At 45.3% G+C, this 72,089-nt stretch overlaps 1 protein-coding gene, 1 long non-coding RNA gene and 2 pseudogenes across 3 annotated transcripts; 3 read left to right on the top strand and 1 right to left on the bottom strand.

Annotated features, from left to right (window-relative positions):
• The first annotated feature begins 20,092 nt into the window (after positions 1 to 20,092).
• LOC133052761 (uncharacterized protein CXorf49 homolog) lies at positions 20,093 to 23,667 on the top strand (annotated as a pseudogene).
• A 5,802-nt stretch (positions 23,668 to 29,469) lies between these two features.
• LOC133052400 (uncharacterized) lies at positions 29,470 to 63,242 on the bottom strand. 2 transcript variants are annotated; one of them, XR_009692045.1, is made up of 4 exons: positions 63,189 to 63,242; positions 35,266 to 35,440; positions 33,448 to 33,522; positions 29,470 to 29,607 (listed from the first exon to the last, which is right to left on the bottom strand). It is a non-coding gene; the product is annotated as an uncharacterized LOC133052400 (long non-coding RNA). The 2 variants fall into 2 exon arrangements; XR_009692046.1 differs by having other exon boundaries at positions 63,071 to 63,197.
• LOC133052422 (uncharacterized protein CXorf49 homolog) lies at positions 40,949 to 44,507 on the top strand. The gene is made up of 5 exons (XM_061137310.1): positions 40,949 to 42,214; positions 42,854 to 43,010; positions 43,534 to 43,610; positions 43,858 to 43,903; positions 44,467 to 44,507. Exons 1-5 carry the CDS (start codon positions 40,949 to 40,951, stop codon positions 44,505 to 44,507), a joined length of 1,587 nt encoding a protein of 528 aa, XP_060993293.1.
• A 141-nt stretch (positions 63,243 to 63,383) lies between the features above and the next one.
• LOC133053111 (uncharacterized protein CXorf49 homolog) lies at positions 63,384 to 67,380 on the top strand (annotated as a pseudogene).
• The last annotated feature ends 4,709 nt before the right edge of the window (positions 67,381 to 72,089 follow it).

The raw sequence follows: 72,089 nt of genomic DNA, 5'->3' as shown, positions 1-72,089 counted from the left end.
ATTGTGAAGAGATGGAGGTGCTTCTGTTCTAACTAATGACAAAGTGGGAACTGAAGGGGTATAGCTGAATTGTCTTCTGGCCTTGACATGGCACTGTCCCTCTACTCTCAGATTCCTCATTTGTACATCTCTCAGGAGGAGACCTATTAGATTTCTGCATCAGATTATCTAGATCTAATATTTTGTATGTCTGTCATTCTGGGGCAGGAACCATGTGGGAAAGATCTGTTGAGGCGTTTGGGTCCTAGAATTATGGGCAAATATTTTTTTTCAAAACGTCTTCTGATGGTGTCCTAGCATTAGCAATGAAGCAAATATCATTTAAGAGAAGAAAAATCCATAAGAATAATCTGAGAAGACCCTCTACATACTCAGTCATTTAAAGTAAAGTCTCGACATAAATCTTTACTCAATGTTTGCTTCAGGCCCATCCTTAAAAAGGGAGGTGAATTATGATAGCTGGAATTTTAAACAAGGTTAGAAGATGGAACAGTATTTTTAATAGGAAATGTTATTTTATTTTTAGGCAGAGAGGTGGCCCCAGAGAATGATTTTGTTTCATTTCATCAATCAAAGAGATTTGAAAAAATGACATTCTTCCTGTTGGCCTTATCAATGCCACAAACCAGTGTGGAGCCCTCACTTGGACCACAAGACTAGGAACAAAAGGAGGCACACTCACTGTGGGGTGGAGGCTATCATTTCAGGAAAATTCTTCCAGTTTTGCTTGGTACAAAGAACAAGGGAAGGGCTTGAAGTGTTGTGCACACAAACCTACCACTTCTGTGCCAGTGGAAGGTGGGAGCACACCAAGTCTAGCACATCAAAGGTCTCAGTTTCTGTCTGAGGAGAAAGAGGAAGAAAAGAGCTGCTGCTGCGGGGAGCAGGGGTGAAGGCTGGTGTTAAGATAGCAGTGTCAAACGGGCAAGGGAGATGCAGCCCATCCAATCACCACCACCATCACCATCACCACCATATTGGCTCAAATAAGCCCCCCAGTCCCAGTAGTTAATAAGCTAATCACAAAGAACAGAAGAACTCCGAAGGCCTGGCATCTGGCCCTTCCCAACAAACAGCCTTAAACGATACTGCCCTCGGCTGGACAAATAGGTATGTTACAATGCAGGCACATTACTCTGTATTTTTGGCCTTCATTTCTTTTTCACAGGTTCTTGGTGCTCCACCTCTGAGAAGAAGTGGATGGGAAGGAAGAAGTCTCTGAGAAATTGTAACCAAATACAACACTTCTGTGGGTTTTAGCACAAATTCACAATTAAATTCTCAGTTAAAATGTACTACCCAAATATGGAATATTTAATAAAAATTGAGATTGATATTATAATTATGTATGCATCACTTTCTTATTTTTAGCAAAAAGCTGTGAATACTTGAAAACAAATATTTTATATTATATTAATTATATTATAATTATATTAATATCGGTGATATAAGATTACTAATCTCAATTAGATATGTTACAAACAAAGAAAGTAATTTCGGTTCTACTTCTGGTTAGAACATAATGACAATAGGCTTATACTGGGATGTTATTTCCCTTAGTATTAATTTTCTCTCCAATTATACTGAAATGTAACATAGACAGAGAAGAGGTTGCAGTATATAAGTGGAGTGTAATAATTGATTATCAAGTATATACCCCCAAGTCACAGAAGAGGATAGTGCTGGCTTTCCCTAAGACTCCTGAAGTTTCCCTGTCTTATATTAGCCCCATTTCTTCTTCAAGGAGAATATCCACATTCTTACTTTTGTGCCATCCTTTCTTCCCTTTTCCTCAAAGTTTTGTATTGTATATATATATTTGAATGATATGAGTTAGCATTGACAGCTATTTACAGCTATATGAGTGAAAATATTATGTATCTATTTAATTTCTTACTTTTTCAATCAATGTTAAATTTGTAAGCTTCATGCTTATTCTATATAGTTCTACTTTGTATATTTTTGCTGATGGAATTATATTTATTCATATGAAGATGATCTCCCAGAATATTGGGCTTTGATGGTCAGCACAACTTACTTTTGGGAGGGCCAGAATGCCGTAGGAAATAGACACCACATTTAAAGGGGACATACATCATCTCACATGCTCCAGGACCCAGGGCTGAAGCAATAATTTGAAAGGAGCCTGGGCAAGAGGCAGCTGCTGATCTTGGAGAGCCTCCCAGAGAGGCAAGAGGCAGCTGGACTCACCCTGGGGACATAGACACTGGAAGCAGCCATTTTGCAAAGCTCCTTCTACCACATGGTCACTGGTGCTAACAAGTGCCATTTTGGAATCCTCCCTTAGCTTATTAGCACCTGTGCTCAGACCTACCAGTCAGCCTGTAGGCAGTAATACTAGGGCAGGCCAAGCTACTAGCCAGGCAGAGACAAAGCCCCACCCACAAGCAAGCCTGCTGCCTTAAGAGTCCCTGGAGCTGGACCTGTCAATCAGAGGCCCTGACATACCACACTGGCCCTATACACCAGTAAGAAGGCATTAAGTCAGGACTCCAGGGTCCTGCAGTCAGAGACCCCAGGACCTAGTTCCTGCCCACAGCAGGTCATCGCTAGCCCCAGGACCAGTTTTACCCATCAGTGGGTAGGCAACAGCCCTAGTACACCCTGGACCACAGCCCCAACCAAAAGTGGCCCAAAACACCAACTCCTAGAACACTCCAGGGCCCTGAAGCCAGCAAACCCAAGAACCAGCTCCATCCATCAGCAGGCAGACAACAGCAACCGCGGTAACTCCTGCCTTGCAGTCTGCCATACCAGGAAAAAGGCCACCCACCAGCAGGCCCACACCAGCACCAGGAGCCACTGAGTTCCAGCAAAGTGTACCAGAAAGTAGACACTAGGTCTGGAACACTTTGGAGCTCTCAGCCAGCAGCTCTGGAATCTGGCCCCACATAGCAGTGTGTGGACACCCGCTATGGGACATCTAGGACCCCACTGCCAGCCATGTTAGGAACTGTCCCCACCCAACAGTGAACTGTGACCAGCTCTGGGACCCCAGGGCCCTACAGCTAGAGACCCAGGAACAGAAACAGATCTCTACACACTAGTGAGCTGGCACTAGCCCCAGGACACCCTGGACCCCAAACTCGTCAACTGCAGGACAAACCAGCCTCATGATACCTTGGCCTCTCAGTCAGCTGCCTCCAGAAACAGCCACACTCACCAGCGGGACAAGCAAAGGTTTGGGATACTTAGGACCCCGTAGCTGGCAATGCAGGAACTAGCCCTACGAAACAATTGGCCTATGCTAGATCTGGGATTCCCAAGCTTGCACCTATTCACAAGAGAAACAGGCTCAGAAATCCCTCAGGGACACAGAGCCAGCAGTGCCATGACCCCACCTCACTCATAAGTGACTGGAAGACTCCACCCAAAGCAGCACCTGGCAAGCAGTCCGACCAGAGGCTAGCTAGCCCTATGAGACCATGCCTCACATACGGGGCATCCCTAGAGCATATAGCTCTGGTGACCAGAGGGGAGTGCACTGCAGAGATGCATGGGATGTCTCCTACAAAAGGCCATTCTTCCAAGATTGGTAGATGTAATCAACCTACTAAACACATAGGATTAAAAATGCAAATTAGACAAAATGATGAGACAGAGGAATATGTTCAAAACAAAGGAGCAAAGTAAAACCCCACAAGAAGCACTAAATGAAGTGGAGGTAGGCACTCTACTTGAGAAAGCATTCAGGGTAGGGATCATAAACCAGATCAAAAAATTCAGGGCAAGATTGGATGGACAGGGAAAGGAGTTACAAGTTTTTAACAGAGAATTGAAACTCTAAGACAAGAAACTCTAAAATACTTAGAGGAAAACAGGCAGAATATTCTATGACATAAATCACAGCAAGATTCTCTATGACACACCACCTAGAGTAATGGAAATAAAAATAAACAGTGGGATCTAACTAAACTTAAAAGCTTTAACTCAGTAAAGGAAATGATAAACAAGGTGAAAATACAACCCTCAGAACGGGAGAAAATAACAGGAAATTAAACAACTGAGAAAGAAGTAATTTTCAAAATATACAAGCAGCTCATGAAGCTCAACATGAGAAAAACAGAAAACCCAATCAAAGACTTGGCAAAGTATCTAAATAAACATTTATGCAAAGAAGACACAGAAGGCTAATAGACAGATGAAAGATGCTCAACATCACTCATTATTAGAGACATGTGAATCAAAACTATAATGAGGTATCACCTCACACCAGTCAGAGTGGTCATCATCAAAAAGTTACAAACAATAAATGCTGGAGGGGATGTGGAGAAAAGGGAACCTTCCTGCACTGTTGGTGGGAATGTACATTGATACAGTCAGTATGGAGAACAGTATGGAGAATACTTTAAAAAAAAAAAGCTAGGAATAAAACTACCACAAGACCCAGCAATCCAACTTCTGGGCATATACCATAAGGAAACCATAATGGAAAAAGACGCATGAATGGATAAAGAAGTTGTGGTACATATATACAATTGAATGTTATTCAGCCGGAAAAAGGAATGCATTTGAGTCAGTTCTTTTGAGGTGGATGAGCCTAGAGCCTAATATACAGAATGAAGTATGTCAGAAAGAGAAAAACAAGTATCTGATGTTAATGCATACACATGGAATCTAGAAAGATGGTACTGATGAACCTATTTGCAGGGATGAAATGGAGACACAGACATCCAGAACAGATTTGTGGACACAGTGGGGGAAGGAGTGGGTGGAACAAATGGAGAGAGTAGCATTGAAACTTACATTACCTTATATAAAACAGATAGCCAGTGGGAATTTGTTGTCTGACAGAGGGAGCTCAAACCTGGTGCTCTGTGACAACCTAGATGGGTGGCATGGGGTGGGAGCTGGGACGGAGGTTCAAGAGGAGGGTACAAAAAACAGAGGAAAGGGACATATATATAGCTATGGCTGATTCCTGTTGATATATGTCAGAAACCAACATAATATCTTAAAGCACTTATGCTTCAGTTTAAAATAATCAATAAAATAGTTAAAAAAAAAACCAAAAGCAAAAAATCCATAGAAGAACCAAACCGAGCTGAAGAGTACAATAAGTGAAATGAAAAATACACTTCAATGGTAGGTGAGGTGATACAGAGGGATGGATCAATAAGCTGGGAGACAGAATAGTGGAGATTGCTGAAGCTGAACAGAAAAAAGAAAGAATAAACAGAAATGAGGACAGTATCAGAGACCTTAGGGACCACATCAAGCGTAGAAACATTTGAATTCTAGTGGTCCCAGGAGGGGAAAAAGAGAGAAAGGGGCAGAGAGTACATTTGAAGACATACTACCTGAACACGTTGCTAACCTGGGAAAAGAAATGGGCATCCTGGAACACAGTGCCCCAAACAAAAAGAAGACCACACCAAGACACATTGTAATTAGAATGGCAAAAATTAAAGCTAAAGTGGGGATATTAAAAGCAGCAAGGGAAAAGCAACAAGTTACAAACAAGGGACTTTTTGGCAGAAACTCTGCATGCCTGAAAGGAGTGGCATGATATATTCAAAATAATAAAGAGAAAAACCTACAACCAAGAAGACACTACTGGTAATCTGTCATTTCTTCAAATCTGTCATCCAGATTTGAAGGAGATCAACAGTTTTACCAACAGGCAAAAGCTAAGAGTTCAGCATCATCAAACCAGCTTTACAGGAAATGTTAAGGGGACTTCTCCAAGCAAAAAAGAAAAAGACAATTAGAAATATGAAAATGATGAAAAGAGTAAGTTCACTGATAAAGGCAAATATACAATTTACAAAGCTGTATCAGTGACTTACAAAGCTAGTGGGAAGGTTAAAAGACAAAAGTAGTAAAATCATCTATATCCACAATACGTAGTTAATGGATTGTTGTTGTTGTTGTTTATTCACTAAGTCATGTCTGACTCTTTGAGATCCCATGGACTGTAACCTGCCAGGCTCCTTTGTCCATGGGATTCTCCAGGCAAGAATAGTGGAGTGGGTTGCCATTTCCTTCTCCAGGGGATCTTCCCGAACCAGGGATCGAACTCACATCTCCAGCACTAAGCCACCAGGGAAACACCTTAGTTAAGGAATATACAGGGGGAAAGAAAGGGAAAATATGATGTCAGAAGCAGTAAACATGAGGAGAGGAGTAAAAATGTGGGGACATTAAAATTTGTTTAAACTTAAGAGGTCAGCAACTTAAAATAATCAGATACAGAAAGAGTTATGCACAGTGAAGGGAATACAGCCAATAACTGTGTACTGTCTTGTATGGTGGCACATTGTAACTAGAATTATAGTGCTGACCATTTTGAAATATAGAGAAATAGTAAATCACTATGTTGTGTACCAGGAGCTGACATAGTGTTGTACATCAATTACACTTCAAAAACAACCAAACAAGCAAAGAAACAAAGATTCACAGAAAAAGATTTCAAATTTGCACTTACCAAAGGGTAGGTGTGGGGGAGGGGACAAAGAAGGGCATAAGGGACACACTTCCAGTTATTAGATAAATAAGTACGAGGGATGTAATGTATTATATGATAAATGCAATTAACATTGCTGTATGTTATATATGAAAGTTCTTAAGAGAATAAATCCCAAGTGTTCTCATCACATGAAAAATATTTCTTTATCTTTAATTTTCTGTCTATATGACAAGATGCATGTTTACTAAACTTACTGTGATAATCATTTCATGATGTATGTATGTCAAATCATTATGCTGTACACTTTAATACATACAGTGCTATATGTCAAATATATCTGAATAGAATTGGAAAAATCATAAGAAAATCCTGATGCCATAAATTCAGAAGGACAGGACATCACCTATGCAATGTTCCTGCCGAAACATTTAACCTGAATGGAATCAGGAAGCAGCAATAAGACAAATTCTACTGGAGAAGCTTTCTGAAAACTACCTGGACTGGATCTTTAAAAATTTCAATATCATGCAAGACCTCCCCCCCAAAAAATCTAGGAAAATGTTATAGTTTAAAGGACACTAAAGACACTGATAACCAAATGCACTACATAACCTTTATTTGGAAGCAAGGTTTATTTTAGAGTTCAGGTATGAAAACAATATTGGGACAATCAGACATTTTGAATGAGGATCATATAGTAAGTTAATTATATTGTCTCAAAGTCAAATTTCCTCAGTATGATAATTGGATTAAGATTTGAGGCAGACTTAATCTTTCTCTGAAGAGATACATACTGAAGTACTGAAAGAAGAAACACTGCAACGTCTTAAAGTAACTCCAAAGATTCAACAAAACAGAGACAAATTCCATATATATGTGTTTGTATACTGTAATGGTCTTTATCTTTCTGGCCTACTTCACTCTGTATAATGGGCTCCAGTTTCATCCATCTCATTATAACTAAATTATTATTTTTTTTCATTAGAACTAAATTATTTTTAATGGCTGAGTAATATTCCATGGTGTATATGGACCACAGCTTCCTTATCCATTCTTCTGCTGATGGGCATCTAGGTTGCTTCCATGTCCTGGCTATTATAAACTGTGCTGCGATGAACAGTGGGGTGCACGTGTCTCTTTCAGATCTGGTTTCCTTGGTGTGTATGCCCAGAAGTTACAGTATATTAACACATATATATGGAATTTAGAAAGATGGTAATGATAACCCTATATGCAAAACAGAAAAAGAGACACAGATGTACAGAACAGACTTTTGGACTCTGTGGGAGAAGGCGAGGGTGGGATGTTTTGAGAGAACAGCATCGAAACACGTATATTATCTAGGGTGAAACAGATCACCAGCCCAGGTTGGATGCATGAGACAAGTGCTCGGGCCTGGTGCACTGGGAAGACCCAGAGGGATCGGGAGAGAGGGAGGTGGGAGGGGGGATCGGGATGGGGAATACATGTAAATCCATGGCTGATTCATGTCAATGTATGACAAAAACCACTACAATATTGTAAAGTAATTAGCCTCCAACTAATAAAAATAAATGAAAAATAAATAAATAAAATTAAAAAAACAAAGACAAAAACAGAATATGGGAAATTTGACAAAATTTTAATAATGGGTCAGTCAAGGTGATGGATGTTTGGGTGTTCTGTGTTATTTTCTTGCAACTACTATATGTAAGAGAAATATTAATATTTCCAAAAATAGAATTTGAGATGAAAGGGGACACTATGGGCCATTTTATTCTAATCAGCTTGAAAACTTAGGCAAATTGAACAGTTTTTATTTTATTTATTTAATTATTTTACTTTTTATGTGGCCAAACACAAAAGATATTTTTATTCTTTAAAAAATGTTTAAAATTGACAATTTAAAACAGAAAAATGATAATGTATTTAGAGTTTATAATGTGCATAGATGTAAAATGTATGACAATCAGGGGTGTGTGTGTGTGTATACATATGTGTGTGTATATATATATATATATATATATATATATATATATATATATATGAAGAGAGAGAGACAGAGGGACAGAGAGAGAGAGTTGCATGACCTGTTTGCATATTTTGGAAAGCAATCCCTTGTTGGTTGCTTCGTTTGCAAGTATTTTCTCTGATTCTGAGGGATGTCTTTCATCTTGTTTATAGTTTCCTTTGTTGTGCAAAAGCTTTTAATTTTAATTATGTCCTATTTGTTTATTTTTGTTTTTATTTTCATTACTCTAGGAGGTAAATGAAAAAACATATTGCTCTGATTTATGTCAAAGAGTGTTCTGCCTGTGTTTTCCTCTAAGACTTTTATAGTATCTGGTGTTACATTTAGGTTTTTAATCCATTTTGAGTTTATTTATTTGTATGATAATTGGGAATGTTTTAATTTAATTCTTTTACATGTAGCCATACTGCTTTCCCAGCACCACTTCTGGCAGACAGTGCCTTTTCTCTTTGGTATATTCTTGCCTCCTTTGTCATAGATTAATCGACCACAGGTGCATGGGCTTATATCCAGGCTTTCTATCCTGTTTCGTTGATCAATATTTCTGTTTTTGTGCCAGTACCACACTGTTTTGGTGACTGTACCTTTGTAGCATACTCTGAAGCCCTGGAGCATGATTCCTCCAGCCTCATTTTTCTCTCTCAAGATTTCTTTGGCTATTCATGGTCTTTTGTGTCTCCATACAAATTTTGAGATTTTTTGGTTCTAGTTCTGTGAACGATACCATTGGTAATTTGATAAGGATTGCATTGGATCAGTAGATTGCATTGGGTAGTGTAGTCACTTGGACAGTTTTGATTCTTCCAGTCCAAGGGGAGAGGCAGCAGTGAGCAGTGGCTTGAGTGAGATCTTAGTTCCCTGCCCAGGAATTGAACATGGGTAGCCTGGATGAAAACCAGGAACCCTACCCACTAGACTGAAAATGGCTAGAGGCTAGAAGCAAGTTTTCCCTAGCCCTTTCCCCATTGAAAAATGTGTTTCTCAAGGAAGTAAAAACTTTAGGTCAGTTCAGTCACTCAGTCGTGTCTGACTCTTTGTGACCCCATGGACTGTAGCATGCCAGGCTTCCCTGTCCACCACCAACTCCCAGAGCTTACTCAAACTCATGTCCATCGAGTCGGTGATACCATCCAACCATCTCATGCTCTGTCGTCCCCGTCTCCTCCTGCCTTCAATCTTTCCCAGCATAAAAGTCTTTTCCAATGAGTCAGTTTCTTCGCATCAGGTGGCCAAAGTATTGGAGCTTCGGTTTCAGCATCAGTCCTTCCAATGAATATTCAGGACTGATTTTCTTTAGGATGGACTGGTTTGATCTCCCTACAGCCCAAGGGACTTTCAAGAGTCTTCTCCAACACCACAGTTCAAAAGCATCAATTCTTCTGTGCTCAGCTTTCTTTATAGTCCACCTCTCACATCCATACGTGACTACTGGAAAAACCATAGCTTTGGCTAGATGGACCTTTATCAACAAAGTAATGTCTCTGCTTTTTAATATGCTGTCTAGCTTAGTCACAACTTTTCTTCCAAGGAGTAAGTGTCTTTTAATTTCACAGCTGCAGTCACCATCTGCAGTGATTTTGGACCCCAAGAAAAAAAAGTTTGTCACTGTTTCCATTGTAAAAATAGGTACAAAGCTTATTATCAGTGATGCAGCACAACAAGTGGGAGAGCACACAGAGAAACAGTTTAGTTAAGACAGAGTAAGGCACAGGAGAGAAGAAAAGGTATAACCATCTGAACGCAGAGTTCCAAAGAAGAACAAGGAGAGATAAGAAAGCCTTCCTAAGTGATCAATGCAAAGAAAGAGAGGAAAACAATGGAATAGTAAAGTCTAGAGATCTTTTTGAGAAAATTAGAGATACCAAGGCAACATTTCATGCAAAGATGGGCATAATAAAGGACAGAAACGGTATGGACCTAACAGAACCGGAAGATATTCAGAAGTGGCGAGAATACACAGAAGAACTATACAAAAAAGATCTTAATGACCCAGAAAACCACAATGGTGTGATCACTCACCTAGAGCCAGACATCCTGGAGTGTGAAGGCAAGTGGGCCTTAGGAACCATGACTATGAACAAAGCTAGTGGAGGTTACAGAATTCCAGTCGAGCTATTTCAAATCCTAAAAGATGATGCTGTGAAAGTGCTGCACTCAATATGCCAGCAATTTTTAAAAACTCAGCTGTGACCACAGCACTGGAAAAAGTCAGTTTTTATCCCAATCCCAAAGAAAGGCAATGCCAAAGAATGTTCAAACTACTGCACAATTGCACTCATCTCACATGATAGCAAAGTAATGCTCAAAATTCTCCAAGCAAGGCTTCAACAGTACATGAACCAAGAACTTCCAGATGTTCAAGCTTGATTTAGAAAAGGCAAAGGAGCCTTTCTAGCAAGCTGCCAACATCTGTTGGATCATCAGAAAAGCAAGGGAGTTCCAGAAAACATCTACTTCTGCTTTGTTGACTATGCCAGAACCTTTGACTGTGTGGCTCATGACAAACTGGAAAATTCTTCAAGAGATGGGAATACCAGATCACCTGACCTGCCTCCTGAGAAATCTGTATGCAGCAAGAAGCCACTGACATGGAAAAACAGACTGGTTTCAAACTGGGAAAGGAGGACGTCAAGGCTGTATATTGCCATCTTGTTTATTTAACTTATATGCAGAGTACATTATGCAAAATGCCAGGCTGGATGAAGTACAACCTGGAATCAAGATTTCCAGGAGAAATATCAATAACCTTAGGTACACAGATGACACCACCCTTATGGCACAAAGAGAAGAGGAACTAAAGAGCCTCTTGATGGAAGTGAAAGAATAGAGTGAAAAAGCTAGCTAAAAACTCAACATTCAAAACACCAAGACCATGGTATCCAGTCCCATCACTTCATGGCAAAAGAGGGGGAAACAATGGACCATGACAGACTATTTTGTTGGGCTCCAAAATCATTGCAGATGGTGCCTGCAGCCATGAAATTAAAAGACACTTGCTCCTTGGAAGAAAAACTATGACCAACCTAGACAGCGTATTAAAAAGCAGAGACATTACTTTGCCAACAAAGGTCTGTCTAGTCAAAGCTATGGTTTTTCCAGTAGTCATATATGGATGTGAGATTTGGACCATAAAGAAGTCTAATTGCTGAAGAATTGATGCTTTTGAACTGTGGTGTTGGAGAAGACTCTTGAGAGTCCCTTGGACTGCAAGGAGATCCAACCAGTCCATCCTAAAGGAAATTGGTCCTGAATGTTCATTGGAAGGACTGATGCTACAGCTGAAGCTCCAATACTTTGGCCACCTGATGTGAAGAAGTGACTCATTGGAAAAGACCCTGATGCTGAGAAAGACTGAAGGCAGGAGGAGAAGGAGACAACAGAGCATGAGGTGGTGGGATGGTATCACTGACTCGATGGACATGAGTTTGACCAAGCTCCGGGAGTTGGTGACGGACAGGGAAGCCTGGCACGCTGAAGTCCATGGGGTGGCAAAGAAGGGGACACAACAGAGCGACTGAACTGAAGGCAAAATTACTCACTTGGGGAGAAACAGTGTGGGCATCTGTCGTAATGAGGAGGAGTGCAGTAAAGAGTCAGTTAAGTCATTTACATAGGGCAGTCCTTCTGGGTCTTAGTTATGTTTGGCCAGTTATCTGGTTTCTTTTCCCACATCTGACTTGCCCTAGCACCCTCCCCAACATGCATGCACTACTCTATTCCAAGATGGGCGCCAGCCCAGAGACCTATGGGGGAGACGGCACCCCATACTATGAGGTGGTGCCCTTTTCTTTTTGACCCCCAAGGGGCACATTCTGCACATGTGCCGTGTCTCTCCTGCCCTGAGGATGGGAAATATGTGATCTCTTGATCTTTCACTCGAACAGGGTGTAGCCCCTCTCTGTCTCTGCCATAGCTATCATCTTACAGCGTCGTCAGGAGACAAAGCCTGACTACTCTGTTTCTGCTGTTATTTCTATTTCCAAGTGCAAGCTGGAATCTGATTTAAATATCTAGACTCAAGCCCACTTGTCTCCTTCTTCAGGAAATGTAAACTTTTTATTTAAATAATAAAATGTTATTGGATTTTTCTCAAACGCTTTTTCTGCATATAGAGACCTATGGATTTGTGAATATTGAAAAATTCTTGTATCATATGATAAATCCCTCTTGACCATATTGTATGGTCCTCTTAATGTGTTGTTGGATTAGGTTTGCTACTGTTTTGTTGAGGATTTTGTGCCTATGTTCATCAATGATAATGACCTATAATTTTCTCTTTTGGTGGTAACTTTGCTTTTGGTATCACAGTGACAGTGGCCTGATAGAATGAGTTTGGAATAGATTCAGAAGGATAGGTATTGACTCTTCCCTTAATGCCTGATAGAATTTGCCTGTGAAGTCATCTGGTCCTGGAATTTTGTTCGCTTGCATGTTGTTGTTCAGTCATCAGTCATGTCTGACTCTTTCTGACCCCATGAACATAGGACCCCATGGCATGGAAGCATGCCAGGCTTCCTTTTCCTTCACCAACTCTCGGAGCTTGGTCAAACTCATATCCATCGAGTCGGTGATGCAATCCAACCATCTCATCCCCTGTCATTCCCTTCTCCTCCCACATTCACTCCTTCCCAGCATCAGCGTCTTTTCTAAAGAGTTGGCTCTTAACAATAGGTGGCCAAAATATTGGAGCTTCAGCTTCAGCATCAGTCCTTCCAATGAATATTTGGGACTGATTTTCTTTAGGATTGACTGGATGGATCTCCTTGCAGTCCAAGGGACCCTCAAGAGGCTTCACCACAGTTCAAAAGCATCAATTCTTCAGCAATCAGCCTTCTCTATGGTCCAACTCACACATCCATACGTGACTACTGAAAAAACCATAGCTTTGACTAGACGGACCTTTGTTGGCAAAGTAGTGTCTCTGCTTTTTAATATGCTGTCTAGGTGTCTCATAGCTTTTCTTCAAGGAACAAGTGTCTTTTAATTTCATGGTTGCACTCACCATCTGCAGTGATTTTGGAGCCCAAGAAAATAAAGTCTGTCACTGTTTCCGTTGTTCCCCCATCTGTTTTTGACATGAAGTGATGGGAATGGATGCCATGATCTTAGCTTTTTAAATGTTGAGTTTTAAGCCAGCTTTTTCACCCTCCTCTTTCCCCTTCATCAGGAGGCTCTTTAGTTCCTCTTCACTTTCTGCCATAAGTGTGGTGTCATCTGCATATCTGAGGTTATTAATAAATATCCTGGCAATATTGATTCCAGGTTGTGCTTAATCCAGCCTGGCATTTCACATAATGTACTCTGCCTTTAAGTTAAATAAGCAGGGTGACGATATACAGCCTTGATTTACTCCTTTCCCAATTTGAAAATAGTCCATTGTTCCATGTCCAGTTCTAACTGTTGTTTCTTCATCTAAATACACATTTCTCGGGAGGCAGGTACGGTGGTAAGGTATTACCATCTCTTTAAGAATTTTCCAATTAAACAGAAGTAGGTGTTTTTCTGGAATTCTCTTGCTTTTTCTATGATCCAATGAACTTTGGAAATATGATGTCTGGTTCCTCTGCCTTTTCTAAATCCAGCTTGAACACCTGGAAGTTCTCATTTGTGTACCATTGAAGCCTCGCTTTGAGAATTTTGAGCATTATTTTGTGAATGTGTGAGCTGAGTGCAATTGTGCAGTAGTTTAAACATTCTTTGGCATCCTTTCTTTGGGACTGGAATGAAAAGAAAACATACTTGTACATAGATTATATGATTCTCAAACATGTAGTGGGGCTGACTGCTGTGTGAGTGTGTGTGTGTACTTTAATTGATTTTATTTCATCAAGTCTCCTTTTGATCATTAATCTTTCAATAGAAAGCATTAGGTGATCAAGTATTTCATCTCTCAATTGGTTCTTCACTTGCCCTGGGTCCACCATGTCCCTCCATGTTGGGTCCTAGGCCCAGCTCTCTGTTTCCTTTTAGAGGGTGGTAATAATTAAGATGACCTGAGCCACAGTCAGCTCCCGATCTTGTTTTTGCTGACTGTATAGAACTTATCCATCTTTGGCTGCAAAGAATATAATCAATCTGACTTCGGTGTTGACCATCTGGTGATGTTCATGTGTAGAATCTTCTCTTGTGTTGTTGGAAGAGGATGTTTGCTATGACCAGTGTGTTCTCTTGGCAGAACTCTATTAGCCTTTGCCCTGCTTCATTCCGTACTCCAAGGCCAAATTTGCCTGTTACTCCAGGTGTTTCTTGACTTCCTACTTTTGCATTCCAGTCCCCTATAATGAAAAGGACATCTTTTTGGGGGTGTTAGTTCTAAAAGGTCTTGTAGGTCTTCATAGAACCGTTCAACTTCAGCTCCTTCAGCATTACTGGTTGGGGAACAGGCTTGGATTACTGTGATATTGAATGGTTTGCCTTGAAAAACAAACAGAGATCATTCTGTCGTTTTTGAGATTGCATCCAAGTACTGCATTTCGGACTCTTTTGCTGACTATGATGGCTACTCCATTTCTTCTAAGGGATTCCTGCCCACAGTAGTAGATATAATGGTCATCTGAGTTAAATTCACCCATTCCAGTCCATTTTAGTTCGCTGATTCCTAGAATGTCAACACTCACTCTTGCCATCTCCTGTTTGAACACTTCCAATTTGCCTTGATTCATGGACCTAACATTCCAGGTTCCTATGCAATCTTGCTTTTTACAGCATCAGACCTTGACTGTATCACCAGTCCCATCCACAACTGGGTATTGTTTTTGCTTTGGCTCCATCCCTTCATTCTTTCTGGTGTTATTTCTCCACTGATCTCCAGTAGCATATTGGGCACCTACCGACCTGGGGAGTTCCTCTTTCAGTATCCTATCATTTTGCCTTCTCATACTGTTCATGGGGTTCTCAAGGCAAGAATACTGAAGTGGTTTGCCATTCCCTTCTCCAGTGGACCACATTCTGTCAGACCTCTCCACCATGACCCGACAGTCAGCAAAAACAAGACCGGGAGCTGACTGTGGCTCAGATCATGAACTCCTTATTGCCAAATTCAGACTTTAACTGAGAAAGTAGGGATAACCACTAGACCATTCAGGTATGACCTAAATCAAATCCCTTATGAATATACAGTGGAAGTGAGAAATAGATTTAAGGGACTAGATCTGATAGACAGATAGTCTGATGAACTATGGATGGAGGTTCGTGACATTGTTTTATGAGACAGGGATCAAGACCATCCCCATGGAAAAGAAATGTAAAAAGGCAAAATGGTTGTCTGAGGAGACCTTACAAATAGCTGTGAAATGAAGAGAAGCGAAAAGCAAAGGAAAAAAGGAAAGATATTCCCATTTGAATGCAGAGTTCCAAAGAATAGCTGGGAGAGATAAGAAAGCCTTCCTCGGTGATCAGTGCAAAGAAATAGAGGAAAACAGCAGAATGGGAAAGACTAGAGATCTCTTCAAGAAAATTACAGATACCAAGGGAACATTTCATGCAAAAATGGGCTCAATAAAGGGCAGAAATTGTATGGGCCCAACAGAAGCAGAAGATATTAAGAAGTGGTGGCAAGAATACACAGAAGAACTGTATAAAAAAGATCTTCACCACCCAGATAATCACAGTGGTGTGATCACTCACCTAGAGCCAGACATCCTGGAATGTGAAGTGAAGTGGGCCTTAGAAAGCATCACTACGAACAAAGCTAATGGAGGTGATGGAATTCCAGTTGAGCTATTTCAAATCCTAAAAGATGATGCTGTGAAAGTGCTGCACTCAATATGCCAGCAAATCTGGAAAACTCAGCAGTGGCCACAGGACTGGAAAAGGTCCGTTTTCATTCCAATCCCTAAGAAAGGCAATCCCAAAGAATGCTCAAACTACTGCACAATTGCATTCATCTCACACGCTAGTAAGGTAATGCTCAAAATTCTCCAAGCCAGGCTTCAGCAATATGTGAACTGAGAACTTCCAGATGTTCAAGCTGGTTTTAGAAAAGGCAGAGGAACCAGAGATCAAGTTGCCAATATCCGCTGGATCATCAAAAAAGCAAGAGAACTCCAGAAAAACATCTATTTCTGCTTTATTGACTACGCCAAAGCCTTCGACTGTGTGGATCACAATATACTGTGGGAAATTCTGAAGGAGATAGGAATACCAGGCCACCTGACCTGCCTCTTGAGAAACCTGTATACAGGTCAGGAAGCAACAGTTAGAACTGGACATGGAACAACAGACTGGTTCCAAATAGGAAAAGGAGTACATCAAGATTATATATTGTCACGCTGCTTATTTAACTTATATGAAGAGTACATCATAAGAAACGCTGGGCTGGAAGAAGCACAAGCTGGAATCAAGATTGCCAGGAGAAATATCAATAACCTCAGATCTGCAGATGACACCACCCTTATGGCAGAAAGTGAAGAGGAACTAAAAAGTCTCTTGATGAAAGTGAAAGAGGAGAGTGAAAAAGTTGGCTTAAAGCTTAACATTCAGAAAACTAAGATCATGGCGTCTGGTCCCATCGCTTCATGGGAAATATGGGGAGACAGTGGAAACAGTGTCAGACTTTATTTTTTTGAACTCCAAAATCACTGCAGATGGTGACTGCAGCCATGAAATTAAAAGATGCTTACTCCTTGGAAGGAAAAATATGACCAACCTAGATAGCATATTAAAAAGCAGAGACATTAGTTTGCCATCCAAGTTCCATCTGGTGAAGGCTATGGTTTTTCCAGTGGTCATGTGTGGATGTGAGAGTTGGACTGTGAAGAAGGCTGAGCACCAAAAAAGTGATGCTTTTGAACTGTGGTGTTGGAGAAGACTCTTGAGAGTCCCTTGGACTGCAAGGAGATCCAACCAGTCCATCCTAAAGGAGATCGGTCCTGGGTGTTCATTGGAAGGACTGATGCTGAAGCTGAAACTCCAATACTTTGGCCATCTTATGTGAGGAGTTGACTCATTGGAAAAGACCCTGATGCTTAGAGGAATTAGGGGCAAGAGGAGAAGGGGATGACAGAGGATGAGATGGCTGGATGGCATCAACGACTAGATGGGCATGAGTTTGAGTAAACTCCAGTAGTTGGTGATGGACAGGGAGGCCTGGCGTGCTGCGATTCATGGGGTCTCAAAGAGACGGACATGACTGAGCGACGGAAATGAACTGAACAGTTAAGTCGCCTGGCAAGGAATAAAAGTCAACTCCAAGTTGTCCAATAGGACTACCCTAATTTTAATACACATGTGCATTACTTTAAAAAGAACTATAGATGTGATCGATAGTTTCAAGTTCTTTAGATATCATTATTTTACTAGGAATAGGTGATACACAGGGCAAAAATCAAGACAATCACTTTATAAGATAAAGTGTAATCTGTAATCAAAGTTGCCAATAAACAGGAGGGTATCATTAGTAAAGATTGAAATCAGTACCCTCTTGAACCAAACCATTTTCCTAGCATTTCCCTTAAACTGGGAAGAGGATCATTCAGAGTAGAAATGTGACTTTTCATATACATCATAAAGGGGGTTGCATTAGAAGACTCATCAGGTATAAAAATACAGCATTCACTATGTAATATTGTATAAGGTCTCCCTTGGGAAGCTGTTAGAATATTGGGGGCCATGCATTCTGCAGGACTGCTTCTCTCATCATGGAAATTTCTGAATTGAGCAAATTAGTGGCTTGGTTACTATCATTAAAGGCTTCCTGGGTGAATTTTGTTAAAGCTTCTATATGAGTAGTGATATCTTCTATTCCAGCTGAAGGAATAAATATTGTGGCCAAATAATCATACCATTGGAGAACTGATTGAACCCAGCATGCCCACATTGAAGGCAGACTGAGAACGGCTGCTTTCAGGGTACCTGTAGGCAACGTTGAGCCTAAAGGAAACCTACTGTACACCTTCCTAACCAACCAGGGGAGATCCAAGGTCAAAACTTTGTTCCATACACCTACTGGATCCAGTTAGGAGCTGTCCAATGTATTTCCCAGCCAATGAAAACCACACTTCAGAACCTGAAACATACATACACTCAAAGGCTATCAAACATTAGATAGGATTCATTTGGGGTTTTAATAAATTTACAAACATGTATCCAACACCATCATCCAGCAACTTGCAGTATGAAGTCAAGGGGATGCTTTTGAAATCGATGATAATGGCCTGATCCATTCTTTTGGACTGCCACACTTGTATCTACTGGATGCTACACCATGTTGCCTTGATTCCTTTGCTTACTGATGAGAATTGGGAGTGTTCTCAGTTTTTCCCATCACAAACACCACTGTGCATGTGTTTCTGTACACTACAAGTACCAGCGTGTTTCTAGATGTACCAGGCAGTGGACTTCCTGGAACAGAGGAAAAATAGCTTTATTATTTTTTTTAAGATTTAAGACCTTTGGCTCAAAGCAGGGACTCTGGAGTCATATTGCTTGGTTTCAATTCTGCCACTGATCTGGATGGGCCAAATGCCCTTGGGCCAGTGGCTGAACCTCTCGGAACCTGTTTCCTCACCTGTAAGAGGCTGGTAATCATTGGTACTATAGTCCTAGGAGCCTCAGAAGGAAGCATTACTGTTTATGTACAGCACTTAGAAGAGTACCAGGCACAGGGGCCCTGCTGTATAAGTTGCTTTTCATAGATTTTGCCAAATTACCTCCAAAATGGATATCTGCAAGACAGTGGTGCACACTGTCACAGGGGTTTGCTTCTAACCTCTCCCACTCTCGGAATGGTTAAGCTCTTGGAAGCTTGTCGTCCTAGAGTGTGAAACCCGATTCATGGTTTTAGTTTACATCTCCAGGATCAGCGGTGGTTAGCATCTTTGCAGGTGTAACTGGACATTGAGACTCTCTATCCTTTGAATTGCCTCAGAGTGGGGAAAGAGCTGAGGGAGTCAGGTCAATCCCAGTCTGTCCCCCAAATCTGACTGCCAAGAACATTTGATGGAAGCGGATGAGGCAGATTGCTTGCAGAACAAAAATAGGATCCCTTTGCCCTCTGGCCACGTATGGAGAATTATGCCGACCACTGATCACTGACTGTGGGATTCCTCTGCCCAGTCTCTCATTGGGTCATAAGGCTTGTGGTGGAAGGGAGGCTGGCAAATGCTTTCAGCACGTTCTAAGTGCCCAGCGTCTCCATTCTGACGTTTCATCCTCACCTCCCAGGAGACCAGGGCCCTCAGGACCCTCCTGCCTCCCGCTCCACCCAGTTTGTACAGAGTCAGGGCTCAGGGCTGTGACTCTAATCAGAAAGGGAAGGCAGGACAGGAGGAGGTGGGATGAGAGGCTTGACAGAGGTACTCATACCATCACCTTCATCCGCCAACTCATCAACTGCCTTGATGACCCTTGGGCTCGGCAGCAAACTGGAGGAGGCCTTTGGCCCCATTGGTTACTCTTTGAGGGGGAGGGCAAACAAGGGCGTGATGGTTGGTAGGAACCAGATCAATAAGGAGGCCATGGCTGGGGCATCCCAGGCTTGCTGAAAGCCTGGGGCAGTTTGCCACAATCTTGTGCATGCGGTGCCTGTGGTGCTTGACCGCTCACTCCAGATGCCGCTGGCCTCACCTTCCGTGATCGCCACTACCACTGCCACCACAACTCGGTTGATAAATCATCGCCACCCCAGGTCCGGGGGCCACCCAGATGGCTACATGAGTTCCCCGAATGATGAGGTGTCAGTTTGGGGAGCGGGTTTCTGCCCAGAGCGCAGGGAGCAGACCTGCGTCCCTCAGGCCAACTCCACAGCCCCGCAGGGACCTGGACTGGGCTCCAAGGTGAGGACACCGCGAGGCGGCGAGGGTGAGGGTGGAGATGAGTACCCAAACCCTGAGGGATTCAACTCAGATTGGGAGGTGCTGGAAGCAGGCTTGGCTCCCTGGCCAACAGCAAAGGGGACGCCCTGCACCTTGCTGACGAGTCGGTGGCGGCCATCCTGCAGCAACTGAGTGACCTGGACATACTGGGCGTCCACAGATACCTGTCCTTGGAGAGCTATGCGATCACCGATGTGTCCTCCTTGTGGGCCGACCTCAAGACGGGTCCCAGCCATCGAGGCACGGTCCCACAGAGATGTGGGGTGGTGGTGCTGGCTGCGGCCCGCCCTCTCCAGGTCGGTGGGGCTGAGGCAGGGCAGGCCTGGGGGAACCCTAAGCGAGGCACTAAGAGTAGGTTGAATGTGGCTGCGGATCGCCAGCGGCCCCCCTTGGAAGGCTCGTTTGGGCTACTGCCTGACTCCGAGTCCTCTGATGAGTTCAGTGAGATAGAGCTGATGAGGGTGAGCATTTATCCCAAAGAAGGAGGCCAAGCCAAGTTCAACAGCCTCAAGGATCCCAGAAACACGCCCAGACACTCGACTGTCTAAGGCAGGGAGAATCTCCTTCTTAACCGGCCAGGCCCGTTCCTGTCCTCTGTTCTGCGAGGATTCACTTCGGTTGTGGAAAGGCAGGACAGGCAGGGCGATGCAGAGTTGAACATCTTCCCACCTAAGAAAATGCAGAGCGAGCTCTGGAGGAAGGGTGGCTGCCTGCAGAGCTACCAGGGAGTACCAGTAGTGGTAACTACTGCAGCTGCCACTACAGGCAGCCTGCTATGCATCACTCCTAGGAAGAAGAGAGACCAGGAGAAGAAATCCCTCGGGGGCGTCTCCAAACCTGCCCTGAGGAGAATCTTCCCTTCCTGGGATCAGCGAACCTCGCCCATTTCCCTGGAACCGGCTCCCTTGCCCCAGTCTCTGGCATTCCGCTGCTTGGGAGGTCCAAGAGGTATCCCTTGGACCCTTTGGGAACCAAAGAGTCCAATAACATGGGTGCTGGAGCAAAATCTGTGGCCAGGAGGGCCCGGGAGGCCGTGTCAGCGATGGTGGTGGTGGGAGAAGACAACGGCCCAAATAGAGACCCAGTCACAAGGGGCCAAGCGAGTAGGCCAGGCCCCTCCTCTCTCCCCACTCTTCTCCCTCCCACCCTCCCCAGGACACACGTCTTCACTCGTGCTCCCTCTGTCCATCCCTCAGGGGTCGTCATTGGGTGCCCCTTGGTCAGTGGGTCATTAGGATGCCAGATTGGGGTCCTTTTACTAGGGACAAATGGTAAAGTAGCACTTTGGGTGTGCTGGGTTCGGTTTTCCACCCTTGGGCTGTTTCCAGTCTCCACGAGGCTGGGACTAGAGAGGAAGGGAGGGCTGGTAGCTTAATTGTGTCAAGGGGACCCCTTAAAAACTTCACAGAGCTTCAGTGTTTAGATGAATGACTTTCCTGAATCCTACTTCTTAGCTGTTCCCTAAACTCTTCTTTCAAGGGGCCCGGGCTTTCTCAGTGCTGCACTGTTGTCCCCCACTCAGCTCTGCCTGCTGGCCTGGGGCCGACTGATGGAGAAAGTGCTAAAGAGATCAGCCTTTCAATTCTCTTCCCATTCCCCTGCCTCAGTCCAGTCCCAAATCATGCCTGCTCACACACACACACACACAGACATAGACATATAAATGCACTGGTACATACATACACACATACATTCACACACACACACACACATCATTAGTCCAGATTGGTGAAAAATCTTTGTTTTAGCTTCCCACTCACTGGGCATGGCCATCTTCTCCGTGGGCACATCATGGAGAACCCAGCAGTGATGACCTCAACATCAGAGACCCCCAAGATCCAGGAAACTCAGAGCCCTTGGCCCTGAACCCGGGAGGAGTCATGCCCAGAGGACCTGAACCCTCAGATGAGTGTCTTGGGTTTTGATATGGGGGGAGGGAACCGGGGGTGAGGGCAGAAACCTCTCTCTCTCTCTCTCCTGGGAGCTCAGCCTTGCTCCTAGGCAGCTTCTTCCATGGGAAACAGGGTGTCAACAGGCCTGGCCCTGGTCCCATCATCCTCTGTGTGGGATTTGTTTGGCAGAGGTAATCAGTGGCAGTGCCCCAGTAGCTGCTCTGGCTGTAAACTTGCAGGTTAATAGCTTTTTCTGTGAAGTGCTCTTCACCCACATTGCTCTCCCAGGTGCTGGCTGTGGCTGCAGCTCTGAGAGGCTCGAACCCAGAACCATAGTCTTTGGGGACCACAGTGGTGAAAATGCTGCCCTTGGGGAACAGGGGAGGCAGGCCCATAGAGAAGGTCTAGCCTGCCAGGCAGAGCAGGGGAGGCTTGTTGCCAGCAGATCGAGGTGCTGCCTCACGTCGCGTTAGAGTCTGGTTGACCCTTTCCACCTCACTAGGAGCCTGGGAAGCTGCATTGTGTGCCCTTTCCCTCTCAGGTGACCAGGAACCACCTGACCATTCCCCAAGACTGGAAAGGAAGCAGCAGCCACCGGGAATGCTGGACTGTCCTTAGGTAATGCTTCCTCTGGCTCTTGAAATGCACACCCAATCCTCATGGTGGAATCTGGTTCCAAGTGCAACTGAAATGTGTGGGCCTCCCCGCCTCGTCCCCATTCCACACCCCTCAGAAGAAGCCCACTCCTGTCCCCTGAGAAAAGTCTTTCCCTTGCCATTTTAGACATCTGGCTTTGGGATGGATGGCCCTGGGGAAAGGAGAAAAGGGAAGCAACGGGAGGGCAGTGTATGTAACCTTTTCTCTTCCTCCCATGTCTACTGGCCTAGTGTCTGGTGCTACAGAGAGAAATGGATGACCTTAAAGAGCAATACAGTATCAGGAACCAGGGACAGAGAGCAGCAGGTTCTTAGTGCAGAAGCTGGATGTGCACTTGGGGTGGGGTGGGGTGGGCTGCAGGTGCAGGGGACCTCGTAGGGATCAGCATTCCTGTGGGGAGGAAAACCTATCAAGCATGTCCCTGGAGCATGCAGTGCATGTTTAGCTGGGTGTGCGGACAAGTAGCAAAGTACTGTGTGGACTGCATGGACACTCTGCCCGACAGATGAGTCCTAGAGAGCTCCTTCTGATAGGACTTGTAGAGATGCCATGTTGATTTTTCCCTTTAACTGCTGCTTGGTGTGGCCTCTAAGGTCCTTGTTAGATTCTTTGTTTATGAGACAATTTTTGAACTTGAGAACTGCTGGCACATTTTGGTTCATTTTAGGAAATAACTCCACATTTAACTCAGGTGGTGGGGAGTGGTCAGGCCCAGAGCTCTTTGCATTGGGGCTAGTGGGGGTGGGTTTCAGGTGGCTCCACACAGGGACAAGGGGACAGGCTTCTATATCCCTCCGTCTGGAGCACCTTCTTATGCCTCTCCCTGTTTCAGCCGTCATGCAGCACCTGGCTGACAAGTTCTAGAACCTTTGAAGTGAGTGTTACACACACCATACTGCTTCCCATAGTCCTGGCTGTTGAGCAGCCCTGTGGGCTGGCCCTGGCTTGAGGCTCTTCCCTGACTCTGCTGTTTCACAGGTTGAGCCCAACATCTTTCTTTTTTATTTTTATTTATTTATTTATTTATTTAATTAGTTGGAGGCTAATTACTTCACATCATTTCAGTGGGTTTTGTCATACATTGATATGAATCAGCCATAGAGTTACACGTATTCCCCATCCCGATCCCCCCTCCCACCTCCCTCTCCACCCGATTCTTCTGGAGCCCAACATCTTTCTGCAAGAGGAGCAGCTGTTACCTCCGGGGCCGGCGAGCTGTGGCCAAGCTTGTTGCCTCTTGTTCTGCCTCCACCAGGGCATCCTCTGCCTCTTGTTTTGCCCCCTCTCTGCCCAGTCTCACAGAAGTTTTTGATTAAAGGACTTCTCATATTCTGTGTTCTGTCCTCTCTCTGGGGGGTGGTGGTTGGGGGAGTTGGGCAAGGCCTGGTGGGGGGCCACTCAATATCAGAGCCTGTTGCAGAACATTACCTCTGGCATCCTGTGTTGGGGACTCTGGGTCAGCCTCTGTACCATCCAGGCCATCAGGGCAGTGAAGTGCCCCCAGTCTGGGTTCACTGAGGGCCTTGTCTGGCCACATTGGCACATCCTCCCATTCCCCTAAAGGCCCTCTTCTAGTTCTCTAAGCACCCTCCTCTGGGATTTGCTGGTTCCCATCCATCGCTGACATTCTGCCTCCCCGCTGGAAGGAACTCATGACCCCCTTACAGAGCTCCAACCCATCCTCCTTGCCGGAGTGGACTCATTGTCGTACTTACCCTGACCACTCTCTTTTCTTGTTGGAGCACACTCAATCCCTCCCCTGACTTGCCATTGGTGACCTTGCGTGCACGTGTAGTTCAGCAGGTGGAAACAGGCACAGGTGCCCTCATCTCTCCCTTCCCAACTCTGCCCTCTCTTTGGAGTCCCTACTGCCTGTACCGTCTCCACCACCGCCCCAGTCCCACCTTGAATGCTGGAATCTGCACACAGTCCTCCTCTCCTCTTTAGCCCTCACCCCTGAGACTCAGGCACCAATAGTTTCGCTTCTCCTTCTTTGGACTCAGTAAAGGGCTTGGGCATGAAGCCTGGACCCAGTGAGCTGGGGAGCAGGAGGGAAGGTACAGGGAACACAGGAGACAGGCTAGTCTCCGGGCTGGAGGTCAGGAGATGCATCTGTTTGGTGCCAACCTGGGTCAGACTGCACCCTGGCAGCTAGAGATGGATGGTGGAGTCCTTTGTGTTTTCACATCCTCCCTGCCCTAGCCAGCTGACCACCCTCGCCTCCAGCCTGAGCCTCTCTATACCCTTGAGTGGAAATGGGCCCATCATGCTCTATGGCAAGTGTGGTTAGTAGGTCTCTGTTCTTGCAGGGTACCTGTCAAATACTGTTCCACCAGACCCATGACACAGATCTTCCAACAAATGATATTTCCCAGAGTATCCCAGCTCAGTATCCCAGACTACTTCTTTAGGGCACATGACAATGAGTCTGAACTCTGTGTTCAGTTTCCCCCTCGCTGGAATTTGGGGAGCACTTCCTTTCCCTCAGCCAGCACCCCAGGACTGTGCCAGCCTGAGACTCAGAGAGACAGATCTGTGTTTGAGTGATCTGAGGGTAGGTTCTGCCTGACACCATTCCTGAAAGACCAGGGTTTTATTACACAGAAGGGGGTATGATGGTAGATAGCACATGCAGAGTTGGTGCCTGGACATCTCTCTGTGTGAATAAAAGTCAGCAAGGATAATGCCCTTGAGGCAGAAGGATGTGATTCCAGAAGAAAAGAAAGTAGAGACTGGTCCAGATTCAGTAAGGCATTGAGTGAGCAAAAGCAAGGGTCGGGTCTCCAATATTCAAGGGGTGTTGTCACATTCCCAAAATGTAGGAGGGGGATGATGCAGGAGTCACCAAACCTCAGGACAGGGTGTTGGGACTCTCAAGGGTTGGAGTCGTTGGAGGAGGTTCTGGATCCTATCTTGCCATTCTATGATATCTGTCAACTGCTGAGGGTGTGGATGAATGAAAACGGGAAGGGTGGCTCTGGAGAGTACCAGGGATACTGCTGCTCATCTTAGAAACCGGAGACCACCCAACATGAGTTACCTGAGGCAGGGGCAAGAAGGGTGCCATGAGGAAGTGATGTTAGGAGTGACTGAACCTGGACAATGGGGATCACTTCCCCCATATTCTCACGTTGATTCCCTTCCAGGTTCTTGGCATGAGGCCAGGTGGACAGACTATGTGTGGGTTGGAACAGTAGAGACCTCAGGGTTAGAAAAGAACATGCATGGGACTTCCTCCTTCCACCTAAACCCCTCCCTGAAGCAGGTGGGCTAGATCACTTTGTTTACAGCTGATCTAGTGGTTATTGCCTGGTGATGTAGCCCATCTTGCTGTTGTCCGAGTGAGTAAATTTGGCAGAGGCCTTCCAGCTGAGGTCTCTGCCCAACGAGACATGTAGGTAAGTTGTGCCCGGGGAGAAGTCCAGCACCAGCATCAGCCCCAACCTTGGGCAGAGAGGGGCCCAGGACTGTGGTCACCAGGGTGAGGAAGTGGAGAATCTCATGGAAGTGAAGGTGCGAGGGCATGAACACAACCCCTCATTCACTTTTTACCAGGCTCCCTTCCCTCCGCTGAGCACACAGTTCAGACCAACTATCTCACTATAATGCTGCTGGAAACATAGACATCACAGGCCTTGGCTCAGCCCCAAGCCTTCCAGTTCCAGTGCGAAATCTGTGGCAGGGCCTGAGGCATAGATTAAAGAAATCCATCTGGGCCCCAGGGGGTAGGAGGAATGACGAAATCCAGCCTCATTCAGTGCACCCTTGTTGCCTTTCCCCTTCAGCCTTGGAGAGCCCTAGGCCCCATCCTGCATGGTTCTGCTACCTGTCCAACTCCAGGGAAGACACTCCCTCCCTATCACACCCCGACCCCACCAGCACCAGCCCAGGTCTACCTCTTTCTCTGGACTATTGAGGGAGACTGGCACAAACAAAGAATTTACAGTAGGTGAGCCTTAAAGAAAGTGCAGGCTGCGGTGGGCACAGTAATCATGCCCCAAAATGTCCAAGTCCTAATTCCTGCAGTTGGCTTATATGTTCCTTTGCATGATAGCAGTTGGTTAAGCTTGCAGATGCAATAAAGGCTGCTACTCAGCTGACTTAAGTTGGGGACAATCTCACCTCCAATGGGCAGGTCCAGCCAGGCACTCTGGGCCTGCCAGGGTTGCCAGGTGGACTGTCCCTGTGTGACCCAGGCAGCAGAGTTTGAGTGACTACAGTGTACTTGTTTTACCTGTGCTTGTGCAATCAATGTTGACTTTCTGGTAAGTGCTGCTCAGATGCAGATGGAGGACTTTTACAAAGAAGATTCACTTTCTTTCAAAAGATTTACCCTTTCTCATTCATAAAACAACCTTTCCAAACATAGAAGAGAAATTGCATGGAATTAAATGTGAGTTAAACAGACAACACATATACACATTATAGAGAGTCTAAGCCTTCAATCTGACGAATAGGTAGGTAACAATCAACCCATTTCACTATACTCAGGTGACATGTACATTGCATATCCAGGAGTCACCTATATATCCTTTTCCCTCACAGAATCCTCATGGATAAGTCTACCTACTGCCTATTCCATTTACTTGACATTCTTGAGGGGGTCAAATTATATATAGAGAAAACAGATGGGGTGTTGCCTGCATTTGGGGATTGACATAAGGGGTTAAATGACAAAAAACCAGAAGCAATTTTGCAGGTGATGAAGAAGTTTTTTGTTTCAATTGTGGTGGTGGTACCATAGTGTTCCAAAGAACAGCATGGAGAGACAAGAAGGCCTTCTTCAATGAACAGTATAAAACTAGAAGAAAAAACAGAAGGGGAAATTACTAGAGATCTCTTCAGGAAAATTGGAGATATGAAGGTATCATGAGGCTGGTTTGTCCTGCCATTGACTGAGTTTGGGGTCCAGGGTGTCCTGGGGCTAGTGCCAGCTCACTAGTGTGTAGAGATCTGTTTCTGTTCCTGGGTCTCTAGCTGCAGGGCCCTGGGGTCCCAGAGCTGGTCACAGTTCACTGTTGGGTGGGGACAGTTCCTAACATGGCTGGCAGTGGGGTCCTAGATGTCCCATAGCGGGTGTCCACACACTGTTACGTGGGGCCAGATTCCAGAGCTGCTGGCTGAGAGCTCCAAAGTGTTCCAGACCTGGTGTCTACTTTCTGGTACACTTTGCTGGAACTCAGTGGCTCCTGGTGCTGGTGTGGGCCTGCTGGTGGGTGGCCTTTTTCCTGGTATGGCAGACTGCAAGGCAGGAGTTACCGCGGTTGCTGTTGTCTGCCTGCTGATGGATGGAGCTGGTTCTTGGGTTTGCTGGCTTCAGGGCCCTGGAGTGTTCTAGGAGTTGGTGTTTTGGGCCACTTTTGGTTGGGGCTGTGGTCCAGGGTGTACTAGGGCTGTTGCCTACCCACTGATGGGTAAAACTGGTCCTGGGGCTAGCGATGACCTGCTGTGGGCAGGAACTAGGTCCTGGGTTCTCTGACTGCAGGACCCTGGAGTCCTGGCTTAATGCCTTCTTACTGGTGTATAGGGCCAGTGTGGTATGTCAGGGCCTCTGATTGACAGGTCCAGCTCCAGGGAGTCTTAAGATAGCACCTTGCTTGTGGGTGGGGCTGTGTGTCTGCTTGACTCGTCGCTTGGCCTGCCCTAGTATTACTGCCTACAGGCTGGCTGGTAGGTCTGAGCACAGGTGCTAATAAGCTAAGGGAGGATTCCAAAATGGCACTTGTTAGCACCAGTGACCATGTGGTAGAAGGAGCTCTGAAAAATGGCTGCTTCCAGTGTCTATGTCCCCAGGGTGAGTCCACCTGCCTCTTGCCTCTCTGGGAGGCTCTCCAAGATCAGCAGCTGCCTCTGGCCCAGGCTCCTTTCAAATTATTGCTTCAGCTCAGGGTCCTGGAGCATGTGAGATGATGTATGTCCCCTTTAAGAGTGGTGTCTATTTCCTACAGCGCTCTGGCCCTCCCAAAAGTAAGTTGTGCTGACCATCAAAGCCCAATATTCTGGGAGATCATCTTCATATGAATAAATATAATTTCATCAGCAAAAGTATACAAAGTAGAACTATACAGAATAAGCATGAAGCTTACAAATTTAACATTGGTTGAAAAAGTAAGAAATTATACAGATAGATTTAATAATTTCACTCATATAGCTATAAATAGCTGTCAACGCTAACTCATATCATTTAAAGATATATATACAATATAAGACTTTGAGGAAAAGGGGTGAAAGGTTGGCACAAAAGTAAGAGTGTGGATATTCTACTTGAAGAAGGAATGGGGTTAATATAAGACAGGGAAACTTCAGAATTCTTAGGGAAAGCCAGCACTATCCTCTTCTGTGACTTGGGGGTATATACTTCATAATCAATTATTATACTCCACATATGTATTGCAACTTCTTCTCTATGTTACATTTCAGTATAATTGGAGAGAAAGATAATGCTAAGGGAAATAACATCCCAGTATAAGCCTATTGTAATTATGTTCTAACCAGAAGTAGAACCGAAATTACTTTCTTTGTTTGTAACATATCTAATTGAGATTAGTAATCTTATATCACTTATATTAATAGCTTTGTTTTCAAGAACTTATAGCTTTTTGCTAAAAATAAGAAAGTGATGCTTACATAATTATAATATCAATCTCAATTTTTAATAATATTCCATATTGGGGTAGTACATTTTAACTCAGAATTTAATTGTGAATTTGTGCTGAAACCCAAAGAAGTGTTGTATTTGGTTACAATTTCGCAGAGACTTCTCCCTTCCCATCCACTTCCTCTCAGAGGTGGAGCACCAAGAACCTGTGAAAAAGAAATGAAGGCCAAAAATACAGAGTGTGTTAATTTTATATCCTGCAACTTTACTATATTCATTGATTTGCTCTAGTAATTTTCTGGTAGTGTCTTTGGGGTTTTCTATGTAGAGGATCATGTCATCTGCAAACAGTGAGAGTTTCACTTCTTTTCCTATCTGGATTCCTTTTATTTGTTTTTCTGCTCTGATTGCTGTGGCCAAAACTTCCAAAACTATGTTGAATAGTAGTGGTGAGAGTGTGTACACTTGTCTTCTTCCTGATTTTAGGGGAAATGCTTTCAATTTTTCACCATTGAGGATAATGTTTGCTGTGGGTTTGTCATATATAGCTTTTATTATGTTGAGGTATGTTCCTTCTATTCCTGCTTTCTGGAGAGTTTTTGTCATAAATGGATGTTGAATTTTGTCAAAGGCTTCATGTGCCTGCATTGCAACATACCTATTTGACCAGCCGAGGGCAGTATCGTTTAAGTCTGTTTGTTGGGAAGGGCCAGATGCCAGGCCTTCGGAGTTCTTCCTATTCTTTGTGATTAGCTTATTAACCCCTGAGACTGAGGGGCTTATTTGAGCCAGTATGGTGGTGATGGTGATGGTGGTGGTGGTTGGATGGGCTGCATCTCTCTTGCCCGTTTGACACTGCTATCTTAACACCAGCCTTCACCCTTGCTCCCCGCAGCAGCAGCTTTTTTCTTCCTCTTTCTCCTCAGACAGAAACTGAGACCATTGATGTCCTAGACTGGGTGTGCTCCCACCTTCCACTGGCACAGAAGCGGTAGGTGTGTGTGCACAACACTTCAAGCCCTTTCCTTGTTCTTTGTATGGAGCAAAACTGGAAGAATTTTCCTGAAATGAGAGCCTCCACCCCACAGTGAGTGTGCCTCCTTTTGTTTCTAGTCTTGTGGTCCAAGTGAGGGCTCCACACTGGTTTGTGGCATTGATAAGGCCAACAGGAAGAATGTCATTTTTTCAAATCTCTTTGATTGACGAAATGAAACAAAATCATTCTCTGGGGCCACCTCTCTGCCTAAAAATAAAATAACATTTCCTATTAAAAATACTGTTCCATCTTCTAATCTTGTTGTTTAAAATTCCAGCTATCATACTTCACCTCTCTTTTCAAGGATGGGCCTGAAGCAAACATTGAGCAAATATTTATGTCGAGACTTTACTTTAAATGACTCAGTATGTAGAGGGTCTACTCAGATTCTTCTTATGGATTTTTCCTCTCTTTAAATGACATTTCCTTTATTGCTAATTCTAGGACACCATCAGAAGATGTTTTGGAAAAAAATGTTTGCCCATAATTCTAGGACCCAAACGCCTCAACAGATCTTTCCCACGTGGTTCCTGCCCCAGAATCAGACAAAATATTAGAGCTAGATAATCTGATGCAGAAATTTAATAGGTCTCCTCCTGAGAGGTGTACAAATGAGGAATCTGAGAGTAGAGGGACAGTGCCATGTCAAGGCCAGAAGACAATTCAACTATACCCCTTCAGTTCCCACTTTGTCATTAGTTAGAACAGAAGCACTTCCATCTCTTCACACTCAGATCTCTTGTGGATGTATGTTGAAGTTGGTGCAGCTATTTCCCAAACTCGCGACTAGTTGAATCAATGAAATCTGGCCCACTTACTGTCAGTTATAGCTAGAGCCTTGTTCACTCACTTGAGCATCCCAGGTGAAGCACTCCCCTTCACTGCATCCACAGAATCTCTAGTGTTTTGTGGTCACTGTGGATTGTTGACCTAACAGGCCTAACACAAGGCAGAGTAAGGTAGGGCAAGCACTTGATGAGGAATCAGGAAACCTACCTCTCTCCTAACCTGCTAAAAAGCACTTCCACTTTCTGAACGTCTGTTTCTCCATCTGGGTAAAGACGAAGGTGACCTAGATCAGTGGCTCTCAACCTGGGGTCCAAGAACGTCCTGAAATTGTGTGCAAAGTTGTGGGAGGCAATGTGTACAGTCTTCTTGGAGGGTGTAAGGAGCTTTCATTAGATTCTCAAAGGAGTCCTATCATTGAATTGTGTTGCCCCCAAATTCCTATCTTAAAGCCCTGACCCTCAATGTGACTAAATTTGGAGATGGAGCATTTAGAGAGGTAATTAGGGTTAATTAAGGGAGCTGGTAAAGAATCTGCCTGTAATGCAGAAGACCCCAGTTAGATTCCTGGGTCGGGAAGTTCCCCTGGAGGAGGGATATGCTACCTACCCTAGCATTTTGGACTTCCATTGTGTCTAGATGGTAAAGAATCTGCCTGCAATGCGGGACACCTGGGTTCGACCCCTGTGATGGGGAGATCCCCTGGAGGAGGGCATGGCAACCCACACCAGTATTCTTGCCTGGAGAATTCCCATGGACAGAGCAGCCTGGTGGGCCATCGTTCATGGGGTGCCAAGTGTCACACACGACTGAGAAACCATGTACAGCACACACAGAGGTTGTAAGAGTGGGGCCCTAATCCCATAGGATCTGATATCCTTATAAGAGGAAGAGCTACCAGAGATCTCTCTCTCTCTTTCTCCATACATACCCAGAGGAAATGTTATGTGAAGAAACAGAGAGAAGGTGGTGAACTACAATACAAGAGGAGTGCTTTCACCATGAGTTGAACTTGCTGGCACCTTGATCTTGGAATTCTAGTATCCTGAACTGTGAGAAACTAAATGTTCTTTGTTTAAGCCATCCAGCCTGTGGTATTTGGTTTTGGCAGCTTGAACAGACTAACACAAGTTCCATAACCCAAGAAAGATCCAGAGCCATTGGACCTACTGGTTGCCTGAAACCTATTCTGTGCATTGATGTTTTAATGCAGCATTTTTAGATACTTTCAGATTTCATGAGATCTTGCTTAGAACAGTGCAGTATGTTATTTTTATTGCAACATACTGCTTTTTCTAATAGTTGCATAACACAGAGTTGTAACCCCAGGACCAGAGTTTAAATCCTGATTCCACCACCTACTAACTGTTTGACTTTGGACAAGTTATCACGGACTTGTGTCTCGTATATGAAATAGGGATAAGATTAGTGTCTACTTCACATGGCTGTTGTGAGAATCAAATGACATAATGTATGTAGAGGGCTTGGCACATAGTAAATTTTCAACAGATGTTAGTAGCTTTTGTGATGAAAATATAAGTATCTATGAGGGTTTTTTGGCCTTATAAACAACACTGCTGTGAGCAAACTTCTTTATACACAGAGAATGTTTTTTCTTTTAAATGATTTCCTCAGGCTCAATTCCTGAGCATCCTACAAATGAGTCAATCCCTTATCATTTAGATGTTCCTATCGTGTTCTTATTGAAGCATATCATTTACAATTATTTTGCAAATCTCTTAGAAATACACAAAAAATTTTAAAAAATTTATAACAATTCCAGGAGTTCTTTCTATTTAGTATAGAAATTTATTAGTCCCTTTCAACTCAGAATTATCAGTGTTGCTAGTTTTGCACCACATGCAAGTCTTTGGTGGGGCAACATTTATAAAGAGTGCTTCACTGTTGGGTCCAGGATTTCCTTCCAAACTACTGAGACCCCCATCTGCACCCTGTCAGTGGAGATGCTTTCTAAGAGGGTTTCATGTACGTATAAGTAATGAAAACTACATCATAAAACTGACAGGTCACCAACAGCTGGCACTGTCAAAAGTATGCTCATTTTAGAAACATGAAAATGTAAACAAAACAAACAAACAAAAGGCCTGTCTTAGAATCAATGAAATATGCTCACTCACCACTACTATGAATCCCATCTTCTTCAGATAATTTTCTTAATCTACATTTCCCAACACCCGTTGCAAGCCTGTGATGTGGTTCTCACCTTTAAGGTATTTCTGCAGAAGGCTTTGATTTGCAAGTAACATGAAGACACTGCTGGGCAGAGGTCATGGTTTCCCTGGCACGGATGGCAATAGAGGCAGTGTTTCTGAGGTTAGTCAGACCAATTAAGCAGCAATGTTTCTGAGAGCTTTGCCTAGAGCTTCTTCTATAGCCCCTCTAACAATTCTGCGAGGGATAAATTCCTTTCTGTCCCAACTAGTTAGAGTTGCCCCCATGAGATCTTTTCTTTCCTTCTTCCTTGTTAACAAACTCTGATTTTGTTGGGAGCAGCAATATGTGCAGGCTAAAAAGCTACATTTCCCAGGCTTCCTCAGAGAGGTATAAGCACACGACTAAATTCTGGCCAGTGAGACATAATTAGAAGTGAGTACATAGAGCTTTGGGGTAGAGTCCTCAGAAAGCAATATGACCTCAGTATGTCCCACATCTTGAGTGGTATATGTCAGCTCCTTAAAGCTAGAGTTTTTACTATTATTGTTGTTGTTGTTGTTAAATGTAAGTAGAGGACACAGATTCATTTTGCAAAATAAAAATCACAGCAGGAAGTACACTTCAATTACTGTAAGGAAACAAAAATATGAACTTGTCAGGAAGCATTTAACAGGAGGATTCCTGTGCGCTGTTTTGGATCTGTCAGGAATCCTCTGATCCTTATTAATTCCTGAACATTCAGGGATTAAGAGGAGAGGCACGCCTTTCCCAGGGCTGAGGAATCCAGGCATGACCTTCATCAGTTTTTCAATATGGTGGTAAGTACCCTCTTCCTTTTTATGAACCATATGGTAAAAGTGATTGTTTACGACTCTCTCTCTTTGATAAGGATTGACTTATGTTTTGTAAGTCTGGAATTTTAATCTTTGTCTTTGCTGAGAATAACTACCTTGTAAGACAGTACATATGCCCACACCATGTTGATTAAAACACCTTTGCTCCATCAGAGCTTGGGTCCCCGTGTCTTTCTTTCTTCCTTCCTTTCTTTCTCTTCCTCTCTTTCTCTTTATCTCTCTGTTTCTGGCTGATTCCCTGAAACGCGAGAGCCAGCTGCATTACCCAGGGACTATTAGCCTCTTTCCTTCTTTCATTTTCTCATTGTCTACCGCGGACCACCAGGTTCCGGTCCATTAAAGGACCAACATGAACTCCTATTGTATACTGATAACTCCCCCAGGGTGGAGAATGCTCTGTACACAGGTTCATTTTACCTGAACCCCATTAGCATGCATAAAGGCTCACTAGGAACAAATTGGCCAGATGCTTCTGCAGATAAGTTAGTGTAGGGAATAGCTGACAAGCCAGAACCAGAATCTATGGCTTTGGCTTTATTTCAGGTAAAATGGTATTACATGACCAAATATTTGGATTTTATCTTGTATCTGCAAGGTTTCCCACTGAAGAATAATATCTATCTTATGGAAAGCTCGTACTCTTAACAAATTCTAGTTTTTTCTTGCCCTGTATTCCTTTTCTTACCATCACAAGTTGATTTTATTTTTCATGATGGTCTCATTTCGTAGTGTTTTAAATTGGAATGATCCTAGATCATGAAGCTTTAAATTATTATTGTAAATCTCTTTGCAGATTGAGTGCTCTTTGTTTAACATCTGTTTTGATGTACCACTGCCAACTCCACACTGGATATATCTTTCTCTGAAAGTATACTCTGCTGAAACTAGCAATGAAATCAGAGTATCAAGTTTCCTACCTAAAAGTACCTAAATGCTGATACAAATATATTTTATGGCAAAGAAACATGAATGGGAGAGCTGAATCAGTTGACCCATCTCCTTTTGTTCTTTACCTTCTCTTCCTCTCTGCTGCCTTGAAGACAGATGTGAAAGATGAAGCTCAGGCAGCCATCTTGTGAAGGCTAAATGATCATTCTCACATTGAGCAGAAATACAAAAGGAGTCTGAATTCCTGAAAGCATCATGAAGTTCTATTTCAGCCCTTGATTGCCCATCTTCAGACATTTCCTTAAATAGAAAAAAAATTTTTTTTAACTTGAGTTGTTTAAACTACTGTTTTTGGAGTCCCTGTTACTGGAGCTTAATTCAGGTTCTAATTGATTTAGAATTTGGTACCTCAAAGTGCAAGCTGTAAGTTACAGAATCTAAAGTTTTAGAATTGGCTGAATAGGAAGGATTGGACTTGGAGCCATAATGGTAAAGCTATGGCAGGTTGAAAAGTTGTTACTCTTAGGTATGTGGTGATGAAACATTTGGTCAAACAGTTGTATGTGGTTCTTCAGAAAGTGAGTTCTGTGCCAACCAAAAGTGTAGTTTAGGGCAGTTAGGTTATTTTTAAGTTTATATGTGCTTTTTACTCTTTCTACACAGAAAGTCTCATGCAGGAGAATACAGGAAGAGAGGTAGAGGCAGAGAGAGATGAAAGGAAGATAATCTCACCCACACAACCGTCCAATACTGCACTTGCACAGCCGTCTCAGATACTGGGCCCCACTTCCACAAGACTGGAAACATTCCCAGATGAGCAAAAGCTGATGGAGTTCTTTACCACTAGACCTGCTCCACAAGATAGGCTAAAGGAAGTCCTTCCAATTGATACAAAGGGAAGGTAAACAGCACTCTAAAGCCATGTCAAAATATAAGGTTCTCTGGTAAAGACAAATACATGGACCAAACACTATGAGAATTTTGGTGAATAGAATCAAATAAGAAAGACATAAAAATAATTATAAACGTATATTAATGGTATACAATATATAAAGATGTATGTTATTAATACCATAAAAAGGGAGTGAGCTGGGAAAGAATTCAGTTTTTATATGTAACTGCAGCTGATTTCAGCCATTTAAAATAGTGCATAACTTAAAGAGGTTTTATATAACTCCAAAGGCAACCACATGGAAAATATCTGTAGAATATACAAAAAAGGAAATAAGAAGGGGATTAATACATATTACTACAAAAAAGAAAATCAACGAAATTGGAGGGAAAGCAATAAGAGATGAAAGGAGTGACAAAAAAGCTACAGGACATAGGGAAAATAATAAACAAACTGGTAGTAAAGTCCATCCTATCAATAATTCCCTTAAATGTAAATGGATTAAACTTCCCAAGATACATAGATTTGCTGAATGATTAGGGAAAAAACAGAATCCATATACACTCTCTACAGGAGATTCGCTTTAGGTCTAAGAACACACAGAGGCTGAAAATAGATTTTTCATGCAAAATGAGAGCAGGAATGGCTATACTAATATCAGATAAGATGGATTTTAAATAAAAAACAGTAATAAGTGACAAAGGACATTATGTAATGCTAAAAGGGTCAATTCATCAACATAATATAACAATTACACAAATTTAGGCAACAAACCTCAGAGATCTGAACTATAGAAAGCAAATGTTGACATACTTGGAGGGAGAAATATATTGCCACACAATAACAGTAAGACACTTTGATATCCCACTTTCAATAATGGATAAAAACAACCAAACAGTAGATCAACAAGCAAATAGAGGACCTAACAAGGCTACAGGCCCATTGAACTTAACAACATATGCAGAACAATCCATCCAACAACAGTGAAATACACATCCCCCTGTATAAACGGAACATTCTCCAGCATAAACTACATGTTAAACCACAGAACAAGCCTTAGCAACTTCAAGAAAACTGAAACTACACACAGTATCTTTTCAGATCACAGTATATGAAACCAGAAAGCAACAGCACAAGGAAGATGGGAAAATCCACAAATGTATGAAAGTTTAACAACATATACCTAAGCAATCAATGGGTCAGAAAAGAAGGCACAGGGGAAATTAGAAAACATCTTGAGACAGAAAAAATGAGAACACAACATGACAAAGTTATGGGGTACAATGAAAGCAATGCTGGGAGTTTATAACTATAAATGTGTACATTAAAAAGGAAGAAAGATCACAAATCAACTATATAATTTTACACCTCAAGGAGCTAGAAAAAGAACAAATGAAAACCAAAGCCAGCAGAGGAAGGATATAATAAAGATTAAAGCAGAGATAAAAAATAAAGAACAGAAAAGACAACAGAAAAAAATCATCATAACTGTATTTGGTTTTTTAAAAGATCAAGAAAACTGACAAATACTTAGATACATTAAGAGAAAAAGATGAAAATAACTAAAATCTGAAATAAAGGATGGGATATTACAACCAATGCCCCAGAAACAAACAGGATTATAAGAGGACATTATGAACCATTGTTTGGGAAGTAACTGGGCAATCTAGAAGAAGTGAATCAATCCCTAGAAACACACAATCTGCCAGAACTGAATCAAGGAGAAATAGAACACCTGATAGACCAATAATGAGATTGAATCAGTAATCACTAATTACCACCCCCCTCCCACACACACACAGAAAAAAAACAGGAACAGATAGCTTCAATGGAGAACTCCACCACACATTTAGGGAATTAATACCAATCTTTCTCAAATCATTCCAAAAACGTTGAAGAAAAGGTAACACTTTCAAACTCATTTCACCCTGATATCAAAGGCACCAAATGAAAAGAATATTACAGGCCAATTGCCCAGATGAATGCAGACGCAAAAATCCTCAACAAAATACTAGCAAAACGAACTCAACAGCACATTAGAAGGACTGTGTGCCACGATCAAATGGGATTTATCCCTTGGATGCAAGGATAGTTTAACATACAAAAATTAATCAATGCAATAAAACACATTAACATGAATGAAGGACAAAAATCACATGATCATCTCTATAGAGGCATAAAAATTGAACACTCTTTCATGATAAAAACACTCAAAGAACTAGGAGGAGAAAGAAATTATCTCAACACAATAAAAGCCATATAAGTAAAGTCCACAACGAACATCATACTCAGTGGTGAAAAACTGAAGTCTCTTCCTCTAAGGTAAGGAACAAGACAAGGAAGCCCACTCTCACCACTTCTATTCAACATACTGGAAGTCATAGCCAGAGCACTTAAGAAAGGAGAAGAAATTAAAGGCATCCAAATCAAAAAGAAATAAAATTATCTCTGTTTGCAGATAGCATGATTTTGTACATGGAAAACCCAAAAGATTACACACACGCACACTCACACACTCATACACACACATACAACAGGTAGAACTAATAAACAAATTCAACAAAGTTCCAGGACACAAGAAACAAAATTAGTTTTATCAATACACACTAACAAAGAACAATTTGAAAAGGAAATTAAGAGAACAATTCCATTGACATTAGCATCAAAAAAGAATAAAATACTGAGGAATAAACTCAAGCAAGGAGTCAAAAGACTTCTACACTACAAACTACAAATCATTGCTGAAAGAAATTAAAAAGAAATACAAATAAATGGAAACACAAATAAATGGAAAGACATCTGTCTACACAGACTGGAATATGAAATATTGTTAAGAGGTCCACGCTATCTGAGATGGTTAATTTTATGTGTCAGCTTGACTGGTCCACAGAGTGCCTAGATATTTAGTCAAACATTATTCTGGGTGTTTCTGTAGGGTGCTTTTCATGAGATTAACATCTAAATCAGTCAACTGGATAAAACAGATTTCCCCAGGTTAATGTGGGTGGGCTTTATCCAATCAGTTGGCAGTCTCAATAAAGCAAAACAGGCAAACTTTCCTCACGTAAGAGAATTCCTCCTGCGTGAAAGCATTTGGACTGGGACATCAGCTTCTTTTACCGCCTAGAGACCCAAACTGAAATATCAGCTCTATTGCTTTGGTTCTTAGGCCTTCTAACCTGGACTAGAGCTAAACCACTGGCTCTTCTGGGTCTCCAGCTAGCCAACTCACCCTCTAGAACTTGGGACTCACCAACCTCTATAATTGAATGAGTCAATTCTTTTTCACACACACACACACACACACACACACACACACACACACACACACACTCCACTGGACCTGTTCTTCCAACACACTACCCAGACTGATCTACACACTGCAAACCCTATCAAAATCCCAATGGCATGTTATACAGAAAAAGAAAACTTCATCCTAAAATTTAAATAGAATCTAAAAAGATCTTTAATAGGCAAAGCAATTTGGAAAAAGAGAAAAGTAGAGAACCGACACTTCCTGATTTCAATATATTACAAAGCTACAGTAATCAAAACTGTGTTGTACTGCTATATTAACAAATAGACCAATGGATTAAAATAGACATCTTAGAAATACACCCTCACTTATAGAGGATGTGCCAGATAGCAGATTTGCTGGAAGAGAATAAAAGGAGCATTTTTTTTTCTTTTAGTTTTAAGATATTTGGATCAAAGCAAGGGCTCTGGAGTCAGATTGCTTGGTTTTAATGCTACCACTGATCCGCACAGGCCAAATGACCTTGGCTCACCGACTCAACCTCTCAGTACCTGTTTCCTCCCCTGTAAGAGGCTGGTAATCACTGGTACTATAGTCCTAGGAGTGTCACAAGGAAGCATTGAGTGCCAGGCACAGGGTCCCTGCTGTATAAGTTGCTTTCAATACATTCTGCCAAGTCACCTCCCAAATAGATTTCTTGCAGCGCCGCCACAGGGGTTTGCTCCTAACTTCTCCCACTCTCAGAATGGTTAACCGCTTGGAAGGTCTTCCTAGTGTGTGAAACCTGATTAGTTGCTTTAGTTTACATCTCCAGAATCAGCAGTCATGAGCACCTTTGCGAGTGTAACTGGACACTAAGATTCTCTCTTCTTTCAATTGCCTCAGATCAGAGAAAGAGCTGAGGGAGCAAGGTCAACCCGAGTCTGTTCCCCAAATCTGCCTGCCAAGAACGTTTGATGGAGCAGTTGAGGCAGAGATGTTACAGAACAAAACTACAATCCCTTTGTCCTCTGGCCACTTAGGGAAAAGTAGGCTGACCACTCACCACTGAGTGCGGGATTCCTCTGCCCATTCTCCCATTGGGTCATAAGACTTGTGGTGGAAGGGAGGCTGGCAAGTGCTTTCAGCACGTGCTAGGCGCCCAGCGCCTCCAGCCTGACATTTCATCCTCAGCTCCCAGGAGACCAGCGCCCTCACTACCCTCCTGCCTCCTGCTCCACCCATTATGTATACAGTCGGGGCTCAGGGCTGTGGCTCTAACCGGAAAGCGGAGGTGGGACAGGAGGAGGTGGCAAGAAAGGCTTGACAGAGGTACACTTGCAGTATCACCTTCACCTGCCATCTCGCAACTGCTGGGATGGCCCTTGGGCTTGGCAGCAAGCCAGAGGAGGCCCTCGACCCCATTGGTTACACCTCGAGGGGACAGCCAAAAAAGGCACGTGCTGGTTGGCAGGAACCGGACCAATGAGGAGGCGGCACCTCTAGCACGCTGAAAGTATCGCGTTATTTGCCGCCATGTCCTGCGTGTGGTGCTGCTCGTGTTGACGGCGAGCTCCAGACGACGCCCGCCTCACCTGACGTGACAACCACCACTGCCGCCACTGCGACTCGGTTGATAAATCTTCGTCGCCCCAGGTCCGGCGGCCACCCAGAACGCGACATGAGCTCCCCAGATGATGAGGTGTCTCTTTCGGGAGCGGGTTTCAGCGCAGAGTGCGGGGAGCAGACCAGCGGCCTTGAGGCCGGCTCCGCAGGCCTGCAGGGACCCGGCCCTGGCCCCGAGGCGGGGACACCGCGAAGCTGCGAGGGTGAAGGCGGGGATGGCTTCCCAGAACCTGAGGGCTTCGAGTCAGAGCAGGAGGTGCTGGAAGCGGGAGGGCCGGTGCTGTGGGGCTGCGAAGGTCGGCCTGGCTCCCCGGCTGACAACCAGGAGGACGCCCTGCAGCTGGTTGACGAGTCAGTGGCAGCCATCCTGCAGCAGCTGGCTGACCTGAACGTGCTGGGCACCCTCAGATACCTGTCCCAGGAGAGCTATGCGGTCGGCGAAGTGTCTGCCTTGCGGGACCTCAAGGCGCGTCCCCGCAGTCGAGGCGGTGCCGCCCAGAGGTGTGGGGAAGCGGCACAGACTGAGGCCAGCCCTCTCCAGGTCGGTGGGAACCCTAAGAGAGGCACTAGGAGTAGGTTGAACGTGGCTCTTGATTGCCAGTGGCCCCCCTCTGAAAGCCCAGCCAGGCTGCTGTCCGACCCCAAGTCCACTGATGAGTTCAGTGAGATAGAGCGGATGAGGGTGAGCATTTATCCCAAAGACGGAGGCCAGGCCAAGCTCAACAGCCCCAAGGATCCCGGGAACCCACCCAGATGCTTGAATGTCCAAGGCAGGGAAAATCTCCTTAAGGTGCCAGGCACTTGCCTGTCCTTGGCTCCACGAGGATTAATTTCGGTTGAGGGCAGGCAGGGCAGGCAGAGCGACACAGAGCAGGAGGACATCTCTCCCCCTAAGAAAATGCAGAGTGTGCTCTGGGGGAAGGGGGGCAGCCTGCCCAGCTACCCGAGAGTAGCAGTAGCATCAGCTACTGCAGCTGCCGCTACAGGCAGCGGGCCGCAGCCCACTCCTAGGAGGAAGGGGGTCCAGGAGAAGAAATCCCTTGGGGGCGTCTCCAAACCTGCCGCGGGGAGAACCTTCCCTTCCTGGGGGCAGGGAATCTCGGCCACTCCCCTGGAACCGGCCACCTTCCCCCCAATCTCCGGCATCCCGCTGCTCGGGAGGTCCAAGAAGTATGCCTTGGTCCCTTGGGGAGCGGAAGAGTCCAAGCACACCATCGCTGGGAAGAAATCCGTGGCTAGGCGGGCCTGGGAGTCGGTGGCAGCAATGGCGGTGTCAGGAGCAGACAACGAACCAAATAGAGACCCATTCCCAAAGGGCCAAGTGAGTAGGCCAGGACCCTCCTCTCTCCCCACTCTTCCCCCTACCACCCTCCCCAGGACACAGATCTTCACCCGGTGCTCCTTCTCTCCATCCCTCAGGGGTCGTCATTGTGTGGCCATCGGTCACTGGGTCATTAGGATGCCAGAATGGGGTCCTTTCATTAGGGACAAACGTTAAGGTAGCACTTTGGGTGTGCTGGGCTCGGTTCTCCACCTTTGACCTCTTTCCAGCCTCCTCCACCAGGCTGCCGCTGGAGTGGAAGGGAGAGCTGGTAGCTGAGTTGATTTGAGGGGACCCCTTAAAAGCTTCACAGAGCTTCGGTGTTTGGACGCATCACTTTCCTGAATCCTACTTCGTAGCTGTTCCCCAAACCTTCCTTGCAGGGGCCCCAGGCTTTCTCAGTGCCACATGTTGTCCCTAGCTCAGCTCTGCCTGCTGGCCTGGGGCTGACTGACAGGGAATGTGCTAAAGAGATCAGCCTTTCAATTCTCTTTCCAATTCCCTGCCTCAGCCCGGTCTTGAATCATGTGAGCTCTCACACACACAGGCATAGACATATAAATGCACTGGTACACACACGCACACGCACACACACACACACATCCTTACTCCAGATCAGTGAGAAATCTTTGTTTTTAGCTTACCACTGACAGGCCATGGCCAACTTCTCCATCAGTGCATCATGGAGAACCCGGCAGGGCCAACCTCAACATCAGAGGCACACAGGATTCAGGAAACTCAGAGCCCGTGGCTATGAACAAGGGAGAAGTCAGACTCAGAGGGCCTGGCCCATCAGGTGAGTGTCCTGGGTTTTTATATGCGGGTAGGAGGCCAGGGGTGAGAGCAGAAACATCTGTCTCTGACTCACTCTCTCTCCTGGGGGCTCAGCCTTGCTCTCAGGCCACTTCTATGGGAAGCAGGGTGTCAACAGGGCTGGACCTGGCCCCATCACCTTCTGTGTGAAATTTGTTTGGCAGGGGTAATTGGTGGCAGTGCCCCAACAGCTCCTCTGGGCGTAGACCTGCAGGCTAATAGCCTTTTCTGTGAAGTGCTGTTCGCCCACATTGCTCTCCCAGGTGCTGGTTGTGTCTGCTGCTCTGGGAGGCTTGAACCCAGAGCCTCCATCGTGGTGAAATGGCTGTCCCTAAGGAATAGAGGGGCAGGCCCAGAGAGAAGGTTTGTGCTGCCTGCCGGGCAGAGCAGGGGAGGCCTGATGCTGGCAGAGGGTGGTACTGCCTCACCTCACCTTAGAGCCTGCTTGGCGGTTTCCACCTCACTGGGAACCTGTGAAGCTGGATTATGTGTCCTTTCCCTGTCAGGTGACCAGGAACCAACTGACCATCCCCCAAGACCGAAAAGGCAGCAGCAGCCACCTGGAATGCAGAGCTGTCCTCGGGTAATGCTTCTTCTGGCTCCTGTGAATGCACCCAAACCCCATGGTGGGATCTGAGTCCAAGTGCAACTGACATGTGTGGGCCCTCCCTCCCTTATCCCCACTCCAGGGAGGGAGCCGACCTCATTTTCACTGAGGAAAGTCCCCTTGCCAGTCTAGACACCTGGTTTGGGATGAGGGCCCGGGGGAGAGGAGAGGGGAGGCGGGTGTATACTAACCATTTCTCTTCCTCCTATATCTGCTGGCCTAGTGTCTGGTGCTACAGAGAGAAATAGACGAGCTTAAGGAGCAACTTGGTATGAGGAACCAGGGACAGAGAGCAGCGGGTTCTTAGTGCAGAAGCGGGGTGGGCCCTTGGGGTGGGGTGTGCTGCAGGTGCAGGGGGCCTCATAGGGATCAGCATTCCTGTGGGGAGGAGAACCTATCAAGCCTGTCCCTGGAGCATGCGGTGCATGTTCAGCTGGGTGTGCGGACAAGTAGCAAAGTACTATGTGGACTGCATGCACACTCTGCCAGCCAGATGAGTCCTAGAGAGCTCCTTCTGATAGGACTTGTAGAGATGCCTTGTTGATCTGGTGTAGCCTCTAAGGGTCTTGTTGGTTTGTTTGGGAGACAATTTTTTAATGGTTTCGGCAAGGCCCCGAGCTTGAGAGCTGGTGGCACATTATATTTCCTATTAGGAAATGGCTCCACATTTCATTTCGGTAGTGGGGAGTGATCGGGCCCAGAGCTCTTTGCATCGGGGCTGGGGGTAGGTGGGTTTCAGGTTGCAAGGCTAGGTGGTTCCCCACGGGGACAGGGGGACAGGCTTCTATGTCTGTCTTTCTGGACCACCTGTTCATGCCTCTCCCTGTTGCAGCCTCCATGCGGTACCTGGCCAAGAAATTCCAGATCCTTTGAAGTGAGTGTTATATACTGCATACCCCTTCCCACAAGGTTGGCTGTTGAGCAGGGCTGTGGGCTGCCCTGGCTTGAGGCTCTTCCCTGACTCTGCTGTTTTACAGGTTGAGCCCAGTATCTTCCTGCAAGAGGAGCAGCTGTTACCTCCGGGGCTGGCGAGCTGCAGCTAAGCTTCTTGCCTCTCGTTCTGCCTCCACCAGGGCATCCTCTGCCCCTTGTTTTGCCCCCTCTCTGCCCCAGTTTCACAGAAGTTTTTAACTAAAGGACTTCTCATATTCTGTGTTCTGCCCTCTCTCTGGGAGGTAGGGGTTGGGGGAGTGGGGCAAGGCCTGGTGGGGAGCCACTCCATATCAGAGCCTATTGCAGAGCAGTACCTCTGGCATCCTGTTGGGGGGGACTCTGGGTCAGCCTCTGCTACCATCCAGGCCAGCAGGGCAATGGAGTGCCCCCGGTCTGGGTTCACTGAGGGCCTTGTCTGGTCACATTGACCCATCCTCCCATTCCCCTAAAGGCCTTCTTCTAGTTCTTTAAACTCGCTCCTCTGGAATTTGCTGGTTCCCATCCATCCTTGACATTCTGCCTCCCAGTTGGAAGGAACTCATGACCCACGTACAGAGGTCCATCCCATCCTGCTTGCCGCATTGGATTCATTGTCCTACTTAGCCTGACCACTCTCATTTCCATTGGAGTACCCTTGATCCCTCCCCTGATTTGCCATTGGTGACCTTGCCTGAACGTGTAGTTCAGCAGGTGGAAACAGGCACAGGTGCCCTCATCTCTCCCTTCCCAGGCTCTGCCCTCTCATTGGAGTCCCTACTGCCCGTACCATTCCCACCCCTGCCCCAGTCCCACCTTGCAAGCTGGAACCAGCACACAGTCCTCCTCTCCTCTTTAGCCCTCACCCCTGAGACTCAAGCACCAACAGTTTCGCTTCTCCTCCTTTGCATTCAGTAAAGGGCTTGGCCATGAAGCCTGGACCCAGTGAGCTGAGGAGCAGGAGGGAAGGTACAGGGAACACAGGAGACAGGCTAGTCTCTGGGCTGGAGGTCAGGTGACGCATCTATTTGGTGGCAACCTGGGTCAGACTGCACCCTGGCAGCTAGAGATGGATAGTGGAGTCCTTTGTGTTTTCACCTCCAGCCTGAGCCTCTCTATACCCTTGAGTGGAAATGGGCCCATCATGCTCTATGGCAAGTGTGGTTAGTAGGTCTCTGTTCTTGCAGGGTCCCTGTCAAATACTGTTCCACCAGACCCATGACACAGATCTTCCAATAAATGATATTTCCCGGAGTATCCCAGCTCAGTATCCCAGACTACTATTTTTAGGGCACATGACAATGAGTCTGAACTCCGTGTTCAATTTCCCCTTCGCTGGAATTTGGTGAGCACTTCCTTTCCCTCAGCCAGCACTCCAGGACTGTGCCAGCCTGAGACTCAGAGAGACAGATCTGTGTTGGAGTGAACTGAGGGTAGGTTCTGCCTGACACCATTCCTGAAAGACCAGGGTTTTATTACACAAAAGGGGGTATGATGGTAGGTAGCACATTCAGAGTTGGTGCCTGGACATCTCTCTGTGTGAATAAAAGTAAGCAAGGATAATGCCCTTGAGGCAGAAGGATGTGATTCGGGGAGTAAAGAAAGTAGAGACTGGTCCAGATTCAGTAAGGCATTGAGTGAGCAGAAGCAAGGGTCGGATCTCCAGTATTCAAGGGGTGTTGTCATGTTCCCAAAATGTAGGAGGGGGATGATGCAGGAGTTACCACACCTCAGGACAGGGTGTTGGGACTCTCAGAGAGTTGGAGTCTCTGGAGGAGGCTCTGGATCCTACCTTGCCATTCTATGATATCTGCGAACTGCTGAGGGTGTGGATGAATGAAAATGGGAAGGGTGGCTCTGGAGAGCACCAGGGATATTGCTGCTCATCGTACAAAAAGGAGACCACCGAACATGAGTTACCCGAGGCAGGGGCAAGAAGGGTGCCATGAGGAAGTGAAGTTAGGAGTGACTGCACCTGCACAATGGGGAGCACTTCCCCCGTATTCTCACGTTGATTCCCTTCCCGGCCTCTTGGCATGAGGTCAGGTGGAGAGTCTACGTGTGGGTTGGAACAGTAGAGACCTCAGGGTCAGAAAAGAACATGCGTGGGACTTACTCCTTACACTCAGACCCCTCCCTGGAGCAGGTGGGCTTGATCACTTAATTTACAGTGATCCAGTGTTTACTGCCTGGTGGTGTAGCACATCTCGCTGTTGTCCGAGTGAGTAAATTTGGCAGAGACCTTCCAGCTGAGGTCTCTGCCCACCGAGACATGTAGGTAAGTTGTGCCCGGGGAGAAGTCCAGCATCAGCATCAGCACCACCCTTGGGCAGAGAGGGGCCCGGGACTTTGGTCACCAGGGTGAGGATGTGGAGAATCTAATGAAAGTGGAGGTTTGAAGGCATGAACACAACCCCTCATTCCCTTTTTACCAGGCTCCCTTCCCTCCTCTGAGCACACAGTTCAGACCAACTACCTCACTATAATGTTGCTGGAAACATAGACATCACAGGCCTTGGCTCAGCCCCAAGCCTTCCACTTCCAGTGGGAAATCTGTGGCAGGGCCTGAGGCATAGGTTAAAGAAATCCATCTGGGCCCCAGGAGGTAGGAGGAATGAAGAAATCCGGCCTCATTCAGTGCACCCCTGTTGCCTTTCCCCTTCAGCCTTGGAGAGCCCTAGGCCCCATCCTGCATGGTTCTGCTGCCTGTCCAACTCCAGGGAAGACGCACATCCCCACGCCACCAGCACCAGCCCCAGGTCTACGGTATTCTCTGTACTATTGAGGGACACTGGCACAAACAAAGAATTTACAGTAGGTGAGCCTTGAAGAAAGCGCAGGCTGCGGTGGGCACAGTAATCATGCCCCAAAATGTCCAAGTCCTAATCCCTGCATTTGGCTTATACGGTCCTTTGCATGATAGCAGTTGGGTAAGCTTGCAGATGCAATAAAGGTTGCTACTCAGCTGACTTAAGGTGGGGACTCTCTCACCTCCAATGGGCAAGTCCGGCCAGGTACTCTGGGCCTGCCAGGGTTGCCAGGTGGACTGTCTCTGTGTGACCCAGGCAGCAGCATTTGAATGACTACAGTGTGCTTGTTCTACCTGTGCTTGTGCAATGTTGACGTCCTGGTAAGTACTGCTCAGATGCAGATGGAGGACTTTTACAAAGAAGATTCACTTTCTTTCAAAAGATTTACCATTTCTATTTCATAAAACAACCCTTCCAAACATAGAAGAGAAATTGCATTGAATTAAATATGAATTAAATCAGACAAAACATATACACATTATAGAGAGCATAAGCCTTCAATCGGACGAATAGTTAGGTAACAATCAACCCATTTTACTATACTCAGGTTGCATGTACATTGCACATCCAGGAGTCACCTATATATCCTTTTCCCTCACTGAATCCTCATGGATAAGTCTACCTACTTCCTATTCCATTTACTTGACATTCTTGAGGAGGCCAAACTATATATAGAGAAAACAGATGGGGTGTTCCCTGCGTCTGGGGATTGACATAAGGGGTTAACTGACAAGAAATCAGAAGCAATTTTGCAGGTGAGGAAATGGTTTTTATTTCGATTGTGGTGATGGAACCATAAGAGGATGTGCTTACAGTGGCTCAGAGACCTTGTGAGTAAATTGTATCTCAATAATTCCATATTATTGTGATACTAATATCGCTTTTCAACAGCACAAGAGACAGTTTTTTGCATGGTCATCACCAAATGGTCAATACCAAAATCAAATTAATTACAGTCTTTGTAGCTGAAGATAGAGAATCTGTATATAGTCAGAAAAAAAAAACAAGACAAGGAGTTGACTGTGGCTTGGATCATCAGATTCACATAGCAAAATTCAGGCTAACCTAAAAATGTGGTAAAAACTTCTAGACCAGTCAGGAATGACCTAAGGCAAAACCACTATGATAATGCAGCAGAGGTGACAAATGGATTCAAGGGATTAGAACTTGTAAACAGTGTGTCTGAAGAATGATGGACTGAGGTCTGTAATACTGTACAGGAGGCTGTGAACAAAACCATCCAAATGAAAAAGAAAAGCAAGAAGGCAAAGTGGTAGGAGGCCTTACAAATAGCTAAAGAAAGAAGAGAAGCAAAGATCAAGGGAGAAAGGGACAGGTGTATCAAAGTAAACACAGATTTCCAAAGAACAGCTCGGAGAGACAAGAAGGCCTTCATCAATGGACAGTGTATAAAACTAGAAGAAAAACAGAAGAGGAAATTTAAAAGATCTCTTCAAGAAAATTGGAGATATCAAGGGAACATTTTTTCCCAAAGATGGGCACAATAAAGGACAGAAACAGAAGAGAACCAGTGGATGCCGAAGAGATCAAGAAGATGTGGAAAGAATATACAGAAGAACTGTACAAGATCTTAATGTACTGGATTACTGTGATGGTGTGGTCACCACCCAGAGCCACCTATTCTGGAGAGTGAAGTCAAGTGATCCTTAGGAAGCACTGCTCTTAATAAAGCTAGTGGATGTGACAGAATTCCAGTAGAACTTCTCAAAACCCTAAAGGATGATGCCATCAAAGTGTTGCATTCACTATGTCAGCAAACCTGGAAGACCTAGCAGTGGCCACAGGACTGGAAAAAGTCAATCCACATCCCAATTCCCAAAAAGAGTAGTACCAAAGAATGTGCTAACCATCAGACAATTGCACTCGTCTGCCATGCTAGTAAGGAAATGCTTAAAATCTTGCACGCTAGGCTTCAGCATTATGCGAACCAAGACCATCCAGATGTCCAAGTTGGGTCTAGAAAAGGAAGAGAAACCAGAGATCAAATTGCCAACATTCGCTGGATCATAGAGAAACCAAGGGAATTCCAGGAAAACATTTACCTCTGTTTCATCAACTACGCCAAGGACTTTGTCTGTGTGGATCATGATAAGCTGTGGAAAGCTCTTAGAGAGATGGGAATACCAGACCATCTTACCTGTCTCCTGAGAAACCTGTATGTGGGTCAAGAAGAAACACACACTGTATGGAACAACTGATTGGTTCAGGGTTGAGAAAGGAGTATGACAGGGCTGTCTGCTGTCACCCTGTTTCTTTAATCTGTATGCTGAGCACATCATGAGAAATGCCGGGCTGGATGATTTACAAGCTGGAATCAAGATAGGCAGGAGAAACCTCAACAACCTCAGATACGCAGGTGATACCACTCTAATGGCAGAAAGGGCAGAGGAACTAAAGAGCCTCTTGATGAGGGTGAAGGAGGAGAGTGGAAAAAGCTGGCTTAAAACTAAATATTGAAGGAAAAAAAAAAAAAAGGTCATGGCATCCCACCCCATTCCTTCTTGCTAAATAGAGGAGGGGACGGTGGAAATGGTGACAGATTTCCTCTTCTTGGGCTCTAAAATCACTGCGGATGGTGACTGCAGCCATGAAATCAGAAGACGTTTGCTTCTTGGCAGGAAAGCTATGACAAACCTGGACAGTGTGTTCAAAATCAAAGACATTACTGTGCTGACAAAGATCCATATAGTCAAGGCTATGGTCTTCCCAATGGGCACGTAAGGTTGTGAGAGCTGGAGCGTAAAGAAGGCGGAGCACCAAAGAACCAATGCCTTTAAAGTGTGGTGCTGGCGAAGACTCCTGCAAGTCCCTTGGACAGTAAGGAAATCAACCAGTCAATCTTAAGCGGAACCAACCCTGAATCCTCATTGGGAAGGAATGATGCTGAGCTGAAACTCCATTACTTTAGTCACGTGATGTGAACAGCTGACTCATTGGAAAAGTCCCTGATGGTGGGAAAGACTGAGGGCAGAAGGAGAAGAGGGCATCAGAGGATGGGATGGCTGGATGGCATCACCGATGCAATGGACATGAACTTAGGCAAACTTCGGGAGATGGTGAGGGACACGGAGGCCTGGCAAGCTGCAGCCCATGGGGTCGCCAAGAGTCAGACATGACTGGGCAGCTGAACATCAACAACAAACCCATATTCTTGAACAATGATAAAAAGTAGAAATCATCTGCAGCAAAAAACAAAACTGTAGAAAACAGCAAACATGTGGAGGCGAAGTCACTGAAGAAATCAAAGAGTAAATCATAATATAACTATAGGGAAATGAAAGGGAGAACACAAACCCTATGGAAGGCAGCAAAAGCAGTTCTAAGAGGGAATTTTGTAGCAATACAATCTTACCTCAGGAAACAAGAAAAATCTCAAATAAACAACAAAACGTTACACCTAAAGCAATGAGAGGAAAAGGAACAAATAAAATGGAAAGTTAGCAGAAGGGAAGAAATCAAAGATGAGAGCAGAGATATATGCAATAGACATTAAGAAAGCAATAGTTGAGATCAATGAAACTACTTTGGCCACCTGATGTGAAGAACTGACTCATTGGAAAAGACCATGATGCTGGGAAAGATTGAAGGTGAGAGGAGAAGGGGACGACAGAGGATGAGATGATTGGAGAACATCACTGACGAGATGGACAGGAGTTTGAGTAAGCTCCAGGAGTTGGTGATGGACAGGGAAGCCTGGCGTGCTGTAGTCCATGGGGTTTCAAATAGTCGGACACACCTGAGTGACTGAACTGAAGTGAATAAAACTAAAAGCTGGTTCTTTGAGAGGATAAGAAAAATTGATAGACTTTTTGCCAGACCCATCAGGAATAAAAGGGAGAGGGTTAAATTCAATAAAATTAGACATGGAGAAGTAAGTTGCAACTAACATCACAGAAATACACAGGATTGTAAGAGAATACAGGAAGCAAGTATTTGCCAATGAAAGGGACAACTTAGAAGAAATGGACCAATTATTAGAGTGGTACAATTTTCCAAGTATGAACCAGGAAGAAATAGAAAATACAAAGAAACACATCATATGTACTGAAATTGAAACTCTGATTTAAAATTTTCCAGAAAACAGAAGGCCAGGACCAGATGACTTCAGAGGCAAATTCCGTCAGGCATTTAGTGAAGACTCAATAACTATACTTCGGAAACTATTCCAAAAACTTGCAGAGGAAAGAACACTCCCCAAACTCATCCTATGAGGCCACCGTCACCCTGATACCACAAGCAGACAAATATACCACCAAAAAAGAAAGTTACAGGGCAATATCAATGATGAACATAGGCACAAAATTCTCAACCAAACAGTAGCAAACCAATTCCAGCAAGACATTAAAAGGACCACACAACATGATCAAGTGGGATTCATCCAAGTGATGCAAGAATTTTTCAATATCCACAAATCCATAGATCTCAATAGATGCAGAGAAAGCTTTAGAAAAGAGTCCGACATCCATTTGTGATAACTCCTCTCCAGAAAGTGGGCATAGAGGGACCCTATCTGAACATAAAAAAGGCCACATTTGACAAACCTACCGATAACATCAGACTCAATGTTAAAAAGAAGAAAGCATTTCTTCTAAGATCAGGAAGAAGAGAAGGATGGCCACTCTCACCACTTTTATTCAATATAGTTATGGAAGATCTAACCACAGCAATCAGAGAAAAAGAAATAAAAGAATCCAAGTTGGAAAGGAAATAAAGGTGTCACTGCTTGCAGTTTGCATGATACTGTGCATAGAAAATCCTAAAGCTGCTGCCAGAAAACTATTAGAGCTCATCGATGAATTCAGTAAAACTGCAGGATACAAAATGAATGCACAGAAATCTCTTGCATTTTTACATGCTGACAATGAAATTTCAGAAAGAGAAATTAAATAAACAATCCCCCTTACCATCACATCAAAAAGAATAAAATGCCAAGGAATAAACCTAAGGAGACCAAAGAGCTGTACTCACAAATCTATAAGATGCATGCACCCCAATGTTGATTGCAGCACTATTTACAACTGCCAAGACACGGTAGCTACCTAATTACCCATCGACAGAGGAATGGATAAAGAATATGTGGTACATATATACAGCGGAATATTACTTAACCATAAAAAGAATGAAATAATGCCACTTGGGGCAACATGGATGGATGTAGTGATTGCCATACTGAGTGAAGAAAGTCAGAAAGAGAAAGACAAATGTCCCTTACATGTGGAACCTAAAAAATTGTACAAATGAACTTTTTAACAAAATGGAAACAGACTTTGAAAACTTATGAATACCAAAAGGGGAAGGCAGAGGTAGGGAAGGGATAAAGATCCTAATCTATAACATCCTAATGAAAGATGTTGACGATGACGTAAACAGATCGAAAGAAATATCATATTCTTGTGAGGCCAAGCATTTACAACTAGCCTCTCCTTTACATTTCCTAAGGAAGGAGGCAAGTGGGCTTGAGTCCAGGTATTTACAGTCAGCCTCCGGCTTGCACTTTGAAATAGAACGAATAAGAGTAACTGGGTAAATAGTCAGGCTTTGTCTCCTGAGGACACTTTAAGATAACAGCTCTGGCAGAGACAGAGGGGCTACTCGCTGGTTGAGTAAAAGATCAAGAGGTCACATATGTCCCATTCTCAGGGCAGGAGAGACACTGCACATGGGCAGAAAGGCTCCTTGGGGGTCAAAAACAAAGGGGCCCCACCCCATTATAAGTGATGCAACGTCTCCCTCATAGGTCTCCGGGCTGGCATGCATCTGGGAATAGAGTTGCTCATGCATGTTGGGGAGGGTCCTAGGACAGGTCAGGTGTGAGAAAAGAAACAAGATAACTGGCCAAACGTAAACAAAGGCCCAAAAGGACTGTCCTATAAAAATGACTTAACTGCCCCTTACTGCACTGCCCCTCAGTAGGACAGATGCCCACACCTTTTCTCTCATCATTGCCTTCTCTGTCTTAACTAAACAAACTGTTTCTCTGTGTGCTCTCCTACCTGTTGTGCTGTGTCTCTAACAATTAACTCTGTACCTCTTTTTTTTTTTTTTTTTTACAGATTTTGCCTCCTTGAGAAATGCATTTTTCAAAGGGGCAAACTTAAAGCCACAGCTCACTGCTGCCTCTCTGACATCACTTGGATTGGAAGAATCAATATTGGCAGAATGACTATACAACCCAATGTAACCTACTGATGCAGTTGAATCCTTCTCAAATTACCAATGGTATTTTCCACAGAACTAGAACAAAAATCCCCAAAGATTCTTTACAGACACAAAAGACCGTGAATAGCCAGAGCAATCCTGAGAGAGAAAAATGGAGCTGGAGGAATCAGGCTCCTGGACTTCAGACGATACTACAAAGGTACAGTCATGAAAACAGTATGGTACTGGCACAAAAACAGAAATACTGGTCAAAGGAACAGGATAGAATGCCCAGAAATAAACCCATGCGCCTATGGTCAATTAATCTCTGACAAAGGAGGCAAGAATATACCAATGAGAAAAGACAGTTTCTGCAGTAAGTGGTGCTGGGAAAACAGCTGCACAGACAAGAATGAAATTAGAACATTCTCTAACATCATACACAAAAATAAACTCAAAATGGATTAAAACATAAATGTAACACAAGACACTATGAAACTCTTAGAGGAAAACACATGCAGAACACTCTTTGACATAAATCACAGCAATATGATTTAGCATCCACCTCCTAGAGTAATGAAAATGAAAACAAAAGTAAAAAAGTGGGGCCTAATTAAACTTAAAAGCTTTTGTACAGCAAAGGCGGTAGGGATTGCGGGGGTGGGGGAGACTATAAACAAGATGAAAAGACAACCCTCAGAATGGGAGAATATATTTGAAAATGACGTGACAGTCAAGGGATTACTTTCCAATATACAAGCATTTCATGAAGCTCATCATATATATATGTATATATTTATTTATTATGCCCAATATATTTTATAAAAAGCGACAAAAGTTCTATTTCTCCAAGAAGACATACAGATGGCCAAAAGGCACGTGAAAATATGCTCAACATCATTAATTATTAGAGAAATGCAAATCAAAACTACAATGAGGTATCACCTCACACCTATCAGAATGGCCATTATCATAAATCTACAAATGGCAAATGCTGGAGAAAGTTTGGAGAAAAGAGAATCCTCCTTCACTGTTGGTGGGAATGTAAATTGGTACAACCACTATGGAGAAGAGTATGAAGTTTCCTTAAAAACTGAATGTAGAACTACCATAAGATCCAGCAATCCCACTCCTGGGCATATATCCAGAGAAAACCATAATTCAAAAAGATGCATGCACTCTGATGTTGATTGCAGCGCTCTTTACAACAGGCAAGACACGGTAGCTACCTAAATATCCATCGACGGAGGAATGGATAAGCAATAAGTGGTACATATATACAATGGAATATTACTTAACCATAAAAAGAATTGCAAGTGGATTCTTTTCCGTTTGAGCCACCAAGGAAGCCCTGGGATGAACCTACTCATTGCATACTATGTATTTCCCTTTTTCATATCCTGTAGGATTCAGTTTGCTAGTATTCAATTTCTGGTTCTTCCTTTTATGCCCCAAGCGTGTGATTGACCTGAGAGTTTCCTTTCTCAAACTGTCCTTGACAGCATTTAATATCAAGGTTATTTCATCCTCAGGAAAATGAGTTTGGGAGTATCGCACCTTTTCTATTTTTCCTAAGACTTTGTGTGAAATTGAAAATATTTATGCCTAGGATGTTTGTCAGAATTCAGTGGAGGAAGCCTGGAGGGTTTTTGAGAAAGTTGCTTTGAATACTGGTATATTTCTTTATGGTTACCTGGAGCAATTAAGGTTGGCTATACTTTCTGGAGTCAGTGTTGGGAAGTTACTATTTTTTTTCTAAACATTGGTCATGTTTTCCTAGGTTTTCAAATGGATTGGAATAAAGTAGCCCATGATGTCCTCTTTGCCCCCAAATTCTACTTTTGGAAATATCTCTCTTACAGATAGTCGTTGTTGTTGTTCAGCCACTAAGTCGTGTCCAACTATTTGTGACCCCATGGAAAAGACCCTGATGCTGGGAAAGATTGTAGGCAGGGGGAGAAGGGGACGACAGAGGATCATGTGTTTCGATGGCATCACTGACTCAATGGACATGAGTTTGAGCAACCTCTGGGAAACGGTGAAGGACAGGGAAGCCTGGCATGCTGCAGTCCATGGGTGGCAGAGTGGGACAAGACTGAGCTACCAAACAACAATAAATTCTATTGCATATAATCCTGCAAGCCTAAAACATACTTGTCTCCCCACTATGAATCAATATCAAATGAATAAGCATAGCCTTCTGCTGACGTAGCTAGGGCTAGCTCCTACATTGCTGGCTAGGGTGTCCTAGGTGTCCCAAAATTCGTCTTGTCCTGCTGGTGAGTGTGGCAGTTTCTGGGGGCAGCTCGCTGACATGCCAAGGTGTCTTGAGGCTGGTTTGTCCTGCCGTTGGCTGGGTTTGGGGTCCAGGGTGTCCTGGGGCTAGTCCCAATTCACTGGTGGGTGGAGCTCTGTTTCTGTTCCTGGGTCCCTAGCTGCAGGGCCCTGGGGGCCCCAGAGCTGGTCTCAGTTCACGGTTGAGTGGGGCCAGTTCTCGACATGGCTGGCTGTGGGATCCTAGATGTCCCAAAGGGGGCTTCCACACACTGCAGTGTGGGGACGGATTCCAGAGCTGCTGGCTGAGAGCTCCAAAGTGTCCCAAATCTGGCGTCTACTTGCTGGTACACTGTGCTGGGACTCAGTGGCTCTTGGGGCTGGTGTGGGCCTGCTGGTGGGTGACCTATTTCCTGGCATGGCAGGCTGCAGGGCTGGAGTTACTCTGGTTGCTGTTGTCTGCCTGCTGGTGTGTGGAGCTGGTTCTTGGGTTCTCTGGCTTCAGGGCTCTGGAGGAGTCCAGGAGTTGGTGCTTTGGGCCATTGGTGGCTGGGGCTGGGTCCAGGGCATGCTAGGGCTGGGGCCTAACCACTGATGGGTAAACCTGGTCCTGGGGCTAGTGATGACCTGCTGTGGGCAGGAACTAGGTCCCAGGGTCTCTGACTGCAGGACCCTGGAGTCCTGGCTTAATGCCTTCTTACTGGTGTATAGGCCCAGTGTGGTATGTCAGGGCCTCTGATTGACAGGTCCAGCTCCAGGGACTCTTAAGACAGCAGGCTTGCTTGTGGGTGGGACTGCGTCTCTGCCTGGCTAGTAGCTTGTTGTGCCCCAGTATTATTGCCCACAGGCTGATGGGTAGGTCTGGGCACTGGTGCTAGTCAGCAAGAGGGAGGATTCCAAAACAGCAGTGGCTAGTGCCAGTGTCCACATGGTAGAAGGAGCTCCACAGAATGGCTGCTTCCAGTGTCAATGCCCCCACAGTGAGTCCAGCTGCCTCTTGCCTCTCTGGGAGGCTCTCCAAGACCTGCAGCTGCCTCTGACCCAGGCTCCATTCAAATTATTGCTTCAGCCCTGGGTCCTGTAGCATGTGATATTTTGTATGCCGCCTTTAAGAGTGGAGTCTATTTCCCACAGCCCTCTGGCTCTCCCAAATTTAAGCCCTGCTGGCTTCAAATCCAAAAGTTCTGGGAGATCCTCTTCATGTGAATAAATACAATTTCATCAGCAAAAATATACAAAGTACTACGACACAGAATAGGCATGAATCTCACAAATTTAACATTGATTGGAAAACCAAGAAGCAACACAGATACATTTAACAATTCCATTCATATGACTGTAAGTAGCTGTCAACACTAACTCACAACATTTTATAAATATATATATATATATATGTATTTGTATGTATATATTATAAAATCTTTGAGGAAAAGGGAATAAAGGGTGACACATAAGTAAGAGTGTGCCTATTCTCCTTGAAGAACTAACGGGGCTAAAATAAGACAGGGAAACTTTAGGAGTGTTGGAGGTAGCCGACACTATCCCCTTCTGTGACTTGGGGGTATATACTTCATAATCAATTATTAAGCTCCACGTATACATTGAGACTTTTTCTCTATCTGTGTTACGTCTCAGTATAATTGGAGAAAAACATAATGCTTAGGGAAATAACATCCCAGTGTAAGCATATTGTAACTATGTTCTAACCAGAAGTAGAACCAGTTACTTTCTTTGTTTATAACATATCTAATTGAGATTAGTGATCTTATTTCATCTACATTAATAGCTATATTTTTGAGAACTCATACCTTTTCAATAACAAAGTGATGCTTACATAATTATAATATCAATCTCAATTTTTAATAAATAGTCCATATTTGGGTAGTACATTATCATTCAGAATTTAATTGTGAACTTGTGCTGAAACTCACAGAAGTGATGTATTTGGATACAATTTCTCAGAGACTTCTCCCCTCCCTATCCACTGCCTCTCAGAGGTGGAGCACCAAGAACCCAAGAAAAAGAAATGAAGGCAAAAAACCCAGAGCGATGTGCCTGCATTGTAATACACCGATTTGACCAGCCAAGGGCAGTATCGTTTAAGGCTGTTTGTTGGGAAGGGCCAGATGTTTGTTGGCAAGGGCCTTTGGAGTTCCTCCTGTTCTTTGTGATTAGTCTATTAAGCCCTGACACTGAAGAGCTTATTTGTACCAATATGGTGGTGATGGTGATGGTGATGGTGCTGGTGGTTGGATGGGCTGCATCTCCCTTGCCCGTTTGGCACTTCTATCTTAACACCAGCCTTCACCCTTGCTCCCCTCAGCAGCAGCTCTTTCCTTCCTCTTTCTCGTCAGACTGAAACTGAGACCATTGATGTGCTAGACTGGGTGAGCTCCCACCTTCCACTGGCACAGAAGCAGTAGGTGGGTGTGCACAACCCTTCAAGCCCTTCCTTAGTTCTTTGTAGGGGGCAAAGCTGAATTTTCCTTAAATGTTAGCCACCACCCTGCAGTGAGTGCCCCTGCTTTTGTGTCTAGTCTTGTGGCCCAAGTGAAGGCTCCACACTGGTTTGTGGCATTGATAGGGTCAATAGGAAGAATGTCATGTTCTTTTAAAATCTCATTGATTGATGAAATGAAACAAGAGTCATTTTCTGGGGCCACCCCTCTGCCTAAAGATAACATAACTTTTCCCATTATAAATACTGTTCCATCTTCTAACCTGGTTGTTCAGAATTCCAGCTGTTATAATTCGCCTCCCTTTTTAAGGATGGACCTGAAACAGAAATTGAGGAAACATTTCTCTTGGGACTTTACCTTAAATGACTGAGTATGTAAAGGGTCTTCTCATGCTTATTAGGGATTTTTCATCTCTTTAAACTACATGTGCTTTATTGCTAACTCTTTGACGCCATCAGAAGACATTTTGAAAAAAAAAAATTGTTTTGCCCATGATTCGAGGACCCACATGTCTCAACTGATTTTTCCTGCATGGTTCCTGCCCCAGAATCACAGATGTACAGAATATTAGAGCTAGATAATCTCATGTAGAAATCTAACAGGTCTACTCCTGAGGGGTGGACAAATGAGGAATCTGAGAGTAGAGGGACAGCACCATGTCAAGACCAGCAGACAGTTCAACTATACCTCTTCAGTCCCCACTTTGCTGTTTGTTAGGACAGAAGCACCTCCATCGCCTCACACTCAGAACTCTTGTGGGTGTATGTTGAACTTGGTGCAGCTTCTTCCCAACCTCCTTACTAATTTGAAACAATGAAATCTGCCCCATTTGCTGTCAGTTATAGCTAGAGCCTTGTTCACTCACTTGAGCATCCCAGGAGAAGCACTCCCCTTCACTGCATCCACAGAATCTCTAGTGTTTTGGCGTCACTGTGGATTGCTGACTTAACAGGCCTAACACAAGGCAGAGTAAGGTAGGGCAAGCACTTGATGAGGAATTAGGAGACCTGTCTCTCTCATAACCTGCTGAAAAGCCCTTCCCCTTTCTGAACCTCTTGTTTCTCCATCTGGGAAAAGAGGAAGGTGCCCTAGAACAGAGACTCTCAACCTGGGATCCAAGAACTTCCTGAAATTGTGTGCAAAGTTGTGGGAGGCAATGTATCCAGTCTTCTTGGGAGGGTGTATAGAGCTTCCAATAGATTCTCAAAGGAGTCCTATTATGGGCTGAGTTGTGTTGCCCCCAAATTCCTATCTTAAAGCCCTAACCCTCAATGTGACTGAATTTGGAGATGGAGCCTTTAGGGAGGTAATCAGGGTTAATTGAAGGAGCTGGTAAAGAATCTGCCCGCAATACAGGTTTTGATTCCTGTGTCCGGAAGTACCCCGTGGAGAAGGGATACGCTACCCACTCTAGTATTCTTGGGCTTCCCTGGTGGCTAGATGGTAACGAACCCACCTGCAGTGTGGCACACCTGAGTTCCATCCCTGTGTTGGGAAGTTCTCCTGGAGGAGGGCATGGCAATCCACTCCAGTATTCTTCCCTGGAGAACTCCCATGGACAGGGGAGCTTGGTATTGCCGAAGTTCATGGGGTCACCAAGAGTCAGACGCACAACTGAGTGACCAAGCACAACACACACAGAGGTTGTAAGAGTGGAGCCCTAATCCCAAAGGATCTGGAATCCTTATAAGAGGAGGAGTTACCAGGTCTCTCGCTCTCTCTCTCTTGCCTCCATACACACACAGAGGAAATGTCATGTGAGGAAACAGAGAGAAGGTGGCCCACTTCAATACAACAGGAGTACCTACACCAGGAATTGAACTTGCTGGCACCTTGATCTTGGACTTCTAGTATCCAAAACTATGAGAAACTAAATGTCTTTTGTTTAAGCCATCCAGCCTGTGGTATTTGGTTTTGGCAACTCAAACAGACTAACACAGGGCCCACAACCGAAAAAAGGGTTTAGAGCGACTGGACCCACTGGTTGCCAAAAACCCATCCTGGACATTCATGTTTCAATACAACATTTTTAGATACTTGCACATTTCTTGAGTTCTTGCTTGGAACCGTGCAGTATATCTTTTATTGCAACATACTTCCTTTTATAATAGTTGCATAACACAGATTTGTATCTATATAAACCCACGGACCAGAGTTTAAATCCTGATTCCACCACCTACTAGATGTTTGACTTTGGACAAGTTATCACTTGTTTGTGCCTCGTATATAAAATAGGGATAAGATTCGTGTCTACCTCACACGGCTGTTGTGAGAATTAAATGACATAATGCATGTAGAGGGCCTAGCACATAGTAAAGTTTCAACAGATATTAGTAGCTTTTATGATGAAAATGTAAGTAGCAGTCAGGTTTTTTTTTGCCCTTATAAACAGCACTGTTGTGAGCGAACTTATTTATACAAAGAGATTTTTTTTCAAAAATACTTACCTAGATTAAGTAAGAGAAAAAGACTAAAGTAATTAAATAAGGGGATATTACAACCAATTGGACAATAGCAAACAGGATTATACAAGAATATTATGAACAACTGTGGCAAGAAATTGGACAACCCAGAAGAAATGAATAAATTCCTAGAAACACACAATCTACCAGAACTGAATCAAGGAGACACAGAAAACCCAACAGACCAATAATGAGATTGAATCAGTAATGACAAACCTCCCCCCCAACACACACACAGAATCAGGAGCTGATAGCTTCACTGGAGAATTCCACCAAACGTTTAAAGAATTAATACCAATCTTTTTTAAATGCTTCCAAAAAATTAAAGAAGAGGGAACACTTCCAAACTCATTTTATGAGGCCAGCATTATCCTGATATCAAAGGCACCAAAAGAAAAGAACCCTACAGGCCACTTTCCCAGACGAATGCAGATGCAAAAATCCCCAACAAAATACTAGCAAAACAATTCAACGGCACATTAGATGGACTATGTGCAATGGTCAAAAGCGACTTATCCCTTGGTTGCAAGGATAGTTTAACATACAAAAATCAATCAATGTAATAAAACACATTAACAGAATGAAAGACAAAAATCACATGATTATCTATATAGATGCATAAAAAATTCAACATTCCTTAACGAAGAAAAACAGTCAACGAACTAGGAGTGGAAAGAAATTACCTCGACAAAATAAAGGCCACAACTAACATCACACTCAGTGATGAAAAACTGAAATCTCTTCTTGTAAGGTAAGGAACAAGGCAAGGAAGCCTGCTCTCACGATTATGTTAGTATTCAACAACTGGAAGTCATAGCCAGAGCTGTCAGGAAAGCAAAAGAAATAAAGGCATCCAAATCAGAGACAGATAAAATTATCTCTGTTGACGACAGCATGATTTTGTACATGCAAAACTCAAAAGATTACACGGAACCATACACACACACAAATGCACACAACTGGTAGAACTAATAAACAAATTCAACAAAGTTGTGGGACACAAAATCCAAAAACAAAATTAAGTTGTATTACTATACACTAACAAGAACAGTTTGAAAAGGAAATTAAGAAAACAATTCCATACATTAGCAGCAAAAAGGGTAAAATACTGAGGAATAAACTCAAGCAAGGAATCAAAAGACTTGTACACTGCAAACTACAAAACATTGCTGAAAGAAACTAAAAAAGACACAAATAAATGGAAAGGCATCTGTCTGCACAGACCAGAATACTAAATATTGTTATAGTGCATGCTACCTGAGGTGTTTAATTTTATGTGTCAGCTTGACTGGTCCACAGAGTGCCTAGATATTTAGTCAAACATTATTCTGGGTGTTTCTGTAGAGTGCTTTTCCATGAGATTAACATTTAAATCAGTCAACTGGATAAAACACATTTCCCCCTGATAATGTGGGCGGGCTTTACCTAATCAGTTAATAGTCTGACTAAAACAAAAAAGCAACCTTTCCACATGTAAGAGAATTCCTCCTGCATGAAAGCCTTTGGATCTGGGACATCAGCTTCTTTTCCTGCCTTTAGACCCAAACTGAAATATTAACTCTACTGGTTTGGTTCTTAGGCCTTCTAACCTGGACTAGAGCTAAACCACTGGCTCCTCTGGGTCTCCAGCTAGCCAACTCACCCTCTAGATCTTGGGACTTACCACCCGCTTTAATTGAATGAGTCAATTCTTTTACACACACACACACACACACACACACACACACACACACACACACACACACACTCCACTGGATCTGTTCTTGTAACACACTACCCAGAGTGATCTACAGATCCAATGCAAACCCTATCAAAATCGCAATAGCTTGCTTTACAGAAATAGAGAAACTCAGCCTAAAATTTAAGTAGAATCTAAAGAGAACCTTAATAGGGAAAACAATTTGGACAAAGAAAAAGTAGAGAACTGACACTTCCTGATTTCAAAATATTACAAACCTACACTAATGAAAACTGTGTGTTACTGCCATAATAACAAATAGACCAATGGAGTAAAATAGAGATCTTAGAAATAAACGCTCACTTTTAGAAGACGTGCCACGCAGTGGACTTCCTGATAGAGGGGAAAACATAGCTTTTTTAGATCTTTGGATCAAAGCAAGGACTCTGGAGTCAGATTGCTTGGCTTCAATTCTACCACTGATCCCCAAGGGCCAAATGACCGTGGGCCAGTGGCTGAACCTCTCAGTACCTGTTTCCTCACCTGTAAGAGGCTGGTAATCATTAGTACTACAGTGCTGGGAGTGTCACAAGGAAGCATTACTATTTACGAACAGCACTTAGAAGAGTGCTGGGCATGCGGTCTCTGCTGTATAAGTTGCTTTTCATAGATTCTGCCAAATTACCTCCCAAATGGATTTCTTGCACCACCGCCACAGAGGTTTGCCCCTAAACTCTCCCACTCTCGGAATGGTTAAGCACTTGGAAGAGGTGGGACAAGAGGCTTGACAGAGGTATACTCACAGATCACCTTCACCCGCCAACTGGCCAACTGCCGGGATGGCTCTTGGGATTGGCAGCAAGCCAGTGGAGGCTCTCGACCCCATTGGTTACACCTCGAGGGGACAACCAAACAAGGCGCGTGCTGGTTGGCAGGAACCGGACCAATGAGGAGGCGGCAGGGCTGGCGCGCTGAAAACCTCGCGTCATTTGCGGCCATCTCCTGCGTGCTTGACGGCGAGCTCCAGACGCCACCCACCACACCTGCCCTGACCGCCACCACCGCCGCCACCGTGACCAGGTTGATAAATCGTCGCTGCCCCAGGTCCGGCAGCCACCGAGATCGCGACATGAGCTCCCCAGAAAATGAGGTGTCTGTTTCGGGAGTGGGATTCGGCTCAGAGCAGGGAGAGCAGACCAGCGGCCTTGAGGCTGGCTCCACAGCCCCGCGGGGACCCGGTCCCGGCCCCGAGCCAGGGGCACCGCAAAGCAGCGAGGGTGAGGGCGGAAATGGCTTCCCAGACCCCGAGGGCTTCAAGTCAGAGCGGGAGGTGCTGGAAGCGGGAGGGCCGGTGCTGCGGGGCCGCGAAGGCCGGCCTGGCTCCCCGGCTGACGACCAGGGGGACGCCCTGCAGCTGGCTGACAAGTCAGTGGCGGCCATCCTGCAGCAGCTGACCGACCTGAGCGTTCTGAACACCCGCAGATACCTTTTCCAGGGGAGCTACGTAGTCGGCGAAGTGTCTGCCTTCTGGGACCTCAAGGCGTGTCCCCCCAGTCGAGGCGGTGCCCCCCAGAGGTGTGGGGAAACTGCACAGGCTGGTGCCGTCCCTCTCCAGGTTGCCGGGCCCAAGGCGGACCGGGCCTGGGGGAATGCTAAGAGAGGCACTAAGAGTAGGTTGAACATGGCTGTGGATCGCCAGTGGCCTCGCTCAGAAAGCCCAGCCAGGCTGCTGCCCAACCCCGAGTCCTCCGATGTGTTCGGTGAGAGATAGCTGATGAGGGTGAGCATTTATGCCAAAGACGGAGGCCAGGCGAAGCTAAACAGACCCGAGGATCCCGGGAACACACCCAGATGCTTGAATGTTCTCGGCAGGGAGAATCTCCATAATGTGCCAGGCCATTGCCTGTCCTTGGCTCCACGAGGGTTAATTTCAATTGAGGGCAGGCAGGGCGATGCAGAGCGGGATGACGCCTCTCCCCCTAAAAAAATGCAGAGCGTGCTCTGGGTGACAGGGAGCAGCCTGCCCAGCTACCCGGGAGTAGCAGTAGCATCAGCTACTGCAGCTGCCTTTACCGGCAGCAGGCCGCGGCCCACTCCTCGGAGGAAGGGGGTCCAGGAGAAGAAATCCCTTGGGGGCGTCTCCAAACCTGCCTTGGGGAGAACCTTCCCTTCCTGGGGGCAGGGAATCTCGGCCACTCCCCTGGAACTGGCCACCTTCCCCCCAATCTCCAGCATCCCGCTGCTCGGGAGGTCCAAGAAGTATGCCTTGATCCCTTGGGGGGCGGAAGAGTCCAAGCACACCTTCGCTGGGAAGAAACCCGTGACTAGGCGGGCCTGGGAGTCGGTGGCAGTAATGGTGGTGTCTGGAGAAGACAACAACCCAAATAGAGACCCATTCACAAAGGGCCAAGTGAGTAGGCCAGGCCCCTCCTCTCTCCCCACTCTTATGCCTCCTACCCTCCCCAGGGCACAGGTCTTCACCCCTTGTCCCTCTCTCTATCCCTCAGGGGTCTTCATTGGGTGGCCCTCGGTCACTGGGTCATTAGGATGCCATTGGGGTCCTTTTACTAGGGACAAACGTTAAGGTAGCACTTTGGGTGTGCTGGACTCAGTTCTCCACCCTTGGCCGGTTTCCAGCCTCCTCCACCAGGCTGCCGCTGGAGTGGAAGGGAGAGCTGGTAGCTGAATGGATTTGAGGGGACCCCCTAAAAGCTTCACAGAGCTTCGGTGTTTAGACGCATCACTTTCTTGAATCCTACTTCGTAGCTATTCCCCAAACCTTCCTTGCAGGGGCCCCAGGTTTTCTCAGTGCCACACTGCTGTCCCCAGCTCAGCTCTGCCTGCTGGCCTGGGGCTGACTGACAAGAGAATGTGCTAAAGAGATCAGCCTTTCAATTCTCTTTCCAATTCCCTGCCTCAGCTCGGTCTTGAATCACATGAGCTCTCACACACACAGACATAGACATATAAATGCACTGGTACACAAACGTGCATGCATACACACATCCTTACTCCAGATCAGTGAGAAATCTTTGTTTTTAGCTGACCACTGACAGGCCATGGTCATCTTGTCCATTGGTGCATCATGGAGAACCCAGCGGCACCAACCTCAACATCAGAGGCACACAGGATTCAGGAAACTCAGAGCCCGTGGCCATGAACAAGGGAGAAGTCAGGCCCAGAGGGCCTGGCCCCTCAGGTGAGTGTCCTGGGTTTTGATTTGGGAAGAGGGGGCCAGGGGTGAGGGCAGAAACCTCTATCTCTGACTCTTTCTCTCTCATCTGGGGGCTCAGCCTTGCTCCCAGTCCACTTCTCCCATGAGAAACAGGGTGTCACCAGGGCTGGACCTGGCTCCATCACCTTCTGTGTGGGATTTGTTTGACAGGGGTGATCGGTGGCAGTGCCCCAGCAGCTACTCTGGGCGTCGACCTGTATGCTAATAGCCTTTTCTGTGAAGTGCTGTTTGCCCACATTGGTCTCCCAGGTGCTGGCTGTGGCTGCTGCTCTGGGAGACTCGAACCCAGAACCACAGTCTTTGGTGACCATTGTGGTGAAATCGCTGCCCCTGAGGAATAGGAGGGGCAGGCCCAGAGAGAAGGTTCGGGCTGCCTGCCAGGCAGAGCAGGGGACGCCTAATGCTAGCAGAGGGTGGTACTGCCTCACTTCACATTAGACCCGGCCTGGGCCTTTCCACCTCACCGGGTACCTGAGAAGCTGGATTGTGTGTCCTTTCCCTGTCAGGTGACCAGGAACCAACTGACCATCCCCCAAGACTGAAAAGTCAGCCGCAGCCACCCGGAAGGCAGGGCTGTCCTCGGGTAAAGCTTCTTCTGGCTCCTGGGTATGCACACGCAAACCCCATGGTGGGATCTGGGTCCAAGTGCAGCTGACATGTGTGGGCCCCCCACCCCCATCCCATCCCGCACCGCAGGGAGGGAGCCCATCTCGTTTCCACTGAGGAACGTCTTTTGCTTGCCAGTCTAGACACCTGGCTTTGGGATGGATGGCCCGGGGGAGAGGAGAGGGGAGGTGGGTGTATACTAACCATTTCTCTTCCTCCTGTGTCTGTTGGCCTAGTGTCTGGTGCTACAGAGAGAAATAGATGACCTTAAGGAGCAACTTGGTATGAGGAACCAGGGACAGAGAGACGCGGGTTTTTAGTGCAGAATCGGGTGGGCCCGTGGGGTGAGGTGGGCTGCAGGTGCAGGGGGCCATGGTCAGCATTCCTGTGGGGAGGAGAACCTATCAAGCCTGTCCCTGGAGCATGTGGTGCATATTCAACTGGGCGTGTGGACAAATCGCAAAGTACTGTGTGGACTGCATGCACACTCTGCCAGCCAGACGAGTCCTAGACAGCTCCTGATAGGACTTGTAGAGATGCCTTGTTGATCTGGTGTGGCCTCTAAGGGTCTTGTTGGATTGTTTGCGAGACAATTTTTGTAAGGTTTGGGCGTGGCCCTGAGCTTGAGAGCTGCCGGCACATTATGTTTCCTTTTAGGAAATGGCTCCACATTTAATTCCGGGAGTGGGGAGTGATCAGGCCCAGAGCCCTTTGCATCGGGGCTGGGGGTATGTGGGTTTCAGGTTGCAGGGCTAGGTGGTTCCCCACGGGGACAGGGGTTCAGGCTTCTATGTCTGTCTGTCTGGAGCACCTGTTTATGCCTCTCCCTGTTGCAGCCTCCAAGTGGTACCTGGCTGACAAATTCCAGATTGTTTGAAGTGAGTGTTACACACTGCATACCCCTTCCCACAACATTGGCTGTTGAGCAGGACTGTGGGCTGGCCCTGGCTTGAGGCTCTTCCCTGACTCTGCTGTTTTACAGGTTGAGCTCAATATCTTCCTGCAAGAGGAGCAGCTGTTACTTCTGGGGCCTGCGAGCTGCGGCCAAGCTTGTTGCCTCTCGTTCTGCCTCCACCAGGGCATACTCTGCCCCTTGTTTTGCCCCCTCTCTAACCCAGTGTCACAGCATTGTTTGATTAAAGGACTTCTCATGTTCTGTGTTCTTCCCTGTCTCTGGGGGGTAGGGGTTAAGGGAGTGGGAGGATGCCTGCTGGGGAGCTGTTCCACATCAGAACATTTTCCAGAATAGTACCTCTGGAATCTGTGTTGGGGACTCTGGGTCAGCCTCTGCTACCATCCAGGCCATCAGACAAGCGGAGCCCCCCAGTCTGTGTTCTGTGTTGGCTCTGTCTGGCCACATTGGCATGTCCTCGCTTTTCCCTGAAGGCCTTCTTCTGGTTCTCTAAACACCCTCCTCTGGGGTTTAGCAGTTTCCATTCATTGCTGCCATTCTGCCTCCCTGTCAGAAGGAACTCATGACGCCCTTACAGAGCTCCAGTCTTTCACCCTTCCCTCACTGCACTCGCTGTCCTGCTTACCCTGACCCCTCTGGTTTCCTGTCAGAGCACCCTCGATCCCTCCCCTGGCTTGCCATCGATGACCTTGCCTGCATGTTTACTTAAGCAGGTGGCAGGTGGTAACAGGCACAGGTTTGCTCATCTTCCCCCTTCCTGGGCCCTATCCTCTCAGTGGAACCCTACCCCACCCCCCGGTGCCAGCTTGGAAGCAGGAACCTGCATACTCTCCCCCTCTCCTGTTTAGCACTCACCCCTGAGACTCAGGCACCAAAACTTTTGCTCCCACTTCCTCGGGTTCAGTAAAGGGCATGAGAATGAATCTTGGACCCAGCGAACTGGGGAGCAGGAGTGAAGGTATAGGGAACACAGGAGAAAAGCTCAGGTTAGTTGCTGAGCTGGAAGTCAGGAGAGGCGTCTGGTGCCAATCTGGGGCAGAGTGCACCCTGACAGCTAGAGATGGATGGTCCAGTCCTTGGAGCTTTCATATCCTCTTTGCCCTAGCCAGGTGACCAGCCTACACTCCTGCAGCCTGGATGTCTCTCTGCCCTTGAGTGGAAAGGGGCCTGTCAGGCTCTATGACAAGTATGGTTGGTAAGTCTGTGTTGTTACAGGGTCTCCATCAAATACTGTTCCATCAGCCCCATGACATAGATTTTCCTGCAAATGCTATTTCCCGGAGTGTCCCAGCTCAGTCTCCCAGACTACTTGTTACGGCACCCAAGACAGAGTGAAATCTATGTTCAATTTCCGCCCCCCCCACCCTGAAGTTTGGGCAGGACTTCCTTCTCTCAGCTAAGACCCCAGGGCTGTGTCAGCCTGCGACTCAGAGGGACACATTTGTATTTGAGTGAAGTGAGGGTAGGTTCTGCCTGACTCCCTTCCTGAAAGACCATGGTTTTATTTCACAAAAGAGGGTATGATGGTGGGTAGCACATTCAAAGCTTGTGCCTGGGCATCTCTCTGTGTGAATAAAAGTCATCAGGGATAATGCCCCTTGAGGCAGAAAGATGTGATTCAGGCAGTAATGGAAGTAGAGACTGGTCCAGATTCTGTAAGGCATTGAGTGAGCCAAAGCAAGGGTCGGATCGCCTTTATTCAAGGGGTGTTGTCACATTCCCAAAACATAGAAGGGGAGGATGCAGTTCACCAAACCTCAGGACAGAACATCTCAAAATGTTGGAGTCACTGGAGGAGACACTGGATCCTAAATTGCAATTCTGTGGTGTCTGCCAACAGCTGAGGGTGTGGATGAGTGAAAATTGAAAGGGTACCTGGGACATAGCTGCCTATCTTAGAAACAGGAGAACCCCCCCCCCTCATTCCTGCAAACTGGTTTACTTGTGGGGAGTTAGGGGTGACTGCAACTGAGCAATGGGGAGCACTTGGGTCCGCCCTTCCCCCATGTTCTCATGGTGACTTCCTTCCGGGGCTCATGGTCTGAAGTCAGGTGGACAGAGCATGACGTTTGGGACAGTCGCAGACCTCAGGGTCAGAAAAGAACATGCGCGTGACTTACACCTTCCACTCAGACCCCTCCCTGGAGCAGGTGGGCTTGATCACTTACTTTACAGCTGATCCAGTGGTCATTGCCTGGTGGTGTAGCCCATCTGGCTGTTGTCCGAGTGAGTAAATTTGGCAGAGACCGTCCAGCTGAGGCCTCTGCCCACCGAGACATGTAGGTAAGTTGTGCCCAGGGAGAAGTCCAGCACCAGCATCAGCACCACCCTTGGGCAGAGAGGGACCCGGGACTGTGGTCACCAGGGTGAGGAAGTGGAGAAGCTCATGGAAGTGAAGGTGCAAGGGCGTGAACACAACCCCTCGTTCACTTTTTACCAGGCTCCCTTCCCTCCTCTGAGCACACAGTTCAGACCAACTACCTCACTATAATGTTGCTGGAAACATAGACATCACAGGCCTTGGCTCAGCCCCAAGCCTTCCACTTCCAGTGGGAAATCCATGGCAGGGCCTGAGGCATAGGTTAAAGAAATCCATCTGGGCGCCAGGAGGTAGGAGGAATGAAGAAATCCGGCCTCATTAAGTGCACCCCTGTTGCCTATCCCCCTCATGCCCCTTCTCCAGCCTGGGAGACAGTGACAGCTGCTTTGGAGAGCCCTCGGCCCCATCCTGCCTGATTCTGCTACCTGTCCAACACCTGGGAAGATGCTCCCTCCCCATCACACCCACACCCCACCAGTACCAGCCCCAGGTCTACCTCTCTCTCTGGACTCTTGAAGGAGATTGGCACAAACAAAGAAGGTAGAGTAGGTGAGTCCTGAAGAGGGAGCCTGGGGTGGTAAGCACAGTAATCTTGCCCCAAAGATGTCCAAGTCCTAATCCCTGCAGTTGGCTTGTATTTTCCTTTGCGTGGTAACAGTGGGTTATGCTTGCAGATGCCGTAAAGGCTGCTACTGAGCTGACTTAATGTGAGGTAAGTCTCACCTGCATTGGCCAGATCCGGCCGGGCACACTGGGCCTGCCAGATTTTCCACCTTGACTATCCCTGGGTAACTGTCCCAGTCCCTGGGCTGTCCGAGTGTTTGAATGTCTGTGTTGTGCTTGGTGCCCTTGTGCTTGTGCAATATTGAAGGCCTGGTAAGTCCTGCTCAGATGCAGATGAAGAACAGACCTGTAGTTTTGAACGCCCCTTTTGTTCCAAGCCAATCACTTCTTCCTCCCTAGTCCTCTTGAGGTATCTGCCAGCCTGACTTTTACAATGATGATTAACTTTTTAAAAAGGATTTACTATTGTTTTTTCATAAAATGGCCCTTCCAAACATAAAAGATTAATTACATTGAATTAAATATGAATTAAACAGACTATACATATACCGTTGTGGAGAGTGTAATCCTTCAGTATCACAAATAATGATGAACCAATCAACCCATGTTAACTATACTCAGGTGACATAAATGTACATTGCACATCCAGAAGTCACCTATATGTTCTTTTCTCTGAGGAATCCAAATGGATAAATCTCCATACTGCCCGATTCCATTTACTTCATTCTTGAGGAGGCCAAGCTATAGACACAGAAAATAGACTGGGGATTGCTGGGGTCTTGGGCTTGAGATTAGGGTTTAAAATACCAAAGTGCATGAAGCAATTTTGTAGCTGATGAAAATATTTTTTATGTTGATTGTAGTGGTGGTTCCATAATAGAATGTTTGCAGGCACTTAGATTTTGTGTGTAAATTAATTTCAATAAACCAATATCATTTAATAAATTGTAGAAAGTACATTATAAGTTCACAATTAGAGAAGAAAAAGAAACAAAGGGAATCCAGAATGGAAAACGAAAATTAAAACTGTCACCGTTTGCAGATGACATGTTACTATACATTGGAAATTCTAAGGATGCCACCTGAAATCTACCAGAATTCATAAATCAATTCAGTAAAGTTGCAGAGTAGAAAATCATTATATAGAAGTCTGTTGCATTTCTATCCTGTTCATGGGGTCCAATCCCAAAGAAGGATAATGCCAAAGAACATTCAAACAGCCATACAGTTGTGCTCATTTCACATGCTAGTAAGTGAAAGTGAAAGTATTAGTTGCTCAGTCGAGTGTGATTCTTGACAACCCCATGGACTGTAACCCACCAGGCTCCTCTCTTTATGGGTTTCTCCAGGCAAGAATACTGGAGTGAGAAGTCATTCTCCTTCTCCAAGGGATCTTCCTGACCCAGGGACCAGAACTCATGTTTCCTGCATTGCAGTCAGATTCTCTATCATCTGAGCCACCAAGGAAGACCCTGGTGCTTAGTAAGGTGATGCTCAAGATCCTTCAAGATAGGCTTCGGCAGTATGTGAACCAAGAACTTCCAGATGTACAAACTGGGTTTTAAAAAGTCAGAGGAACCAGAGGTCAAATTGCCAACATTCGTTGGATCACGTAGAAAGCAACGGAGTTCCAGAAAAACATCTACTTCTTCATTGACTATGCTCAAGCCATTGACTGTGATCATTATGAACTGTGGAAAATTCTTAAAGAGTTGGGAGTACCAGACCACTTTACCTGTCCCCTGAGAAACCTGTATGTGGGTCAAGAAGCAACAGTTAGAACCGAGCATGGAACAAAGGACTGGTTCAAAATTGGGAAAGGAGTATATCAAGGCTGTATTTTGTCACCCTTATTAAATATCAGAGTACATCGTGTGAAAGCTAGGCTGGATGAATCAAAGGCCGAAATCAACATTGCCAGGAGAAATAGCAATAAGCTCAGATAGGCAGGGGATACCACTCTAGTGGCAGAAAATGGAGAGGAACTAAAGAGCCTCTTGATGAAGGTGAAAAAGGAGAGTGGAAAAGCTGACTTAAAACTCAACATTCAAAAAACGAAGATCGTG

Source organism: Dama dama, chromosome X (genome assembly GCF_033118175.1).
Source record: "Dama dama isolate Ldn47 chromosome X, ASM3311817v1, whole genome shotgun sequence".
NCBI lineage: Eukaryota > Metazoa > Chordata > Mammalia > Artiodactyla > Cervidae > Dama > Dama dama.
Note: the sequence above shows the minus strand (reverse complement) of the source record. Positions and strands in the feature narration are given on the sequence as shown.

Coding starts and splice junctions, on each gene's coding strand:
- LOC133052422 (XM_061137310.1), top strand. CDS start 40,949: ATGAGCTCCCCAGATGATGAGGTGTCTCTTTCGGGAGCGGGTTTCAGC. Junction 42,215..42,853: donor ACCCATTCCCAAAGGGCCAA/GTGAGTAGGCCA, acceptor CTTTGTTTTTAG/CTTACCACTGACAGGCCATG. Junction 43,611..43,857: donor GAATGCAGAGCTGTCCTCGG/GTAATGCTTCTT, acceptor CTGCTGGCCTAG/TGTCTGGTGCTACAGAGAGA.